The sequence below is a fragment of the Rhipicephalus sanguineus genome, chromosome 7, assembly GCF_013339695.2.
Source record: "Rhipicephalus sanguineus isolate Rsan-2018 chromosome 7, BIME_Rsan_1.4, whole genome shotgun sequence".
Classification (NCBI taxonomy): Eukaryota; Metazoa; Arthropoda; class Arachnida; order Ixodida; family Ixodidae; genus Rhipicephalus; species Rhipicephalus sanguineus.
Window position 1 is genome coordinate 107,713,446 of NC_051182.1, and position 72,089 is coordinate 107,785,534.

The 72,089-nt window shown below is 48.8% G+C and overlaps 2 protein-coding genes across 2 annotated transcripts; both read right to left on the reverse strand.

Annotated features, from left to right (window-relative positions):
- Nucleotides 1-592: 592 nt before the first annotated feature.
- LOC119400841 (uncharacterized) lies at nucleotides 593-13,867 on the reverse strand. Its single transcript, XM_037667760.2, has 4 exons — nucleotides 13,802-13,867; nucleotides 9,744-9,932; nucleotides 1,503-1,592; nucleotides 593-688 (listed from the first exon to the last, which is right to left on the reverse strand). Exons 1-4 carry the CDS (start codon nucleotides 13,865-13,867, stop codon nucleotides 593-595), a joined length of 441 nt encoding a protein of 146 aa, XP_037523688.1.
- An 11,285-nt stretch (nucleotides 13,868-25,152) lies between these two features.
- LOC119398911 (alpha-(1,3)-fucosyltransferase C) lies at nucleotides 25,153-25,878 on the reverse strand. Its single transcript, XM_037665725.2, has one exon. The coding sequence runs from the start codon at nucleotides 25,876-25,878 to the stop codon at nucleotides 25,153-25,155; it is 726 nt and encodes a 241-aa protein (XP_037521653.1).
- Nucleotides 25,879-72,089: the final 46,211 nt, after the last annotated feature.

Below are 72,089 nucleotides of genomic sequence, written 5' to 3' on the forward strand. Positions count from 1 at the left end.
AGGCCCATGTAACGTGATAAAGCGTTGGGTGTTCCCCGCATAGTGGAAATTTGTTGTCGTATGTGGCCGGATAGATTTTATTAAGACGACTGAGATTTGAATATTAGTCTGATGCGGTCTCCAGGCAGCCGACGCGATTCGCCATCACCTAGCCATGTACAGCGTCGCTGTGAAAACGTCGTTATGGTGCTTGACTGCTGACCCGAAGGTCGCGGGGTCGAATCCAAGCTGCGGCGGATGCATTTCCACGGAAGCACAATGCTAGAGGGTCGTACGCTTAGATTTAGGTGCACGTTACAGAACCCCCGGTGGTCGAAATTTCCGGAGGCCTCCACTACGGCGTCTCATATAATCACATGCTGATTTTGGGACGTAAGACACCAATGATTTTTATTAAAAACATCGCTAACGAGGAATGAAGGAGCACGCCATTTTCTGGGTCAGTATTCGTCTTTACAACACAGAACATGATAATATTAAATATTATTTTACGCAGATCGAAGTGCCAAAACTTGAGACAGCTCGCAATGAGTGTCTGCTTGTATAGCGTAATACGGTCTTTTCGTCGACATCTGTAAAATCGACTCAATCTTCACAGGTTGTGCTTGTAGTTGTTCTGGCTTCTGTTCTCGGACAGCACGTTGACGAGGTGGACGAAATGGAGTCCTGCGCCGAGAGAAGCCAACATCTGCAAGGAAACAAAAAAAAGGGGGGGAAGAGGAAACGCTGCGTCGCTTTAAACTTTTAAGCTTGAGGATGACAAAATATGCTTGTGGAGTAAGTCAATTCACTGTTTACATCTATCTATCTATCTATCTATCTATCTATCTATCTATCTATCTATCTATCTATCTATCTATCTATCTATCTATCTATCTATCTATCTATCTATCTATCTATCTATCTATCTATCTATCTATCTATCTATCTATCTATCTATCTATCTATCTATCTATCTATCTATCTATCTATCTATCTATCTATCTATCTATCTATCTATCTATCTATCTATTCTGATGAAGGCCGGACCCCGGCCGAAATGCACGAGTGAGCATTTATCAAGGAGGTTTGGCACTTATATGTTAAGGCGAAGGCTTTAGATTCCTCATCAAACACGAAAAGGGACCGTCGGCGTCGGCATCGGCGACATCAACACGATTGATGAAAAAAAAGATCATCACTATGCAATGACATCGTCATGACGTCACCATGACGCCACACCACGTGACTTCACATGATGACGCGTCTTCACCTGACACCATCGCTTCGACAACGCGAGGTGCGGGAAGCTTTCGATTCCTCCGATCCCGGAGGCAGGGCAAAACCACGTTCGGTGCGGAAAGCTTTCGGGCGGGATCAATAACCGAGAAGAAGAAGATGGCTTTCGCCTTCCAGTCGTCTTAGACAGGTGCATAAGGGACCGTATGACTTTTTCACTGTGTGGGTAGACGGATAGATAGATGAAAGCAGTAAGTTATCGGTGGCGTCATCTGTTTTCTCACCGTGACAGGTGTGAACGTTCCCTCCTGTCGGACGAGCGCGAAGCTGATGGCTCCGTAGGTGGCGGCCGGAGACGCCAGGCACACGGCGTACTGGCGAAGAGGTGGAGCGTGGAAGCGGACATATGCGAACAGTTACAAATCCCACTCTCATAGTGCCGTGACAGTGAAGCACGATTCGCTATCACAAAGCTGCCCGGCGTTCAGCGATGTTCATGGCCAGAAAGGCTGCTAAGGACGACAGAAAGTCGAGATAGTTGGTAAGGGTTCATCATAAAAGAAGGTAAAGTGTACAAACACGGACACGAGAGAAGAGTACAAGACAACACAAACGGCGACTGTAAACTGAAAGAGCCACTGCGGCGGAAAAGAAACTATCCATCCCTTGTAGCAGGAATGTTATCATAACGTTGAAGGAACAGTATAGCAACATTACAACAGTGCGGCAACAATTCATGCTACTAAAGTAGTAGCACGTATACATTGTAGCCATAACGTCTGCTACGTTAAGGAAATATTCCCAACATTACGGCAACGTTGCGTCAAGTTACTAGGGACGGAGGCAACATTCACAACGTTGCGTCATCAATTTGTGCTTCTACAGATAGGCAAAAAAATTGTCTGTGCTCAGGCAGGCATGTTTGTTTTGCTTAGGACAGGGTTCGTGCATTCTAAAAGCATGATTTTTATTGCGATAGCAATTATATGGACACTCTCGGCTGGTTTTTGCCGTCGACGTCACCATCGCCGTCATGTCCCGTATATGTGTATGTGTCTATATATATATGTAAAAGCCACAAAGAAAAATAATTCAGAAATACTTCCTGACGCGCGGAATCGAACGGGCGACCTCTCGCTCCGCAGCGCGCGGCGTTGGACGGCTAGGCCACGAAGAGTACCGTCTTCCAGCATGCTAAGGGCGAGCTATTTATATACACCATTTACTTCAGCGTGCTTTCTTGCTCACCAGCGAGATGGCGCGAGGTGCGCGAGGGGCGCGCTTTAACGGTCATCGCCCCGCTCGTAGCGTTGCGCGCGCGCGCGCCTCCGTGCACTTCGCCATGCAAGGCGTGGTCGCCTGCGTGCGCGCTTATCTCGTGGAGGGAGGAGGTGGGGTTGTATGTCTTGTGCTTTCACCGCGATGTCCGTGCCGAAGTTACAGAGCGTACGAAGGTCACGTCGCTCGCTGCAGTGGCCGCGTTTGCGAAAGGAGCACGCTGTTCAAACAGAAATAAGTAAAAACTGTGACACTTGATAGTTGACGCACTGGAAATTTCGAGCTGCTTTCCGTTCTTCGCGTTACATTCCAGTTTGTTGCTATCGCATTCATTGCTTCGCTGTTGCGGCGAAACTGTGACTTTTTTGCCGAGTTTGAGGTACTCATTTGCCCGTATCATGTCGCCAATCTGGACTAGATGATAAATGCACTTAAACGTTATCGCAAAAAAACAACAAAAACAAAATTGTCAAGCAACTTCTACAATCATATACTAGAAAATGTATTGTTATGTATGTATTGTATTATAGCTTGGATTAACTTGTTAAAAAATGTTAACAAAATAATTATACGGCTTATTATACGTGGCTTCACCTGAACTACTTCCCCAGGGATATATATATATATATATATATATATATATATATATATATATATTGTAGCGAAGCCTTTATTGAGTAATGGGTTGCGCTATCTATAGCCTTCTAGTGGGTCGTCGCCTTTGGCTCTTCGCGCTCGCGCTCTTGAGTCCGTGTTTGTGCCTTGACTGTCGCCATTGCATATCGTCGCCGACTACCGTCCAATAAACGCCTCAACAAATTGGTGGAGAGTGCTGTGCTCCTATTCGATGCCCCTGGAGCTGAGATCCCGTACCCTACCAACTACCATGCCTCAAGACGCTGCTCAGCAAACGTCTCCTTCCACAACGACCGCATGCCCCGGTGTCCCCCGCATCCGCGACCCTCCTATCTTCACCGGCGCGGATGGAACCGATGTTGAGGACTGGCTTGCGATGTACGAGCGTGTGAGCGTACCAAACAAATGGGACGAGGCAGGCAAACTCAGCAACCTGGTTTTCTACCTCGCGGGTGTGGCGGGACTGTGGTACAACAACCACACCACCGAGTTCCCCACGTGGTCTGCTTTCAAGACCGCCATCATCGATGTGTTTGGCCGCCCTGCCGTTCGTAAACTGCAAGCCGAACAACGTTTACGTGAACGAGCTCAGCAGACCGGTGAGTCCTTTACGAGCTACATTGAAGACGTCCTGGACTTGTGCAAGAAGGCTGACGCGGCCATGCCTGAGTCTGACAAGATCCGCCACGTTCTGAAAGGCATCGACGACGGTGCCTTCACTATGCTGCTCGCCAAGAACCCTCGTACTGTGGCCGAGGTGATTACGCTCTGCCAAAGCTACGAGGAGCTGCGCCGGCAGCGACTGCTGACCCGTCGACCTCCATCACCGGACGCCGACCTCGCAGGCTTGTCGGCCATTTCTGACCAGTCCGCCTTGCTCGCCGAGATCAAGTCATTCGTGCGCGAGGAAATTGCCCGCCAGTTCTCCCTACTGGCCTTCCCTCGCCCGCAGCATGTTGAACAGCCGTCGACCACGCTGCTGGCTCCCTTACGCCGCGCTATTCAGCAGGAAATCGCGGAGGTCATGCCGGAATACCACCAGCCCCCTCCGGCACCTGCGCCGCTCAGTTACGCGCAGGTTGTAGCCAGGCCACCCCAAGCGATTCCTGTGGCTGCCCCACTTACTTACGCCGAAGCCGTCGCCAGACCTCAAGCCTTCGAAGCGAGTGGGCCGGCTGCGTTTGCCGACGCCATACCTAGGCCACCGATGCAGCCCATCATGCAGCCGTATCAGCAGACGCCTCGTCCACCGCGTCCTGCTCCATGGATGGGACCTACCCAGGCGAACCGATGGCGCACTTCTGACAACCGCCCGATCTGCTTCGCGTGTGGTTGCGCCGGTCATGTCGCCCGCTATTGCAATCGCGTGTAGCCGCCTCGTGTAGCCTCAGCCATCCCCAGCCAGTCAAGCCGCCCGTATTACGATTCACCGCCGCCTATGTCACCGTCGTCTCGCCCAGCTCCATCTACCCACCGTTCGCCGTCACCACGACGCCGATCACTGTCACCGATGCGGCCACGGCCGGTCACACGTGACCAGGAAAACTAGTCGTCGCAGTCCACGAGGCAAGGGCTGCGACGCTATCGAACTGCGAAAGCCCTCAGCGAAGCCCATCAAACGTGTTAGACGTGTTTGTGGACGGTGTGCGCGCATCTGCCCTTATTGACACTGGAGCCGCCGTATCCGTTATTGACGCCAAACTTAGCCGACTACTGCGAAAAGTGACGACGCCACTTCCCGGGCTCTCCCTCCGTACAGCAAGCGCCCAAAGTATTCACCCTACAGCGGTGTGCACAGCCCGCGTCATGATTAAGGATGCTCTGTACGCCGTCGAATTGATTATAATTCCAGCATGCTCTCACGACGTCATCCTAGGATGGGATTTTCTCTCCCACCACGACGCCGTGATTCATTGCGCACCCGCCGAAATAGAGCTCTCACCATTCTCTGATCTGACGCCGGCTGACAGTCCATCGTCTGTGATCAAGGTACTCGTCAAAGACGACACCAAACTGCCTGCATACTCGTCAACGGCCGTGTCCGTCTACTGCGCCAGTCTCTCCGACACCGTCGCCCTGCTCTCGCCATCCGACCGTGTTTGCACGAGGAAAGGCTTGCTGGTGCCCTTCGCGACCGTGCAAGTCACTCAGGGCAGCACGTCAATTTTTGTTATCAACCCATCTCCGTACAGTGTTACGTTGGTGCGAGGAGAATGTCTCGGCAGCGTGGAACCCCTCGAAGACGCACAAGTTATGGACGAACCAGATGGCACGCACTGCCCCAGTTCCGGCACGCTCAGTTCTGTTACCACGTCTGGTTCATCGCCCGCTGATGTATTTGCTTTTTCCATTGCTAACAACCTTACGCCGGACCAGCGTTCCCAGCTTCTAGACCTCTTGGAAGAATTTCGCGCTTCTTTCGATATTGCTCAAACTTCTCTCGGCCGCACGTCCACCGTTACGCATCGCATCGACACTGGCGCCCAACCACCACTGCGGCAACGTCCATATCGCGTATCTCCCACAGAACGCCGCGTAATCAACGAGCAAGTCGACGACATGCTTCGACGCGATGTTATTCGACCATCTAACAGCCCCTGGGCGTCTTCTGTCGTACTTGTTGCGAAGAAGGACGGTTCTGTGCGGTTCTGTGTGGACTACCGACGACTCAATAAGATCACTCGCAAGGACGTTTATCCGCTGCCGCGAATCGACGACGCGATTGACAGCCTACAAGGAGCCGAATTCTTTTCGTCTATCGATTTGCGCTCAGGGTACTGGCAGGTACCTATGGCTGATGACGCTCGACCGAAGACCGCCTTTGTCACGCCCGACGGCTTGTACGAATTCAACGTCATGCCGTTTGGGCTGTGTAATGCGCCCGCCACCTTCGAGCGCATGATGGATACTGTTCTGCGCAACCTGAAATGGCACACGTGCTTGTGCTACCTCGACGACGTCGTCGTTTTCGCTCCAGACTTCTCCACGCATCTTCAACGCCTCCGGCATGTGTTGACGCGTTTGAGCGACGCTGGTCTGCAACTGAATTTAAAGAAGTGCCGATTTGCAGCACGGCAGCTGACAATACTCGGCTACGTCGTGTCCAAGGACGGAATTCTCCCCGATCCAGCCAAACTTCGGGCCGTGACCGAGTTCCCGAAACCTACGTCCGTCAAAGAACTGCGCAGTTTCGTAGGACTGTGTTCCTACTTTCGGCGCTTCATTCGAAACTTTGCGACTATCATATCACCGCTGACGAAGCTCCTCGGAAGTAACGGGCCCCTCCATTCGTGGTCGTCGGAGTGCGACGACGCTTTCGCAAAGCTCCGTCGTTTGTTGACGTCGCCTCCCATACTACGCCACTACGACCCTACGGCCCCTACAGAGGTACACACAGACGCCAGCGGTGTTGGCCTTGGCGCTGTCCTTGCGCAGCGCAAACCAGGATTCCCTGAATATGTCGTGGCATATGCAAGTCGTACGCTTACTAAAGCCGAGACCAATTACACCGTCACCGAAAAGGAATGCCTGGCGATCATATGGGCCCTTACAAAGTTCCGACCCTATTTATATGGCCGCCCATTTGATGTCATCACCGACCATCATGCACTATGCTGGTTGTCGTCATTGAAGGATCCCTCAGGCCGCCTCGCCCGCTGGGCACTTCGCCTACAGGACTACGATATTCGCGTGCTGTACCGCAACGGACGCCAGCATGCTGACGCGGACGCCCTCTCGCGCTCCCCCTTGCCTGACAACGATGCCCCCTGCTCGGTACCTAACAATGTTGTTTCTTCCATCGACGTTCACACCATCGCTACCGAACAACGCAAGGATAAATGGATCGCCTCGCTGATAGACTTGCTCACTGATCCGTCGGCAACACCAATCACTCGCGCGTTGCGTCGTCAAGCCCACCATTTCACCATTCGTGACGACCTACTGCACCGACGCAATTACAACGCCGACGGCCGCCAGTGGCTACTTGTGATACCCCGCAGTCTGCGTTCTGAAATATGCGAGTCTTTCCACTCTGATCCACAATGCGCGCACTCTGGGGTATCAAAAACTTACCACCGCATTCGACAACGATACTTCTGGCGAGGGATGTACCGCTATGTGCAGAAGTTCGTTCGCTCCTGCCTCGATTGCCAACGCCGAAAACCTTCAACGCACGTGTCACCCGCCGGTCTACAACCATTACCTTGCCCGAACCGTCCGTTCGGGCGCGTGGGCATCGACTTGTACGGACCACTTCCTCTGACATCGGCTGGTAACCGCTGGGCCATCGTCGCTGTTGACCACCTTACGCGATACGCTGAAACCGCCGCTCTCCCAGCGGCTACAGCGCGCGATGTTGCCTCCTTCCTGCTACACCGATTCATCCTGCGTCACGGTCCACCCCAGGAGCTTCTCAGCGATCGAGGCCGTGTCTTCTTGTCGGAAGTCGTCGAAGGAATTCTAAAAGAGTGCCGTGCTGTTCACCGCAAAACTACTGCTTACCACCCGCAGACGAATGGGCTCACCGAACGCTTTAACCGCACGCTCGGCGACATGCTCTCAATGTACGTCGCCGCCGATCACACAAATTGGGATGCCATTCTGCCCTTCGTCACCTACGCCTATAATACCGCCCCTCAAAGCACAACTGGTTTTTCACCCTTCTTCCTATTGTACGGAAGGCACCCGTCGCACACCATCGACACGATACTCCCATACAAGCCGGATTCAACTGAGTGTGCGCCGATATCTGACACAGCCAGGCTTGCGGAAGAGTGCCGCGAGCTTGCCAAGACGTTTACAACGCAGGAACAAGAGCGGCAGAAGAGCATTCGCGGTGGAACCACCACTTCTGAGTCCACGTTCCTCCCCGGAGCGCTGGTATGGCTCTCGGTCCCTACCGCTGCAACTGGCCTCTCTACAAAACTACTGCCGAAATACGAAGGCCCCTACCGGGTCGTCGAGCGCACATCCCCGGTCAACTACGTGATCGAACCCATCGAACCATCTTCGGACATGCGCCGTCGAGGGCGCGACATCGTCAACGTGGAGCGTCTCAAGGCCTACTATGACCCACTCATAGTGACGAGCTGTTAGGTCGCCAGACGGCTCCCTTTTCGTACCCGGGGAAATTGTAGCGAAGCCTTTATTGAGTAATGGGTTGCGCTATCTATAGCCTTCTAGTGGGTCGTCGCCTTTGGCTCTTCGCGCTCGCGCTCTTGAGTCCGTGTTTGTGCCTTGACTGTCGCCATTGCATATCGTCGCCGACTACCGTCCAATAAACGCCTCAACAATATATATATATATATATATATATATATATATATATATATATATATATATATATATATATATATATGCACGAAACCACCGCCAACTTATCGGCCTACCACTGCAACGGAGCCGGCGAGTCACGGCCGCAGCTGATTTCGTCGAAGCCCGTCTTTAACGAGCATGAAAAGACATGAGGGGGGGGGGGAGAGTGTCGCTCGAGCAGCAACTTTGAACTTTGATTCTAAGGACGCTGTCACGATCGCTGGCGCGCTATCTATCTTGGCAGCCATCAGCGGGCGGCTTGTATTATACCCTTCTACGTGCTGCGCTCTCAACGCGAAGAGACTGTGCGGAAAGAGCACCTCTCCGTGGAGCAACCGTATTTTTTTACACCGGCGTTTTCTGGAATGACGCGAGATCGGATCCAAAAGAGTTAGCTGCGCCAGCCTCACTTCGTATATAATATTACACTTTGTTGCTATCGCATTCCTTGCTTCGCCCTTGCGGTGAAACTGTGACGTTTGTCGTTTTTTGTGTATATGCTTTTGTAATGGCGCGTACATGTTATCAGCTATTTTTTCACCATTACGGAAAGTTTCTAAGGTGCTCCGGTACACTCTTCTGAGTACGAACCCTTTGTTTAAATGCGTATTCGAGAAGTACGAGACATATGCAGGGAATAAAACTGTTTTTAAAACTTCACATATCTACTTCAACCCCTTGGCGTTTCAGTACGAAAAAGTACCTTGCGCGATTACATCAATTCATGAATACGCGCCGGCGTCACGACCGCAGCCGTAAAGCCATATTGCGGTCATGGCGGAGCACTGCGGCGAGCGCGCCGAGGTGATTGATAGCTGGGAGTCGATTAGTCGCATGGAGTCAGCCATGGGCGCAAGCAAATCCAGACAGCGATGCTCAGGAGAGTGGGGCTCACTGGAAGCCAAAGGAGCTGTCACATAGCGCGGGCTACGTCACCGCGTGACGTCACCGGCGGACAGATTTTCCATCAAGTGGTCTCGCCTTGATCGCGGACTGGCTAATTAGCATTCTTTAGTCGCAACGGTCCTCACAAGATGACTGGGAAGGCTAATTAGAACAACTTAACGACAATTGCTCAAACTTTACGATGTTTCCAGCTCACGAAACTTGGTCTACGCATAGCCAGTCCTGGAGTTTGCTGTTTTCGACCGACAAGGGTTAGCATGCTCCGTACACGGTGTAGTGTCGTGTTTTGTCAGTTCTCCCTCGAAAAGCGCGTCACTGAAGCGTGCCTCGCATGGACCACTGGCAGCTGGCGCACGCCTTCACTCGCCCAGGTGTGCAGTTTGACTCACGTATAGCATGTGGTGCATGAGGTATCCGGTGGTGGGCGACAGGCATGCAGCGACGAGAAGCTGCGCCGCGTTGCAGGTGAACGAGAAGGCGCTCAACTGAAGCGCGGCCACCCAGTGGCGCCGACCTGCATCGCCCGAGGACACCACGGGACCAGTGCGCAGCTGGTAAAGCAGTACGCAGCCCACGCACTGAAGCAAAGAGGGAAGAGTAAGGAAGAGTCCACCCTTTTACTGTCCCTAGCCGCCGTAAGAACGTACATGCATGCACACTAATACAAGATCTATACCTGCAGGCATCAACGGACGAACACTCTAAGCCAGAGGTCTCAAGCCACGGCCGGTCTGGAGGCGCGCGCTCGCTGCGCCTCTAGACCGGCCGTGCTCAAGCTCACCTTAGTTAACGGGCCGCAGTCAAAAAATTTAGTCGCTCAAGGGCCAGGAAAGTGAAGAAGGTTGAAGAGGAGAGGCTGGGGGGTGTCTGAACAAAGATAAGCGTGCGGACTTGAGCTTGTTGGTACGCATTCATAGTAAAAAACAGCGCGAAAACACAAGGGCGAGACAGCGCTAGTCCTGTTTCATCTGTCTCGTTCTTGTGTTTTCGCGCTGTTTTTTACTATGAGTCTGAACAAAGTGTCAGCTAACGTTGTCATTTGAAAGAAAGCCTTTCCCATATCTCATGTATGGGTAAATAAGTTCTCTTTCTACCGACGTGGGATGGAGAGGAAATCTGGTATATTGGAGGAAGACGCAGCGAGACGTCAGGTAGCGACCCTTCTCGCGGCGAGAAAAATGGCCTCGGGCAACCTGTTCCTTGGGCCACTAAGAAATCACCTTTGAGACAAAACCATTCGCAGAGAAACCTGTCCGTCGGCTTTGTCCGGGAAGTTAGTTTTTGGTGGGGACAGCTGTCCATTGCAGGTTGCAGGGTCATGAACATATGCTTATTAAGAAAATTAAAAAGAAAGTATGGGACGAAGACAGTCATGTGAGGGCCGGGCCGCGTGCAGCCCGCGGGCCTCTCGTTTGAGACCCCTGCTCTCGGTGAAGCTCCATTGCCTGCTTATCCACAGTTTGGCGGAACGAGTGCCTGTCTTGCCGAGTGGCAGGGCTACCGTTGGGTGGATTACAAATAAAAGCCAAAACTGAAGCTAAATAAAACCGTGCCATTACATTTCAGCGTCACTTCTAGTCATGCAGAACAAAAACGATATGGTGAATAAGGTTTTTAGTATTGAACAACAAATAATACGATTTTGAGTGAGCGAAAACAAAATGAGAGCACACCATTTTCCCATCTTGCTTGGTCTTGAAGCCACAGGTAAGTTGCAAATAAATGAATAAATTAAATATTGGAAGTTCGATGCGCCTGCACAAAGGTTGTCCTGAACAGATACCTTTCGTAACAGGCCAGGGTGCTTAGTATTAATAACATACATGTGGTAACACTGCCTAAATATTGCCTGTGTACGTTGCCTGAACGTCCATTTAGCACACTTCAACGTTAATTTCATGTTGCTGGGACGTTGCAGGAACGTTGCCGCTATGTTTCGAATGTCGTCCAGAACGTTGCCACAACGTTCTCTCCTAACGTTCGCTGACTGCCAGGAAAGGGGTCACTAGCAGCGTTAAGGCAACGCTGCCGACCGACATTGGGACACATTAAGGCAACGTTCCAGCAACGTTCTATGTTACTTGTGGATAAAGTTCTTGTCCAGGTAATTTTCGGCAACAAGTCAGTAGGAACACTTAATGTTGAAATTTGTTTTCGTAGCCGTAGACCGAAATTAAAGGAGTGCTGCTGACACGATTTTGAGACATCGCAAGAGAGGCGTTTTTCGTTTCCTTGGTATGCAGTGTTAACGCTCTCCACGCGCCGGAGTCACGACAGGTATAAAATATTTTACTTTGATTATAAAGTTTTCATCACTGAGGATCTTCAAGTCAGCCCCACCGCAATGGACATTATTCCGACGAGTCAACATAGTTCCACTAAGTTTGCGAACTCTGCGTTCTGCATGCAGCCAAATCGCAGAAATCACTGTCGGGGTCACTGGACTACAATTCATTCATCGTTGTTTACGTGCACCACGAGCAGATGACAGATATGCCGCTAGTACGCCGCCAGTTGCTGTCTCCCCGTGACGTCACACTGCGATGACACGCCACTGAGAAGCCACCCCTCGATATCGAAACCCAGAGTATTTTTTAAAGGTAGCGGTATTAAAAATATATTTGATGCATTCCCAGGCACCACAATACTCTTTTTTAGGGTTCTCGACACCAGTGTTTTTATTTGGAGCAACAATCCGAAAATACTGAAAATTCGTGTCAGTACTCCTTTAATATGTAGAGTTGTCATAGTACCTGCACAGCTTCAAGTAGCAAAATCTGGTTGGACATGAACGGTCCAGCTCCATTTGTTGCGGATATCCTTCTGTGAAGTTCACACGAGACACGTGATTTGCTTCAACATTAGAAGTTTGTGCCAGAGACAGTAGAATAGATGGGGGCAACGCGAGCATTGTGCTAGCCATGCGTTTACCTCCATGCATGCAACTCTATTTTTGTAATGATGCTGCGCGTTGAGTGCTTCGATGCGCGCCAGCCCGTCGCGACAGAAAGCCTTGAAAACAATGGTTATTCTTTGGGGTTGCTTGCTATTTTATCTGCAGATATTAATAAAGATGTTTAGTAAGTGCGCCAAAATAGAAGTTCAAGGTAGGCAGAAGGTAGCCATGGAGATAACCCGAAATTTTCGTCGCCAGACGGGTTCGTAATATAGCCAATTTGACGCGAAGTAGCCATGAACTGGTGACCATTGCGCATCTCTGAGGAGGGATAAGAGAAAGGTCTAAAGAAAACAAAGCGAAGGTTTCGTCTTTCATCTTGTTTCCCTTCTGTTAGATATGCGCAAATAAAAAAAAACAGGTCGCTTCCACACAATCTGGTGGCGCCGCAAGCCAGCTGAGCCTTCTATAACAACGTCTTTGAAAAGAGACTAGTTTTGTACTTTACGCTTCTCTTTTGATCGCAATGTCGTTGACGTAATTGTTGCATGCAACAGTTTCAATGTAATGACTGCACCCATGAACTAAAATAATTGCATATAATTGCAGCGTCCGCGTCTGCCGTTGCCGATCGCGGAGAGTTCTGTTCCCACATGTGCCAGGTTGTACGCGGCGCTTGCGGGCTGCAAAGGACAATACTTCCTATTTTCGAAGTGCTACTTGTTTTTTGCACAAAAAGGATATTAAATTCTGACGTAACACAGTCATCTGTGCTTCACTGCACAGACGACTGTGTTGAATCTTTGCAAGCACGCTATACATATACGTAGCCGTGAAAGTGGCCTCGCGTGACCACGGTTAAAGTGCGCTCATAAGTACTCCAACAGCATACGCATAACACGGGAATGCGCGTTTCCACATTTTAAAGAACGCAATAGCGAAACTTCCGGTCGCCGTCACGTGCGGAGGAGTCACGTGACCTAAGCAGAAACGTCATGTAGGACCTCATACGACCGCCGTAAAGCTTCGGTGAAAAGGCAAGGTTCTGTCTGGCGTTGCGTAAGCATGGCCATTTCGCCAGTGTCAGTGGTTGGCGCGTGTCACTAGGAGGCCAGTAACCTACGCCATGCCGCTTCGCTGTTCTATTTTGCCAGCCTCACTACTGCCAGAACCAGAGTCGACAGCGACGTGCTGCTCTTAAAGTGACGTCACACGTGACGTTTCCGCTCAGGTCACGTGACTTTCCCGCATATGACGGTGACCGGAAGTACCGCTATTGCGGTCTTTAGGGTATAAGGAAACGCGCCACAGGCCAAACCATGGCTATAAACGCACAGGCGTGTACGGCCAAACTTGTAGACAAATGTAGGAATATACATTCCTCGCTCAGTACCCGTTCCTCGCGCTGTATCCAAACATGCTAGAAAGGTACAGACGTAAGTTGCAATAAGGTTTCGCGTCACCTAGATTTGAACGCTTCGCTGGGTCTGCCGGCTTTCGTGGCCCACATGCATTCTAATGTGACGAGCGCAGCTTATACTCGATACATACCACTTCGAAGAAGTTGAGAACTCCGTCGGCCGTCAACAGATAGTCCAGCTTGTTTCCCAGCCCCATGGCTCCTGGAAGGAGTCAACGGTTTCGAAGAGGTTCGGTGCACCTACGTCGCAGCATGCGTGATATCAGAGGAAGAGCTGTGACAATACAGCCGTCGTTTACCGAAAGAGGAGAGAGAGAGAGAGAGAAGAAATTTTACTTAAGGGAAAAGGGGACGTGGAACATTATGGGTGGGGACCCTAGTCCAGCGACCTACAGGCAACGACACCTCAGAGTGGGAGCTCGCGAGCGGTGCCTCCCACTGCCCCGCATTAACTTCAGTTTTCTTGCTTAGGAAAATGATATGGTGCAACTGTAAGGAATTCAGCGACAACACGATGATTGAATAACTGTGCATCGTTTTAGGAATGCTGCGGAGGCCTCACTCGGATTTGTTAGATAAAGAGATATACTCTTTGCGCAACGCCTGTACCATCGCTTCGACCTCTCAATTATATGCGAAACGCAGAGGCTGAAGAAATGTGCGGTGTGGTCTAACGTTATACGGGATGCTCTAATGTGGATCTCAACATATCAACTTGCTAGGGCCTTGACTTCGGGTGATAGCTGATGCCAAGCCAGTTTGCTGCAGAATGGTATGAGGGTCCCAGTGCACAAGACACGTGTTGTCTGTGCTGTCTGAGCAGAATATCGTGCGAATGTATACGTGAGAAAGAAATGCCACGTAGTCTACGCACCCATGGGCGGTGCATTAATGGTCGATTCTGTTAAAAAGATTTTATACTATCGCGCAAGCCTGAACGTTTTTTTTTTTCGAGAATACGTTGAATGCACACTGTATTCTGCTATTAATTATGAGAAAGTGATCAATGATTCCAATTTTTTAGTGCGAATTACAAGGCACAGCTAGTGCTTGTCCAGCCTTGCTGGAGATGTGTGTCATGAACTCGTACTAGAGTAATGCCCTTGACATGGACTCATTACAGGCTGATGATAATATTGCATGCTTCAGCGCCATGTTAGCAAAACTGCCGGCGTTCCATTTATGGCTCTCTTTATGTTCAGCGATGACAAGCCAAAATACGGTTTGGGATGTACAGCTAGGCTAGTAGTCGGATCGTTCATAGCATGGCAGATATTCGACGTAGCGGCTCGTTCACTTGTGCGGTGCCTGTGTAACCATCTAAGATGTTATGATGTGAATTACAGCAATAAACCTCTGCCCTTTCTTTTTTATGTATAATAAAGGGGCTCGTGTCTAAGGTCAAAGGTGATATGCTGCAAGTTTGGAGGTGAACACACGCTCGGACCTGCAATTGCTACGAAATTATGTATGGTACTTTTATGTAAGCGACAGATCCTCCGTTGCATAGAGCCATTACTCGACTAAGATGCAGAGGAAGAAATTAAGACAGGACCAACGCAGGTTGTTATTGGAATACGTGCGGAAGTATCGCAGAAATGAGATGGATTGAAAAGAAGGCCGCTAAGCTCGAGGGCTCCAGTTTGATTCCCGGCCACGGCCGCTGCATTTCGATGTGGGCGAAATGCAAAGAACACCTTTGTGCTTAGATTTCGGTGCACTTTGAAGAACCGCAGGGGGCCGGATTTAGTCCGAATTCCCCCGCTAAGTCGTTCCGCATAAGCATACTGTGGTTTCGGCGCATAAAACACCACCACCAATGATTGTTGTTATTATTCTTAAGAGAAGACCGCTCTTTTAGCAGCGGATATCTTATATTAGCCGACATTATACAGCACTATCCACGATCAAGACAAAACTATCCGGATTAGTCAATCATATAGCCATACATATGACGATAATTCACCAAAACTTAGTCAATGCTATGCAATGTTGGTAGTATGACATTAGGTACGGTAGGGTGCTGCCACTATACGAGTATATGTGACAAGACATCTCTCCACTGTTCGCCGTTAACAGATTGTTCAGAAATCGCGGTGGTAGGTGTTGTACCAACGCCTCTAGAAAGGTGCCTGCCGCGTCAGCCAAAAACCTCCTGCCCAACCCTTTCTCTCCTTCACTGTTTATAAGGAGGGAAGTAGCTGGCGATCCTTGCGGTGGCCGCTTGCAATACACATTTGCGCATGCGCACATTACCTCCCTCAACGTCACACCACGTCAGCGCCATTGAAAGCAATAGGTGAGAACGTGGCGCCATCTGTCGACAAGCGACCGCAACTCAAGGCAGGACGGCTACAATGGGATAGCCAGCGACGCCGCAGGCATGTTTCTAGAGGAGGCGTTGGTTATACACGATTGCAGATAAAACACGCAGAGGCATTGACCTGCGTGAGAGGCTGTTCCACTTCTCTCCTATTTCCTTCCTCTCCTTACGAGAATCTCTGTATAATATGCAAACAGATGTACCGAAGAAAAGGTAGCAGGTACTGTGGCCTGGAAGCGTCCCACGGCGGTCGTCTTTCGGGCGTCGTGACCAGAGGAACCACGTACGGAAACGGTGTGTGGCGGCTTGCGTCAATTCTTCTTGATGATGATGCACTTAGTAACTGTGGCTAATTCCCATTACGGGGCACTCCTGAAGAGTATGTTGAGGCGGGTCCAGAGGGAGCTCGGTCTTTATCATGCAAAGAGGAGTGACTGAGTCAAAATTTTATTCAACAGAAAATTCTTCACATAAACGATGCATGGCATCCATGCTCACCGACTAGACAGCTTGCTTTGCGTTGGAACTTAAGACACGGATAAAAAATTTGGAGAAGGGTGAAGCATGTAAGGAAGGGTGTTTCAGCTCCACTAACGTGAAGCCTGTGGAGGGGCGAAGCATGCAGTGTGTGCCGGTGTTTCCCACAGCAAAATCACTGCTAATGGGCAATGAGCGACAGAAGATGAGACACACAGACACCCAGTCCGCTTTAGTTAACATGCACGCTGCGAATCTTTATTGTTCAACTACGCACACTGTGCTACAGAACGGTCACATGTTTGTTTTGCTAATTGCGTGCGTGTGCTTTTGAAACGTTACGGTTCACAAACATAAGTTTAAGAACCAGGCATGTGTTTTTATGCGAACAGATCCCGTAGCGTTAAAATATTTCCCCTGGTGATCTCCTGGAAATGTGGAAAACTCTGAAAGCCCCAAATGCCTCAAGCCATCACCAGCTTGATTACACGCACTACCTCTGTAAGCGATGAAGGTTTGCTGGAACTTCATTCTATCATTATGGCTAATGCACTGACGCCCTGACCTATCGCAGAAACGTACGACGCACGCTCCAAAGCTAGAAATTCGTATTACGACGCATCTGCAAGAAATACTGCACTCTCATCAGAAGACAGCGCTGTTCGGATAAAGGCTCTGTTAACTTCCGGAAGAAACGAAAAGATCTTGCTACGACTTGCCGCGGCACTTTCTTATAACAATAGCTGCTGACATTTTGTAGCCACTGAGTTTCATTTTTCACGAGAAGGAGCTTTACACCATGCACGCATACGTTGTTTTCAAAGTCTTTTGTTGACATCAGCACTCGTTCTGCATGCTACGCTGGCACGTTATAACCTCATATACTTTACTGAAAGGTGAAACTTTGACGTATGAAAATTTCTTACCAACGGAGCTACATTGGCCCTTAATTACATTCGACCAGTTTTAGCCCAGGGTACCGTCTTTTTTCTGAATTGTTCGTCACCTAAGGGGTTGTGCTATTAAGCTTCTTGAAGCCCATTTGGTCGCTGAAACATCGTTATTTACCTTCAATCATAATACTTGTGCGAGGAATTTCACATATATCATTTTGTAAATGTTCATGCCCACTTAATATCTGACCAATCGTGAAGTTGAACATTGTTTCTAGAGCTTGGCCGCAGGTTTCGTGCTCTGCACTCGTTGAAAATGTCAATCATAAAATTAGAGCTACTCCACGTCAAATCGCCATTTAGTGCGCTTGGCCTTCACTTTTCCCAAATAATCTGCACACCCAAGTAATCATTTGGTGCGATGCATTATCGATAATTATTGAAACGTTAATATAATGTGCATTAATTATTTCCTTGCTTAATACGAAACATGCAGGGGATAATGAAAACTCCTTCATCGCTCTGAGGTAACGCTCATACTAACGAACACAACACTATTTAATAATGTAAAAGAATTAAACGCAAGTATTTTCACCGAAGAAAACTAAGTGATCGACAGCAGCCCATTGTATCAGATTGAGTTTTGTGTGTATTGTAGTGCGAATGCGGAATTATTGCTTCCTGTAGTATGTGGTAGCGACAGCTGCGGTGTTTTTCGGCACTGCGTGGGAGACGGTTGGCTGGAGATGGTGACACAGTCTGACCTTTCTAGGTGCCGCATTTTCAATAAGAGGCACGCGTGGCGTCTGCGCCCCCTCGTTGTCCTTGCCATCTGATCCGTTGCAGCCTCCGTCACAGAAGTCATCAGTGAATGTCGAACGCAAATATCGTGTAGGTCACAAAAACCTTGTACGCTTAATATTTTCTCCACTGGTGTATTCATGTATGAGGTAGTGGTCAAACTGCACCAGGATGGCCAATCCCTCTCTGGTCAGGGAGCGCATTACCGGCTGTGGTATCCGGTGAGGCCACATCACTTTATGCAATTTCATCATCACGCGGATTTTTTCCCCCTTTTAAATCCGGTGGGAAATTGCTCGGCACCGAGATTCGAACCACCAGGATTCGAATCTTAGTCGAAACCGAGAAGAGGAAATGGGCAGGGCATGTCGCGCGTGGGCAAGACAACCACTGCTCATTAAGAGCAACAGACTGGATTCCAAGTGAAGGCAAGCGCGCGAGGGGGAGACAGAAAGTTAGGTTGCCAGATGAGTTTAAGCAGTTTCCGGGTGTAATGTGGCCGCAGCAAGCACAGAACCAGGTTCATTGGCGGAAGGTGAGAGAGGTCTTTACCCTTCAGGGGGTACGGTGAAGGTTGATGATGACGATTGTGATGATGATAATGATTTTCACCATTTATGTGATGCGCTAAACAATCAGGTTGTAGCTGACGGCACCGCGCTGTCACAGAGACGTCGCGCATGACCTGAGAGTCATCCGCGAGGTGGACCTTAAGGCCCGAACACACGTACGCGTTGCAGCGCGTCAACGCGGGACTTTTTGACGCGGCGCCACGCCCTCTCCCAATAGAGGGAGGGCGCGCAGCTTCGCGTAGCCGCGCGCCCTCTCACCCCACAGGGAGAGAGCGCGGCGCCGCGTCAAGAAGTCACGCGTTGACGCGCTGCAACGCGCACGTGTGTTCGGGCCTTTAGGCTATTCCACGCGTGCCAACGGACCTCACAACTTTAGTTCATGCTGGATTTGTGCGCGCGTTTCCTTTATGTGCTTTCATGTTCTCTTTGAAGCATCGGTTCAATCCTCTTGCGGAGGGACCATTGACGCGTGTGCTTGTCTCTCTTTCCATTGTGAACGCATTCCAATGACTAAAACGCTTGCACCTGTCCGGAGGCATAGCCAGAATTTTTTTCTCGGGGAGGGGAAGGGGGTTGGTCTGACCTGGCTTTTAGTAAATGTTCGTGTGTCTGTTTTCGTGTGTATATGCACGTACGAAATGTAAAAATTTCGCAGATGGTTGGGGAACCGCCCCGCCAACACCCCGATATATATATATATATATATATATATATATATATATATATATATATATATATATATATACTGATATTATTTATTTATTTATTTATTTGTTACTCTATCTATCTATATATTTAGAGATACTGCATTGCCAATTCGGGTCTAAGCAGGAGTGGGTACATAAATAGAAATAACAAAATAATAAGTATGCGACGGATTATTGGTCAGCTTCCAGCTCGCAAAATAGATCACGTGCAACGTCACAACAGGAGGCAGAAAAAAAGTTGCACACACGCCGTGGTGGTTAAGAGCGGCGCTGCTTAACACTCCCAGGTCCCAGGTTGAAATGTGCATATATAACCGATAAAATGAACGGGGGCACCACCGCCGCCGTAGCTCTATTCGTAGAGCATCGGACGCGTTCTTCGAAGGTTGCAGGTTGGGCCCCTGCCGGCGGCAAGGTATCTCTTCGTCCACTTTAATTTCTTCTCATTTATATCACAACTACTGCAAATGACATTCCCCTATACTTTAGCGTGCTCTTCCACTGACGTCACAGATGACATCGGCATATTCTTGCTACACTCTATTGGAGGCTTAATAGCTTTCGCATAAAGTCGAATTATTTGTTTTATACTTGTGAACGTACATACAACGGCATGTTTTGAATTTCGCCCCTTTTTGAACGTGAACGTTCACGCTGGAATCAAACGGGAGACCTATAGACGTTATCGTTGCGTAGGCGCGTTGCCGTAGCCACGCACGTGTCAACAACGCCGGTTGCGGAGGCAGTTCGTCAACCTTTGTTCTCCTATCTACTCAACTTCAGCATTACTATTAGCCATGTGATGACTCATGTTTATACTCACGTCTTCTCACACATACTGCAAAGCACTAGCGTTCATACGCGATCTCAATATTTATTGATCAGAGCTGTGAGATACGGCGGGGGTCGGGTGGAGGAGTGTTTCACCTCTCCCTGGCAAAATCTTTCATGAGAAGTTCTTGATAAAATATCCCGTATGAATTGTCTCTTTCGATAAAAATGTGCTTACTGCATTACAACCATTGATAACGCCTATTTGAAGGTGTGAGATGAAAATACGTCAAGTAGAAGACCAGTTTTATGAGATATTGATATTAAAGAGCATTGACACAATGGTCGAAAAAGTAAACAATGTGCTCATGGACTCATGACTCGACTCACTCAGACTCACTCAGACTCAGATCGAGCCGTAAGTGTGAGTCAGATTGAGTCCCAGCGAGCAATATTTTGGTAAGTTTGAGTCCGGGTGAGTCCGGTTGAGGAAAATTTCAGTGAGTCTGAGTCCCACTGAATCCGGATGAGAAAGATTTTGATGAGTCTGAGTCCGAGCGAGTCCTAAAGGCAATATGTATTTCATGAGTGAGTCTGAGCGTGCTCCACTTTTTTTTGCCGACATATGCATTCTAGAAACATACGCCTCAACAGATGGAGAATAAGTAGCCTTCCTTACTGTTAGGTAGCGATGTACAGCGAGCGCACGCTCTTTCAAAAATTAATGCCGACGACGATTTTCCTTTACAAACTCGCGTAGATTCGGCGGTAATGAAGAAAAAAATAATTGAGGACGTGTACACCCTACACAAACATTTTTAATGTTCATCTGAATATCGGAGTTCATACTGTCCACATTGCATCCCAGTTTCGGGTAAGTTGAGGATATTAGATCTTAGTAAGTAAAGTACAGACTATACTGAACGACGAACCTTGATTGTCAATTCCGAGTATTGTATTAGCGCTGCTGCCTGGAACTGTTTATGGCGCTTCGCGTCTGACGCTGCCCTAACGTTACAATTCCACGAACAAAATGTTTTGAACGGTAGTGACGCGTGAATGAATGTGCGTCAGTGCGCGAATATGGGGTTAGCGAACTTCGTTCGCGGAAACAAATAGAATCAATCAAATTTTTGTTTACCTTCCAGCGACATACACTTGCTACGAAAGTGGTACTAAAACGTAGGCTTGATCATAGGCGTGCGCAGAGAGGGGGGCAGGAGGGGTCGTCTCCCCTAATCATCTAAGAGGGGGGGGGGGCGCAAAATCTGCCCCGTACATGGACTTAGTTGGGTCAACCTTCGCCCCCCTAATGAGGAACCCTGCGCACGCCTATGGGCTTGTTCATTAAACCTTGTCAACATTTCTTTCTTGCCTGCTTCGTGAATGCGCGTTTTTTTTAGCGGCGGAGTTGTTTAAGCTCGCCGTAATTTGTCCATCGGAAACAGAAAGGGTCATCATCATGAACCGGCACGCGCTCTTTTCGTCCTCTTCTTCTTCGTCGTCGTCTTCTTCAGCTTTTGCTTCGCTGCCAGAACACGTGCGGTGATTTATGCGGTGCGGGATACCATAAGCTGATGGGCGAAAGAATGAGTACAGAGAGATAGAGAAAAAAAGATAGAAAGAAATCAAGTTCTTGGAGGAAAAATTTTTTGGCGAGGCGGGATTTGTTATCATATCTGTCGGGTATTTCAGGGAAATGCCCCATACTTTGTTTTCCAGCTTTTTAGCATCCGAACTTCGTAGGGTCCACCGAAATTTGGTCTTTTTCTGAAGAATTCAGAATACTGACGGATAGCCGGTTCTGCTGCGGCAAGTATACGAGTTGTAATCCTACCATTTATTTCATCAGTGCTTGAGTGATGTAAATTTTTTCATCCAGATTGGGGGGGGGGGGGGCTTTTCGGGGAAGAGAGGCGAGTTTGCGGGATGAAGTATCCAACGAGGTGGACTGGAGGGTATGCTAGCAGCAATGTTTTTAGCTTGTTCTTCGTCGTCGATCGGTGATCCCTCGGTCGACAATCGGCCGTGATGAAGAACACGTGCTCGTACGGTTTAGTGGATTCGTCGCAGCCGATTCCACGCCACGTTTCAATTGGTCCGATAGTTTAGCTGTTTTGCGGTATAAGGACTATTAGATTGAAGGAAACGCGGCCGTTCCGCCGTGTGTGCACATGCAATTGTATGGAATGGCCCGGGTGTGTACAAAAGCTTAGCCAGTGGTGAGCGTTGTTTATGACTTCGAGGAGATGACAGAGACTTGATGATGATGACAGAGACTTGAGTCACGGATTGCCTGGCAAGGAAAACGAAGTTTTTGATGCATTCTTAGCGACCCTTGGGCCAATTTTTGATTTTGCGAGTAATGTAGTCGCTCCGGGCCAGCTGCATTGAAGAGAGTACAATAGATGAGCATACGTTTCGCCGTATGTGAGCATGCTAGACAGTAGACCGAACCCTCCGGGTGGTGGCGACATCATTGCATCGCTGCAAGATGTCTCTAGACGATAAGGAAGAGGCATCCCAAGTAGCGGGAAACGCCCAGCCTCCTAGCTGCCTTGGACTGGGGGAAAATAAACTTTTTTTAGCTTACGCCACACATTGGCGTGCTGCCATCTAATGCCACCACGTGACTCGTAAAAACGGACAGTCCATCAATCTGGAGGTCACTTCGACGCTAGCGCGATGAGGAAGATATCCTACAAGATGGCTGAGTAATTGATTTAGGCGTTTTATGTGCAGCGGCAATTACTGTGAGGAGCACCACGTACCCATTGTCACCTACCCTGTGACCCTAATTGGCGTCACAGAGATGCCACTGAGGGGCGGTTCCTATACAGTGGCTCATCTTTCTTAAAATTTTGAGAATTTAAGACTTTTGAGAGTTTTGAGACTTTTTCCGTACATACGGACAATTCCAGAGTACATTCGTATCTGTAGCAGGCTGGTCTATAGTGAAATGTTAGGGCATCGGCCCGTTATCCGAAGGTTGCAGGTTCGGTCCCTGCCCGCGGCAAGCTGTCTTTTCGTCGCCTCTTACTTTCTTCACATTAATATCATCACTACTAAAATACAGTTAGAGGAGTACAAATAACATTCCTTATGGCATCCGTAGATTCATTGTCTGTTGGTTTTAGTTGAGGCTTTGTCAAACAAAGCTACGAGCCCTGAAATTGCCTTCTTTCGTTGATCTATATATAGCGAAGTAACCTAAATCTATTCCAAGCCACGATTTAATATTCGTTTGCTTGGACAACTGCCTTTATTATTAAAGCCCCTTTGATCTTGGTTAATCTGTCTGTTGTATTGAGTGAGGCAATAGTGCAACTCCTGTGCCTCTACCACCAGTTGTATTCCCTCTCCCTTGCGCGTTCGGTTATATTGTAGCTGCTCGTTGCCTTTACACCGCTAGCATTCAATCCAAAAATGTATACCAAAAATTACTAGGCGACACCGGAAATGTTTTTTTTTCAATTGAACAGTGAGCTATTAGAATAATATGACAACGATGGTGCGCACCTTTCCAGATAATGTTTGCAACACTTAGACAATCGGCCATGGCTTACTGCAAATTGTGAAGTATAACCCCGTCTTTCACCGCATCTCTGACAGCTGATGTCGCCAAGGAAAAGTGAAATGTGCAGCTGATGACACAATGAATTTGCGGTGATCACGTGTAGTCACCCAGAGTCTCGGTGCAATTGCACTCCGGATTATGGCTCGGATTGAGAAAAAAAGGTTATCGCTCATGTACTCAGGGAATTATTTATTGAATTCTATTTATTTCATTTTTTATGCTAGTATGCGGAGAGCGTCACATCAAGTAGCTTTTCACGCAAATATTTATTCGTTTCCTTTATTACAAAGTAATTAACAGAGGTCTTCTTGTTTTATAGCCTTCATTTCCCCAATATTTTTGTTATCTGAGGTGCCACTTTTGAGTTTCGTGATAACTCACAACCAGTGATCACAGCTCACGATATGGCGCATCTAAGAGCCATATCGTTCCTTGTACACAACGAATGACATTGAATGCATCAAATGTGGTACATGCAACTACATAGCCCGGCATTATCCCGCAAAAATTTTTCACGGTTGATCTAACTAGTGTAAAGGCATTCTCGTTAATGAAAGCGGTGTATATACAGAAGCAGCTATGTCCGACTAAAAGCTGTGGTGCATCATCGGGATCCAAACGATTATATACGTTGTTTGCTGCGACAACGGAAAGCTCATCAGTTTGTAGTACCGCAAAAGGAATATAGAATTCTACAATTGACAGGAAAACGTATTCGAAACGTCTCAAACAAGTGCACTGGCCAAAGCTACACGCAGAACGAGTTCGCCCTTTCACACAATAGAAACGCAAAATAACATGTCAGAAATGTTCGCACACGTGATGGAAGAAGCCAGTCGCGAAGCGTCAAATGTAGTCTCGTCGGCAAACCGCAGAAGACATGCGGGGACTTCGAAACCATCAAGACATCTTGCGGGCGTCGCACCACTAGCTACACCAGAACTGCACGAGTAGCAGCGCTAGAATTCGCTCACACACACACCGCGCACTGGTCAGGAGAACATGAACGAGATGGTGTAAGTATCAGTACCTACAGATCTTGGCGCACTAATCACAGAGCATAAAACTTCGACTCAGCAGGAAATCGCAGAATGCTTGCAGTGACTTGGGCACAATGGAAATGTTCCAAACTCCACTCTTTAGCTCAGCACGTCGCCTTGCGGGACGTCTCAATCAAACAGTGAGTTGAGTTTTACGATGTGGACACACATGGAAACAGTGGAGAAACCAGTTTCCCCCACTGCACGACGCCGGAGTCGCTCCGCTTTGAACGGGGAGTGTTCGTCACAAACCTTGTGTTATCGTTCCAGCTGTGTCCATCAGCGCGGCCCCGTGTTTTCTTCTGCGGTGGGCGCACTTTCTCACAAACGGCAGCGTTTTTGCTCCAGCCACCACGCTTTGATGTCTTGGTAGGATGAACTTCGTCGCACTGTGGGATCGCTATGCAACTTTGTGCAAAGCTCGCAATAACCCGATTTCAACGGCTCAACACTATGGCTTTCTTTCCATTTGAAATACGCGACATACTCCGTGTAGTTTCGTGATAATGCGACAAGGTACTCGGCAAGCTTCTCAAAAGATTCGAAAGCAAAGGCGTCGATGTAAAAGTGGCGCGGTGCGATCCGGCTGTAGTTTGCACCGCCAAACACCACAGGCACGATGTCGTACTTGAGAGCAGTGAACAGTTTCTCGGTTACGTATTCCGCGCATATAGAGTCCTCGAAAGTAAGTATGAAATGGTAATTGCGCTCGAAGTGTTCATAGGAGGCGTTAACTCCGGTCTTCGGAAAGTCGCGCGGACCGCATTTACCATAAACGTCGACGTCCATGTACTGCTGGAGTTCTCGACTGAAGTTCTTCCGTCCGCTGTAACTCAGGCAGTCGCTAATCAGCCATACGGCGGTTCTGCTCTTTGTCTTCCACAGGGCTTTCATGTCCCTCTTCGTGGCCGCGGGCTTGGTGCCATGGTCCACGGTCCGGCCATAGGGCACGTAGACGTCCGAGTCTGACCGGTACGTCATTGTCCAGTTGAAGATGTCGCGCACGGGGTTCAAATCCACGTACTCGATGCTTTTAGGGTTTTCCATCATGTGGAATACCCACCTCTGCCAGCTATGGCGTCTCGGCGGAAGATCCTAGATCCGGAAGTCGGGCAGATGAAAGACGACGGCGTCGCTGAAGTCCAGGAGACACAGGTCGTTGGTGACGACGCACTTGGCGCTGCAGTTTTCGACCAGGGCCCGTATTCTCAAACGATCGCAAAAGGCGATAGTATCGCGTTTGGTGACGTAGAATTTGATGCGTTCAATAAGTAAAAAAAAGACTTGCCTGTGACGTCATTGTTGCAACTGGCCGTTGGTAGTACGAATGTCTCACAACACAGGAGTGAGCGCACTGTAAAAGCGCAGAGCAACCCGAGTGCGGCGTTTTCGAGCGTGTGCTGCTGCTTCTACGCAGTGGCCAGGCTTGGCTGGCTTGGCTGTGGCTACTTGAAGTATAAGATGTGTTGAAAGTGCTTTCAACGTTTTTTTGCTCGATTATTTAATGCACAGTATAATATTTAAAGAATGCAACTTTGCGTGAAACGTATTTTCGTTGAGAGTTTAACACGGCGTACTCGGAGAGTTCAGCTGTAGCGTGCCGCCGCAGCGACATCGTCTCAAGATCTCAACATGTTGCCGGCTCGCGATAAGCCACGCGAGCAACGCACGGTTCATGTTCCTGGGACGTTCAAACCACGAAAAAAGACGCGCTGGCAAAGAACGAGTGCTGATAACACCCCAAGGTAATGCTCGATGAAAGCTTCAGCGTAAAAAATGCTGCGTATATCCACCGAGGATTGAATACTAGAAGCTACCGCCTACGTCACTGAAATGCTAGACTTCACCACGAACCGACGGTTAACGGTGCCTTCGTTTATTGCAAATATGTCGAGAGCACCGTCGAGCAGCATGACGCAAAATTGACGTCGGCGGAATTACCAGATGGCGCCCTAACTTTTCCGGTTTGCCCAATAGCCAATCATCGCGCACCAAAGGCGATACTTTTGCGATTGTCGCCTTTTGGGAATACGGGCCCAGTACTTCACCGCGTCTCGTGTCGTCGAGGGTGCCGTACCACTTTCGCGAACGTGAGGTCCACATCATGATCCGTGGCAAGTGGCGAGTCTGATCCTCTAAGACGTAGGGAAGGCAGTCCCGACGCCCGACACAGAATAAACCGTGCAGTCGTTTGAAGAGACAGTTCGGCGTCATCACACACACAAACACACACACAGCTGTCGAAAGCAGGAGTACGTCTTTCCACTTGATAGTCCCAATAACAGAATTGTTGGGTTTGTACTTGTACATCAGAGGATGCATGTTTCTGGAAGAAGAGGAGAGAAAGAAAAAAATATCAAACTTCGGTAGCGCGTCAACGCCAAAAGACCAGTCAACCGTGGCTGACATGAATGAACGACAAGGTGTTCCTTGGTTCATTAATAGGTCATGTGGTTATCGTTCCAGTGTTTCGTTATTTGTAAGAGAGGTAGGTAGGTACGTAAACAGCTTTGTTGATTCACGAGAAAATCGTGTGAGGTGGCGAGGAAAAAGGCAGCAGAACGACGATAGGCCCTCAGGTCGCTGTAGATGGCCGGGAAGTTGCGCTTCGGCGACCCGCCTGGCCCGGCCCACTGTCCGAAGCTGTACCTCCAGTTGCGAGGCAGGAGAGGCTTGCCTCGAAGACCCTGTATTCAATGGTAAAATCCGTTGACTCGCCTTAACTTTCCACACGCCACGTCATCCAGCTTCAGTACCACGGTGCTCTTGGATAGATCTTTATTTAACAATTAAAGAAGCTGAAGGTGCGCCCGCTTTGATCGAGCTCATCTAGGTTGTTGCCGCCTTGCGGTAATTCTGCAATGCAGATTTTTGTGATCGCCCTCATGTCCAAGATATGTATTGTAACGACACCAACGAATCACGAATCCAATACGGTCGCCATTGCTGTTTATTTCCGTTCCTCTTCTTTCTCGCCCTCTAAGAACTGTACCCTTGCGTCTTCTTTTCCATCTTCTTCCTTACATGTGTATGTAAGTATATTGCCGCGTAAACGTTGATGTAGCTACTTTCTTTTAACTTTTGGCTCTTTCCAATGTCGTGGGTCTGCCCAAGAGCAGGGTTTACGGCGGTGTCCTTGAGTTGCTCGCTGGTTCTGTTGTACGACTGCGTTATCTTTGTTCCTACGAGAGGCTATTTCCCATTTAGGAGACGCAAGCGACTCTGCATCCGCGGCGCCTGAAGATATGCGGGGTGAACTGTACGGTGGAAGCCTAACGAATGTCGCAGTAGCTTCTTGTGTGTTTTTTTTTACTTTAGTTTAGATCATCATTCCTTAGGCGGACGGAGGTCATCGAGTTCAAACTCGGAGGAGACCGCCCGCGATTGGGCGCACCTGTTTGAATTCGTGACACCCGATTGGGTGTGGTCGGCGGGGACCTCTGAGCGGTCCTTTTTGTTCGGTCTCTGGGGTGGCTCGGGACACTTCAAGAGGAGCCCAGAGAGAGTCACACCGGATACGCCACTAGAGCAGGTTGCAGCCAGCGCTGCCCAGAATTGTCAGAGTTATGTAGCGTACAAGTGTGTACCGCGTCTAACTGGGAAAAGTTTAGCCAAATAACTCAATTTAGGAAAAAGTCTGTGGATCTGCTGTGCGTACGTGTAATCTCTCCGGTGGCGACCAAGCAGCGACCAGAACACTACGCTAAAAGATAGAAGTAAAGGCAAAAAATAAAAAAAACACGGTTGATCCCTCCGTCATAGGAATCGGAATAACACGAAAGTAAAGCGTGCCCTTACAGAAGTAACTGAATGCTTACTGTACATTGCTATAAGAGAGTTTGCAGAATGCATATTGATGTCTGGCAACTAATGGCGCCGTTTAACGTGTATGCACCCACTTTGATGATTGGTGGTACATCTCCATCCCGACGACTAACGTTCATGCTAAATGATTAAACAAACCCTTGTGGTAGCTGTAGTAGTTAACGGTGAAAGCGTAATCAGAGAACAAGGTGTGATAGCCAGAAGAGCGTCGCATATTGGACGCAGAACTTGGTCGCCATCCCGCGGCATGTTAAAATGTGATTGAACACCACGGCCGGACTAAAGGGAAACGCAAAGCGCGTCGTGCCGCCCCGGTGCCGCCCCGGTAGCCCGGCCGCAATTTTTCTCGGGGCGAGCGCGTGAGCATGGAACGCGGTGTTACAGCCAGGTGAGGTAGGCGCGCGTCGCAGAGCTATTTTTGGTTTGTATTAGCGTGATGCTGAGCGAGGCCGACGCTTTTACGACGCTTGGGCAAAGGTCGCCACCTCGCGGTGTGTTAAGGTGGCGGTTCCACTACCACCATCTTGCCAATAGTTCGAAAAACGACAACAGACGACGTCACTCATCCACGTTTGCAGAAAGCCAGAAAATTGCGCGCGCAAGTATGGTCAGCGTCGCCTCGCGCGTGTTTTATATGTTATATGTCGCGCTAGGTGACGGAAATCGGCCGACAAAAAGCAAGGAGCACAAACGCGGACGGCGTCTTTCACCTACAGTCGGGGCCAACTGGGCCCGTATTCCCAAAAGGCGACAATCGCAAAAGTATCGCCTTTGGTGCGCGCTGATTGGCTATTGAGCAAACCGGAAAAGTTAGGGCGCCATCTGGTAATTCCGCCGACGTCAATTTTGCGTCATGCTGCTCGACGGTGCTCTCGACATATTTGCAATGAACGAAGGCACCGTTAACCGTCGGTTCGTGGTGAAGTCTAGCATTTCAGTGACGTAGGCGGTAGCTTCTAGTATTCAATCCTCGGTGGATATACGCAGCATTTTTTGCGCTGAAGTTTTCATCGAGCATTACCTTGGGGTGTTATCAGCACTCGTTCTTTGTCAGCGCGTCTTTTTTCGTGGTTTGAACGTCCCAGGAACATGAACCGTGCGTTGCTCGCGTGGCTTATCGCGAGGCGGCAACATGTTGAGATCTTGAGACGATGTCGCTGCGGCGGCACGCTACAGCTGAACTCTCCGAGTACGCCGTGTTAAACTCTCAACGAAAATACGTTTCACGCAAAGTTGCATTCTTTAAATATTATACTGTGCATTAAATAATTGAACAAAAAAACGTTGAAAGCACTTTCAACACGTCTTATACTTCAAGTAGCCACAGCCAAGCCGGCCAAGCCTGGCCACTGCGTAGAAGCAGCAGCACACGCTCGAAAACGCCGCACTCGGGTTGTTCTGCTCTCGCACGGTGCGCTCACTCCTGTGTTGTGAGACATTCGTACTACCAACGGCCAGTAGCAACAATGACGTCACAGGCAAGTGTTTTTTTTACTTATTGAACGCATCGAATTCTACGTCACCAAACGCGATACTATCGCCTTTTGCGATCGTTTGAGAATACGGGCCCTGGGGCACTTATCGTCATGTCGTTGAAACGACGCCAACAGGGCCCGTATTCTCAAACGATCGCAAAAGGCGATAGTATCGCGTTTGGTGACGTAGAATTCGATGCGTTCAATAAGTAAAAAAAACACTTGCCTGTGACGTCATTGTTGCTACTGGCCGTTGGTAGTACGAATGTCTCACAACACAGGAGTGAGCGCACCGTGCGAGAGCAGAACAACCCGAGTGCGGCGTTTTCGAGCGTGTGCTGCTGCTTCTACGCAGTGGCCAGGCTTGGCCGGCTTGGCTGTGGCTACTTGAAGTATAAGACGTGTTGAAAGTGCTTTCAACGTTTTTTTGTTCAATTATTTAATGCACAGTATAATATTTAAAGAATGCAACTTTGCGTGAAACGTATTTTCGTTGAGAGTTTAACACGGCGTACTCGGAGAGTTCAGCTGTAGCGTGCCGCCGCAGCGACATCGTCTCAAGATCTCAACATGTTGCCGCCTCGCGATAAGCCACGCGAGCAACGCACGGTTCATGTTCCTGGGACGTTCAAACCACGAAAAAAGACGCGCTGACAAAGAACGAGTGCTGATAACACCCCAAGGTAATGCTCGATGAAAACTTCAGCGCAAAAAATGCTGCGTATATCCACCGAGGATTGAATACTAGAAGCTACCGCCTACGTCACTGAAATGCTAGACTTCACCACGAACCGACGGTTAACGGTGCCTTCGTTCATTGCAAATATGTCGAGAGCACCGTCGAGCAGCATGACGCAAAATTGACGTCGGCGGAATTACCAGATGGCGCCCTAACTTTTCCGGTTTGCTCAATAGCCAATCAGCGCGCACCAAAGGCGATACTTTTGCGATTGTCGCCTTTTGGGAATACGGGCCCAGTTTGTAAGGACAAACGCTCGCTTCCTATTGCAGCCCTTGAGAAAGGACAGCGCAGCGTCTAAATACAATCGCTTGAGAACAAAAGAAAAAAAAAAAACACGCACACACACGCACACTGGTGCGTACAACAGCGTGCACTCACACACGCACACACGCACGCTCTCACCCACACGCACGCGCTACGCTCTCACTAACGCACTCACTCACATAATATAATGTGCCTCAGTGAAATAGCAAGGTCAATCTAAATAGGTCGCGAAAGTCGGAACGAAAAGTGGTCGGAAACCTATTGCGACAAACATCAACACCCGCGTGACGATTAAAGCGCTACTAGGTGAGGGGGGGACAAATAATGAAAACAAAAAATTAATTAAGCGTTTATTTTCATTAGTTTTAAGTTTATTTGTCACGAATTAAATTAGAAGATTACTTTAATCAAACTTTAGTCTTGGGTATGTGGTTGAGTGGCCAATTTTTTTCGTTTATTTTCAGAAACAGCGGGCACATGCAGGCAGTCTGGTAACATGGGCCAACGGTTTTGCGCATTTTGAGATGCAAATGGCGTCGCTCGTTTTTGCGCAGTAGGATTGTGCCTGTCGTCCGTAGATATTTCCTCGCATAACCGTTGTTTTCTAGTCGTGGTACTTGGCAGAAGGTAATATAGCCCATCGCAGCCATCGGGAACCGTTTCAGTGACTGTGTTTTGCCAGCGCACGGCCGGCGTGCTGTCGCCCTTCGGGACGATGAGTCCGCCACGCTACGCGAAGAAACGCTGCGCTGTCTACGGATGCAAGAGCAACACGTGTGCAAGGTTTGTGTGTGTGATGATGTGGATTGTGTGGCCCGTGACGGGGCGAAGAGGGAACGACAGTTCTGCTCAGCGGTACGCCTTGGAGGGGAAGACGACGAAAAGGAAGCGCGAGCGGGACGTGCGGCTCGAGGAGTTGGAGCGCGACACGGTTGGAACGGCAGCCGCTGGTCGGCGGTTCGGGTCGCGACATCGCTTAACCAGGCGTCCGGCAGCCATGTGGACCTGGTGAGCCTGATTCCCGCTCTGTGCCCCGTGCTGACACAGAGACCGGCAGCCTAGTCTGTTCCTGGCCTGAGGTCCTGGGGCCCGAGTGGTGTCACGAGGTGGCCGCGACTCATGTTGGTGACGGGCAGCTAACCTGCGCTGCAGTGGCCTGGTGATCTACCGGCCTGCAGTGCCATCATCACCACCACTACCACCTCGCCACGGTCAAGGCAGCGTGACTGTTGACTGCCCAAGGAGTACCGGTGACGACCGACCTCGCCGCAGCGGCAACAGTTCATAACGGCGAGTAGGACAGTTTGTGTGCGAGGCGCGTAGGACGTTTAGGATGTAAATAAGGAATGCTGTAGTGTGTTGTGTGTGAATCGTCAGAGTTATCGGTTGCGTTAAAGTCTGTATTGTGTGTACAGAATCACCTGATTGCCGGTTGAATTATTTCGGATCCTGGGCCCACATTACACCATCACAGTGTGCACGTTGAATTGTTATGCTACTTCTGATTTCTGTGTTATATATATTGGGGTAATATCCTGTTCAACTGCAATATTTCGCCAATAAAATACACCTTATTTATCAAATCTGTCTCTTTCGTCTTCCCGTTATCTTGCAGGCTTCCATTATGGAGCCGTCATAGTGATGAGAAAAAGAACATGCAGCTATAAAAAAAAAAGTAAGAAGCGGCGCCCTGTCAAAAAATTTCATAATTTCGCGCCCATCGCGTTAAAACGTGACGTCATTTCCGCTTCCGGTTGTGACGTCATCTTTTTCTTTTTTTTTTAATTCTGTTTTTCCCCTCCTCACATAGATGGCGACTGTTGCAACAACTAGCCACCGGCTTGACACGTGGGCTTCTACGGAAGTTACGCTACCAGTTTACATATACCTTGGAAATAGTATTGAACAAAACATCAATCAAACGCTTCGCAGCGTTTCAGTGGAATTGCACGGCCGCTACTAAAACAATCATTTTGGTTCATTTTAGCGACCGTGCCAGTGACTTTTATAGCATCGCGCGAGCGCATGTCTGTTGTGTGTGCGTGTGTGTGTGTGTGGGGGGGGGGGGGGGGGGGGGGGGCGTGCTTTTGCTTATTACAATTGGAGGAGGACAAAATGGACCGACAGATTTCAGCAAATTATAATTCGAGAGTTATCTGCGAAATTTCATCCTCTCAAACTGCAATAAACGGTTACCAAAATAAAGTACATCTTGATGATCAGTTGAACACATGACTACCACTAATTACCGGAGTTAGAACCTCCTAGAACACATGCTTCTGCCAGCGAGACGTCTGACAATGAATGCGTTTGCGTGAGGAAGAAAATGATTTTTCCATGTGAGGCATGATTTTTTTTCTCTTGGGAACAGTAATAAACCAAGATGGTTTGTGCGTTGGAGGGCAAGACACCCCGTTATTTTCGTCTCTTTGTTCTCATTTGTAACCTTTCGCGACGCTGTGCAGGCGCGTTCGTGGTCGTCTCGCACGAGCGTTTACAACGATGAAAGCCAGGCGCAAGACGCGCGTAGTCACACATACTGCTGACTGAACTTCTTGTATAGCTTCCACAGCGTTGCATATATTAGAGAGTAATAGCTAAGCGCCTCAGCGGGCCAGCGGGCCCAGCGGACGAGCGGAGATGCCAACTGCGCATGCGCGGCACGCTGGGGCCATCAGCGTTTTTACGGAGCGGACCGCTCAGCCGCTGGTATCCTCTGCTCAGCGGAGCGTGGCCAGCGGACCAGCGTTTTTGCGAGACAAGAGGGCTACCCCCAACACAAGCGGCAGCGGCATGTTGTCGGCGATACACGCCAACATAGCGCTCGCTCTGCTCCAGGCGAAAAAGTCCCGGCGCTGATTTTCAACATAAGAAGACCTCTGAAGACGAGGGCATATCGAGATGACCTAAAGTGGAGATGACCTGAAGCTCGTGTTGATATTTTATTTCGAAATTGGAGACAAGAAGACACAAGAAACTTGAGAAAGTATAGGTGCTACTTTGACATCTTTTTCGTACAGATTAGATTTGATCGCGTGTTCACAGACGTGCAGATAACTGCATACATTTCGCGTTTTTCTCAAGCGCGTCTTGTCGAGACGCGGTCAGCTTGGCTGCATAACGACGGCGAAACCTAGTGGACGCACCTTCACGCTACGCTCAACTGACTCCACAGCGCAACGCGAGGTGCGTTCTACGTTCAACGAGCGGGGCGACGCTAGGCCGCTTAGCTATTACTCTTCCTTTCTTCTCGCGCTCCGCTGATCTCTCCGCTCTTCCGCTGGGCCCGCTGGTTCGCTGAGCCGCTTGAGCATAGGTACATCGGCCAGCGTAGGCGTGCACACGAGGGGGCTGGGCGCCCCCCCCCCCCTTGGGAGGGAGAGAATACAACATTTATTGGTAGAAATAAGTCGCTATTGGGGGTGGACCTCCTAGTTCGGAAGACCATTGGCTCTTGCCGCCGCCCGGGCACGACGGTCTACCAGGGCTTGTTGCTGCACTGGGTCAGAGCTGGACAGGGTCGCCTTGGGGGCTTACATGACCGGTCATGTAGGCTTTTACAGAATCCAGTTTTTATTTATGCTTGTTCTATAAAAGCATGAATACACTTATTTGTTGTGGAAAGCTGTGGTTTTCCTTTATTTTGACTTACAGGCACCATCGACAAGTTTTCCATTTAGGTTGCCGCAAAAGTTTTTCAACAAAATTTTCGTCAGTAGCATATGTATCGGCACTATTTTGTTCATGTGGCCACTCTCACGTGCGTCTAAGTCAGGTTATTCTTCGTTGACCAGACATTGCACTGTCCGCCTTGTACTTTGCTACGAACTAGTTGTTATCCGATCATTAGTAGTAGTTCTGGCTACGCAGCAAGCCGCTTTACGACAAAGTAGCAGTGCGCAACAGCGTTATCACTAGGTAGAGTAGTCCTCCTCAGTCGAACTGTTTCCTGACACCGTAGCCCTCATTAGTGGCAAAGACAGTGATCGTCTTATCCGAAGTGAGTGCGTCTTTTCACAAAGCACAATATAACTTTTCCAGGGTTCCGTACATTGAATATTCTGCCACGTTGACTAGAACGTTCTGCATCTTCAACAAAGTCTCGCTTCTGTCGCATCGTTGCAACTAGGACGTAATTACCTGATTGGGTACAACTTACCACTACTGGTCAGTGGAAGTTGTCGGCACAGTGCTCGACAGGCATACTTTGAAAATTCCGGCAATGACAAGCTTTCATACGTTCACCATCGTGTCCCCTTTGAAGCGGCGCTACATACGTATCATTCACACGGCATGTCAGCGTCCTTCCTTTCACAATTTCGAACCTCACAGGCACGAAAACACTCAAAGGAACGCGCAAACCCCGAGCAGCTGAACCACAAAGAGATGCACATTACTAAAGACGTGCCGGGGAACACTGGTTCTAAGAACGCGTGACGAACGCGCTATCTTCCTGCATACCGAAACCATTTGCCGCTTGATGAGACCGCCCCACCTGCTGACGTGGGGCGAGTGGAAAGGGTTTATCACTAAACCCTCCTCCTTTTACGGTTGATGTTTGTTACGCGCGGCGACTAGACTTAGCTAGTGAAGCAAACTATGAGGCCTGGAGATATAATTCATGCCTGTTCTACCCGTTTTATTATGTTTAATTGCGCCACTTTCGGCGAACGCTTGAACTCGCATAAAGCAACTTGATGTTTCATTTCATAGATGGAGCTACCACCAAAAAACGCCTGTGAGACTTATGATTCATTGAAAATATTGTCACGTGGTCGTGACGTCTATGAAGACAGCAGTCGGCGTTTGCAGGATGAAACTGTTTATTTGGCCGAACTTGTGGCCGGAAAATGAGAACTAGAACTACAGCAATACACGCTGTACAAATATAGCGGCGAACAGGGCGTCGTCCGTCGATCAACTGACAAGCGGTCAATCGCGTCGGCTTTTATACAGGCGGTATCGAACTTTCCAGCAATATCGCTGGTGGCGGCGTTATCTCTAGACAAAGCTGGAACGTTCGCGCGCGGGGCGCAATCTTAACAGAACGATCTACTATAGACGTGAAGCTTCTCGAACAATGCTTCGCGGACAGCGTCGAGCGTTGATAACCATCCCTGCCGGTCAAGCCCGAATACATCAAAACAAGACAAGAAGTGGGCGTGGCATTGCCCCCCTCTGAAAAAGCATCGTCCCGATGCTTGTGAAAGAACATAGAAGAGAGAAAAAAAACAAGTGCATACAAAAATAAATTACAATAACAAAGGAAGAAAAATAGAGTCCCCAGGTTCGCTAACGCGCAAAAAACGGCTTAAGGCGCACGACATGGACGACTTCAGGTCGTGCGCGGCGTCGCTGGGAGTTCGTAATGCCGTCCGGGATCACCTCGTAGTCAAGAGCGCCGAGGCGTCGAAGAACCTTGTATGGCCCGAAGATATCGCCGAAGGAGTTTTTCGCTAAGCCCACGTCGGCGTATCGGCGTCCAGACCCAAACACGGTCGCCGGGCTGGTATTCCGCGAAGCGTCGTCGAAGATTGTAGCGACGGCTGTCGGTGTGCTGCTGGGTCTTGATGCGCAGGCGGGCGAGCTGTCGAGCTTCTTCGGCACGTTGTAAGTAAGCGGCGGCATCGAGGTTTTCTTCGTCGGTGACGTTGGGTAGCATGGCGTCGAGCGTCGTCGCCGGGCTCCTTCCGTAGACCAACTTGTACGGAGTCATCTGCGTCGTTTCTTGGACGGCCGTGTTGTATGCGAAGGTCACATACGGAAGGATGGCATCCCACGTCTTGTGTTCGACGTCGACATACATGGCCAACATGTCGGCGATGGTCTTGTTTAGCCGCTCGGTCAGGCCATTTGTCTGTGGGTGGTACGCTGTGGTCCGGCGGTGGCTTGTTTGGCTGTATCTCAGTATTGCCTGAGTTAGGTCAGCAGTAAACGCCGTACCTCTGTCGGTGATGGGAACTTCTGGGGCGCCATGACGCAGGACGATGTTCTCAACGAAGAACTTCGCTACCTCGGCGGCACTGCCTCTAGGCAGGGCCCTCGTCTCGGCGTAGCGGGTGAGGTAGTCTGTAGCTACGACGATCCATTTGTTTCCGGTATTGGACGTCGGGAACGGACCCAGTAAGTCCATCCCGATTTGCTGGAACGGCCGTCGAGGTGGCTCGATAGGCTGCAGAAGTCCGGCTGGCTTAGTGGGCGGTGTCTTGCGTCGCTGACAGTCCCGGCAGGTCTTCACGTAACGAGTGACGTCGGCGGAAAGGCGCGGCCAGTAGTACTTCTCCTGTATTCTTGCTAGCGTGCGAGAAACACCCAGGTGTCCAGCCGTCGGGTCGTCGTGCAGAGCCTGGAGGACCTCTGGCCGCAATGTCGAGGGTACCACGAGAAGGCTATCGGCTCGAAGCGGTGAGAAGTTCTTCTTTAGGAGAACACCGTTGCGCAAGAAAAATGACGCCAGTCCCCGCGTGAATACCTTCGGAACAACGGTGGTCCTGCCCTCGAGGTATTCCACAAGGCCCCTGAGTTCTGGATCCGTTCGCTGTCGTTCGGCGAAGTCGTCGGCACTTATGATTCCCAAGAAGGAGTCGTCCTCCTTGTCGTCCTGCGGCGGTGGGTCGACGGGGGCGCGAGACAGGCAGTCAGCGTCGGAGTGTTTCCTTCCGGACTTGTAAACGACGGTAATGTCGACTTCTTGAAGTCGTAGGCTCCACCGTGCGAGGCGACCTGAAGGGTCCTTCAAGTTAGCTAGCCAACACAATGCGTGGTGGTCGCTCACAACTTTGAAGGGCCTGCCATAAAGGTAGGGGCGAAACTTGGATGCAGCCCAGATGATCGCTAGGCACTCCTTTTCTGTTGTGGAATAGTTCGTTTCTGCCTTTGATAGCGACCGGCTAGCATAACTGATGACCCTTTCCTGCCCGTCAGTCTTCTGCACAAGGACGGCGCCGAGTCCTACGCTGCTTGCGTCGGTGTGGATTTCCGTATCGGCGTATTCGTCGAAATGTGCTAGTATAGGAGGCATCTGAAGGCGTCGTTTCAGTTCTTCAAATGCTTCGATTTGCGCCGTTTCCCACTTGAATGGCACGTCGGTCTTCGTGAGGTGAGTTAGCGGTTCGGCGATTCGTGAAAATTCCTTGACAAAGCGCCTGTAGTAGGCTCACAAGCCGAGAAAACGGCGCACGGCTTTCGTGTCGGTGGGGGGCGGGAAGGCAGCGATGGCAGCTGTTTTCCGCGGGTCTGGGCGAACACCACCTTTGCTGATCACGTGACCCAAAAACAGCAGCTCCTCGTATGCAAAGCGGCACTTTTCAGGCTTCAAGGTGAGGCCAGAAGTCTTGATTGCTTGTAGTACAGTGTCAAGGCGCCGGAGGTGTTCGTCGAAGCTTGAGGCAAACACAATGACGTCGTCCAAGTACACAAGGCAAGTCTGCCACTTCAATCCACCCAGCACGGTGTCCATAACGCGCTGGAACGTCGCAGGTGCCGAGCAAAGACCAAAGGGCATAACCTTGAACTCGAAGAGGCCGTCTGGTGTTATAAAGGCAGTCTCTCTCTCGGTCTCTCTCGTCGACTTCGATTTGCCAATAGCCGGTCTTGAGGTCCATCGACGAAAAGTACCTCGCGTTGTAGAGTCGATCCAGGGTGTCGTCTATCCGTGGGAGAGGGTAGACGTCCTTCTTCGTGATTTTGTTCAGGCGGCGATAATCGACGCAGAAGCGTAGGGTTCCGTCTTTCTTCTTCACTAACACCACGGGTGACGCCCATGGACTCTTCGACGGCTGGATGATGTCGTCGCGTAGCATTTCGTCGACTTGTTTCTTTATGGATTCGCGTTCTCGTGTTGAAACTCTGTACGGGCTCTGCCGGAGTGGCCTGGCATTTTCCTCTGTTATGATGCGATGTTTTGCGACTGGGGTCTGGCGGATTCTTGACGATGACGAAAAGCAGTCCCTGTATTTCAAGAGCAGGGTTTTGAGCTGTTCTTGTTTATGCTTCGGAAGGCTAGGATTAACGTCGAAAACTGGTTGAGAAGCTTGGTTCGTCTGTGTTGGCTCGGAAGAATCGGCGATGGCGAAAGCCATCGACGTAGCCGTGATTTCTTCGATGTAGGCGACTGTCGTGCCTTTGTTTACGTGCTTATACTCGTTGCTAAAATTTGTGAGCATCACTGTTGCTTTGCCTCCCCGCAACTCTGCTATTCCTCTTGCGACGCAAATCTCGCGGTTAATCAACTGGTGCTGGTCGCCTTCAATGACGCCTTCCAGGTCTGCTACTTTCTGAGAGCCGACGGAAATTATGACGCTGGAGCGAGGGGGAATGGTGACTTGGTCTTCCAGCACATTCAAGGCATGCTTCCCTGGCGGCGTGTACCGCGGTAATGCTTTTTCTGTAGATAGTGTTATCGACTTCGATCTGAGGTCGATGACTACCATGAAGGCCTAAGAAGTCCATACCAAGGATGACATCTCGGGAGCAATGCTGAAGGACTACAAAGCTTGCGGGATAAATCCGGTTGTTGATGGAGACCCTCGCTGTGCAGATTCCTGCCGGCGTTACTAGGTGACCTCCCGCTGTGCGGATTTCGGGGCCTTCCCAGGCGGTCTTGACTTTCTTCAGCTTCGTCGCGAACGGTCCACTAATGACGGAATAGTCGGCTCCAGTATCGACGAGAGCGGTGACGTTGTGGCCGTCGATGAGAACGTCGAGGTCACTCGTTCGTCGCCTACCGTTTCTATTTGGTCGCGGCGTCGGATCACGGCTACGTCGGTTTGTCCCGCTGCTTCGTCGTTGTGTCGTCAGGTCTTTTTCGGGCCGTGAAGTTTCGACGTCAGGGCTTCGTTCGGCTTGCGGCGTGTTCTTTAGATGTCGTTGCGGCGTTGTCGTCGGCGGCGGAGGATCTTCGGTATTTCGTCGTACAGCAACCGCACCTCCATCGGTTGCTGCCCTTAGTTTTCCGGATACGGGCTAGGTGACCGGCCCCGAGTTGGGCCAGTGTATGGTCGGCGTTGGGGAGAGACGTAGCGGCCTGGCGACGGCGAACGGGAAGGTTGTCGGGGCGTCCATTGCGTTCCCGCGAGGTAGTCGGCGATGTCACGTGGTCTTTCCCCTCGCTGTGGACGCGGCGCGTCGATGGCGAATCCACGCAGTCCCATCTGTCGGTACTGGCAGCGGCGGTAAGTGTGGCCAGCTTCTCCGCAATGGTAACAGAGTGGGCGGTGGTCGGGTGCGCGCCAAACGTCGGTTTTCCTCGGCGTGTATCGCTGGCCGGCTGGCGGGTGGTGTGACGTCGGTGGCGGCGGCGGTGGTGCCTGGCGGCGGAACTGTTGAGGCGGCGCGGCGTCTTGACTTGGGCGAGGAGGGGGGCGTTGCGTCGGGCTGCAGCAGCATAGGTCACTGCTTGCAGCTGCGGCTGCGCTGACTCGGGGGTGCCCAGAGACTGCTGGATTTCCTCTCGGACGATGTCAGCGATCGACGCAACTTCAGGCTGTGGTGAGGGTAAGAGCTTGCGTAGTTCTTCCCGCACGATCGCTCGGATCGTTTCGCGCAGGTCGTCGGAGCCGACAGCATGAACAACTGGGTTGTCTTGAATCGATCGGCGATTATACTGCCGGTTGCGCATTTCCAACGTCTTCTCAATCGTCGTCGTCTCTGAGACGAACTCTTGGACTGTCGACGGTGGGTTCCGCATTAGCCCAGCGAAGAGCTCTTGCTTTACCCCTCGCATGAGCAAGCGGACTTTCTTGTCCTCGGGCATGGCTGGGTCGGCGTGTCGGAACAGCCGGGTCATTTCTTCCGCGAAGATTGTCACGTTTTCGTTCGGGAGCTGAACCCGTGTCTCCAGCAAGGTTGCGGCCCTTTCCTTTCGAACGACGCTCGTGAACGTCTCCAAAAAAGCACTGCGGAAGAGATCCCAGGTTCGAAGCGTGGACTACCGGTTCTCGAGCCATGTCCTTGCTGCTTCTTCCAGGTAGAAGTACACGTGGCGCAGCTTGTCGTCGGCGTTCTAGTTGTTAAATGTTGCGACCCTTTCGAACGTCTCCAGCCAGGTTTCGGGGTCTTCACATGGCGAACCACGAAATGTCGGCGGCTCCCTGGGCGGCTGCATCACTATCGCGGCAGGGTTCGCTGCGGCCGTCATCGTGCCTGTTGTTCTTGTCGCCGTGGCTTTTGGCTTATCCGGTAGGGGTCCGTATTGGGGGGGTAGTCCTTTCTGCCGGCGGCTGGTTCGAGGATCCGGGTTGTCCTTAGAGTCGTCGTCTTCGCGGCTTGGGCTTGGGTCAGCGCTCCGCGGTGGCGTCCGGATCATGAAGCAGCACCTCCACCAGATGTCACGTGGTCGTGACGTCGATGAAGACAGCAGTCGGCGTTTGCAGGATGAAACTGTTTATTTGGCCGAACTTGTGGCCGGAAAATGAGAACTAGAACTACAGCAATACACGCTGTACAAATATAGCGGCGAACAGGGCGTCGTCCGTCGATCAACTGACAAGCGGTCAATCGCGTCGGCTTTTATACAGGCGGTATCGAACTTTCCAGCAATATCGCTGGTGGCGGCGTTATCTCTAGACAAAGCTGGAACGTTCGCGTGCGGGGCGCAATCTTAACAGAACGATCTACTATAGACGTGAAGCTTCTCGAACAATGCTTCGCGGACAGCGTCGAGCGTTGATAACCGTCCCTGCCGGTCAAGCCCGAATACATCAAAACAAGACAAGAAGTGGGCGTGGCAATATTTTGTTTGAAGCACTGAGTGGTCAAGTTAGTGAGCACAAGTAGATAAAAGACACAATATGCATCTACTAATGTGCAATACTCGTTGGCAATTAGCGTCTAAAAGAAAAAAAAGCGAGTTTCTACGCGACTGGTCAGCAGGAAAATTACGTAAATTCACTGCTGTCTTGCAGGTTCCCTAATAAAGATAAAGGAATTTTCTCTTCATAGAATCATAGAAAGGGCCTTGCTTCTTCATTATGTAGATGTTCACAGTAGCAGCTTGTATAGTTTTGTCGCTTCATCGGTAATGCGTGACCAAGTACAGCCATAAACTGCCGCATTGACACAATAATAATTCATCAAGTTTTCGTCAGAACACAAAGCAACTTCGCATGGAAAATAAGTGTAATGTAGTCTACGTAGCCACTAAATATTATTGTTCTGCTTTGAAAAGTAAAAAAGATATTCTCACAAAAACTTTTAATACTTGAAGGTAAAAAACTGGAAGCGCAAATAAACAAGACAGGGACACAGGAAGAAAGAACTGTTGACAGGCGCTACTTTCAACTGAGTTGAAAGTAGCGCCTGTCCATGTTCTTTCTTCCTGTGTCCCTGTCTTGTTTATTTGCGCTTCCAGTTTTTTACCTTCAAGTATGAACCAACTCGCCCAGTTACAAGTTTTATTGAACTTTTAATATTTTGCCCATTTTCATTGGAGCGTAAATAAATTACTAATTATTTTATGGCTAATATCTCTTCATAGAAACCTTAAATAGCACTTCTTCGAAAGGCACGATAAATTTGGTCTTGTTATGTTGAACAGTTTCGCCGTACTGGCCGTACAACGGAGGCTTGTACAACGAAAATGCCTTTTGTTGCTCACACTATTTTCATTGCTATTAGGTAACGCTTCCGAACAGGCATTAACACCAGGTGTCATTAGAAAGCGGAGATCATAAGCTTTCTGAATTATTACAATTAATATTTATTTGTCAAGCGCAGCGAGCACAGTGTGTCCGCAAATAATGCGTAAAATGCGGAGGGGGGTTCGCCGGAGTGGGACCGCCACCTTAAGGCATTGCCAAAATTCAACGTCTATTGAAAACGCACCGAATGGGACGGACGCGTAACGCGTTGCAGGTGTTAGTCGCGGAGGCCACAGCAATGACGAATTACTTAACCTTACCACTCCCAGAGGTCAACACCACCCAGCCGACCGGGAGAGTGGTAGATATAAAAGGCGCGTTCGTAAAGCCTCCAGAGTCTGTGACCGTGGCGCAGATCAATAAAGAAAAAAAAAGACCGTGGCGCAGTGGATAGCGTGCCCGGCATCTGTTGTTGCGGACCGAGCGGTCGTGGGTTCGATGCCCGTTGACGGTACCTTTTTTCTTTGCCAACTGATTGCGTATAATTTTTCGACATCATTTCCGTGACGGAAATACGTCACTGAAGTCTTGGTGGACCCCGGCATAAAACACTTTCGTGTTAAAATAAATCAGAAGATAAAATTTCCAAAGCGCGCCACCGGGATTCAAACCTGAAAAATATCTAAGAGCTTTGGGTTGTAGCGTACTGCAACCGCTGGTGGTACGCAGAGCTCGGAGGTGCTTCAGCGGGTTCCCTATCATCAGCGAGATGGCTCGAAGGGCGCGCTTTAAAGGTCGTCGCCCCGCTCGATCGTGTTCCGACGGAGTTGGGTGCGCGCCTCCGACTTGTACTTTGACCTACAGGGCGTGGTCGCCCGTGCAGACGACTCATATCTTTGCAAGTGCTCTGTAAGAGACAATAGACAGCACGAAGGTCGCTACGCTCTCTGTAGCGCCGCGTTTCTTACGTCAGCGTTTTGTTGAGTTGCAACAAACGTCACAAACTGTGACGCTTGTTGTTCAAGTTAATCAAGGGCCGACCTATGGAAACTACGTGTTACCAGCTCTGTCACATACGGCAAACTTATTCGATGTTCTTGCCTGAATAAGCAGTCATACGACTTACGATTGCGACAGTGTCGGGAAGGATTATACGGCATCCCACCTGTTTAGGAACGTTTATCCTCAGTCAGCGAAGAAATTCGGGCTAGTTCATCATTAGAACACTCATGCATAATGGTATTGTGCAAGAAACACAGGATGCAAAGACACGTCATCTCTGCATGTGTATGTGTCCTGCGTATCTTTCGCGTTTCCTGATGTATGAGTGTTTGCGCTCGATTGGTCTCAGAACTATTCCACGATCTGTCTTGTGCGCACAAAAAATAAACGCGCCGAAAGGGGACATAACGAAATGGGCCCTCTCTGTATTTTGAGAAGTTGTTCTTGCGAGTTACACAAAACATGCGTTGTGTTTTTCTCGCACTTAAGCTGACCTTTTCTTGCGCGGTCGAGAATGGCCTTTCCGTACAATCTGTCAACCGTAAGCAGCGTTGATCCCATGTCGGCATCGAACTATGTGAAATACGTGTGACAGAGGGTGAACATATCTTAAAAAAAATCACAGCATATCCACGAAGTGAATGATGATGAAGGAGCTTGCTCCAGAGGTTAAATCCGGTAAACCGTGAATCCTCTGTACATCTGCTCAATCACCATCATATAAAGAAGTGACACGAGAGTTGTTGTGGTGCGATTGTATATACACAATGGTTATAACACAACGTTATATACGCAATGTTTTAATTTACATATTGATGCACTATATACATAAATTTACATATTGATGCAGCATATACATTTTGTTCAATACTTTATTAACAGATAAGATAAGCTCTGGGGAACGTTTTCCTTTTAGTATAATGGCTTCTTCTGCTTCGCGGGCTCTCAGCTCGGGGTCCGCTTTTCTTTGCGACCGCATCGCTGCGGACTCGCGGGTCTGTGCCGCCTCCGGGTCCCCTTGTCGACGAGCCCGTTTAGCTTCGGCGTCGCGAGCCCTCGCTGCTACCGCCGCCTCTGTGCTGGTAGTGGCTTGTGCTTGCTGTCGGCGCTGGCGTCTCTCTTCGGCCTCGCGAGCCCTCACCGCAAAGTCTTGGCGGCGAGGCCGCGTTGCTGCTGCATTGCGGGCCCTCCGCGCCGCTGCCTTGACTTCTTCGGCTTCTGCTACTTCTTCGCCTTCTTCTTCTTCTCGGCGGAGCACGCGCAGCGTACATGGCAGGAGGGACGAGAGACAACCCCTCAGCAAAAGGAGCAATCTCCTAAAAGCACGACTCTCATCGTATTCCAGCCGAATCCGTTCTGGTGACATAGGCAAAATGAAAGACACGATGTACGTTTTCATGCGTTGCGGGATACTGGCTACATCAAGACGAGTAATACATGCTCCGAGTGAATGCGTCAGCTTCCTACTGAAACTAATTCTCCTTTTGCGCACACTAGGCTTTAATAGAGGGGCGAGTTGGGGCATGTGGTCGCATATCTGTGTTTAAAAACAGTCAAACGCTTGACCTATAGTCGAGTTCGTTTCCGATGATCTGGAGCGGTGCTACCAACACGCTCAGTCGTCGCGAAAAGCGAAGGGAAGGCCTCGAAATTCAATATGCCACTATATAGATGTAATTCTCCTGAGAACCTTAGCGCTATTCAGTGTAAAAGCGGCTCTGACGGCAAATGCCTGCTTGGTGCGGACGGCACAGGGCTTAAATGATTATTTGTAACCGCGCGAGGTGGCTTTAAAATAAATAGCGTTGGCAGCTTTCCAGCGTAAATTGTTTCATTGCGATTAAGATCATAAGAAAATACAAAGCTAAAATATTGTCCACCCTCATCGTAATGATCCGTATCAAGTCCAAGTTGAAGTGCGATGATATTCTATAGCACACCGGCCGCAGTAGGCCTCAGAAGTGACCATTTCCCATTAGTGATTCGAGTTATTCAAATGAAATATGACCCAGTGAAAAAAAATCGAGAGTCCTTGCCCTATTGGGAAAATGGAAGCGAAAGTGGGCATGTGCGTGCCTGTTGTACTACTTTTCCTTCTTTCTATCGAATTGCGCAATGCTTCCTTCTAACTAGTCCCTTTCCCTCATGCAGGACACGGGACAGTCATACACGTATTTGGCTGCACAACACTTCCGTTGCTACAGGCAACAAGGACGGTCATGGTTTCATATCCAGGCAGCAATGAAATATGGCAACGTGAAGCAACAAGTAACCTCCATAAGCTCGATAAAAGATCAAGTTGCCGTATCATAAACGGCTGATCGACGGCAAGCCCGTGATCGGCAGGGCATGAATTATTGGAGAACGGCGCATACAAATCCTCGTGTGACCGGTGCACCTTTGAGCGCCTCATTTGCGTACACCAGCATTTCTGTGCACCAAAGGGTGCCGAGTTTTTTTGAAGATGTTAGTCTTTCTTGGCATACTTGAAAAAGAATTTTGGTCTGTCAGTCTGTTTGTGTGTCTGTCTGTCTGTCATACGATTCAGCCACCGGACCAAAGTTTAAGCACTTGCTGAACGCCCAGTCATCTTGAACTGGTAGCTGCGTTGATACTTGTGAACATTGTCGATCAAAAAGCAAATATTACGCATATCGCAGGCGCAACATCAATGCGTAAGTATTAGGTGGTGCGTTCCTTTACCAGAAAATACATAGATACGTAGAATTAAAGACACTATAGTGTTTCTTAGGCTGCGCTGAAAATGCCACGCTATGCACGAAAAAGCCCTCTGCCGACCAGCTCCGACCTGCACCAGCTGCGACCTGGCAGTGGCCTGGGAACTGCATCACGGGTGGCCGCGGATGAGACCAGGACTCACGTAGTACGGTCGGCAGAAGAATATCGTCCTTCGACGACATTTGCAGCGAAGCACGCAGATACGCGGCCAATGTTTTTCTTAAGTGTGTTCACGAACTACACAAACGTGACTGATTTCAAGCATTTATTTTCGTGAGACACCCTAGGTTGTCACCATGTGTTAAAACATCACCGTGGAATGAAAACTCTATATTTTAGAATTGGTGTTCTGGAGATCACCACCGGAGTTCTGGGGGTATTCAGGATATGTTTCTCACCACCGATATGTTTCTCGAAACCTGACGTCAAATTCTCTTATATCAGATATGGGAAAGACACTTTGGCAGTGGCGGCATCCTGTGCGCGCACCCGTGCTCAAGCTTATGCATGAATTTTTCTGGCGCTGCGGTGGCTTACCAGTGCGTCTTTTCCTCATCCTGACTGCCTTTGGAAACCAAGACGACTCTACGTTTGTGCTTCAACATTTACCAAACCTGCCGGCTTCTTCCGCCAGCTGCAGCTAACTCACTGTTAGACGTACTGGTGAAACTCGTGCCTGCAGTTATCGCCGATGGTCGTCGCCGTGCCATCTGCCTATTTTCATGTGACGTATTTCTGTGGCTTCCCTCCTGGTTCTTGGCGTGCGTTTCTTGCACTTTGGCAGCGGCAGCTACTTTTGCGCACACGCGTACATAAGCTTATTAAGGAGAGCTTATTAAGGAGACTATTCAAAGGTTGGGTGATGAATTTGTCAGTTCACCGTCAATCATGTTATCGAATAAGGAGTTAGCATTTCTTCGGTCCAATTCTCCAAGATTATAGGAAGTGTATCTGTTTTGACATGCGCATTGGTGTGGCTGTTTTCTGTATATATGCTAGGAAAACTAATCTAATAAACTGTTGTAAATTCAGCGCTGTGTGTGTTTCCTTCCGTTGTCCCCGTCATGGTTTCGCGCTGTGTGTTTCACTAAGAAGGCCTTAAATGCCTCATCGTCGTCGGCGGCGTCACCATGTGACGTGATAATGACATCACGGATTGACAAACATTGTGACGTCATCGCGTGACGTCGTTTGGTAAAAGAATCCTGGGAGGCAGTGCAAAACCCCGCGACGTGCGGAAAGCTAGCAGTGCCAGGGATTTCCGAGGCACTGCAAATGCACGTGTGACGGAGAAAATTTTCGGGGTGCGGATGAATACAGTTGACTGGGAAGAAAATGAGGATGGCTTTCGGAAAAGAAATCGGACGTCGCCGATGCATACAGCATCCCAAGTAGCCAGCTGAGCCCGATATTGAAGAGCGAACCTACATTAAGGCCAAGGCAGACTAGGGGCTTTCGGCGCCCGACGAGTACGCACAACTGCGTAAGATGATGTCGAGGCGTTGTTTACTTCGATACCGTATTTTCTCGCGTATAATCCGCCCCTCGTGTAAAAGACACTCGCAACTACATACCGCAGAAAAATAAACTACCCCCCCCCCCCCCCAATTGCAGTGAAACCACATTTTTTGCATTATCATGAAGCAGTGCCGTGAAGCCATATTGTGTGCGCACTGAAATTCGCATCGAAAATATGGTAAATAATGTCAAAATTCTATATCGAGTTATGGGATACAACGAACTGATGCCCCCTTATTCCTTTCGAGTGCGATATATGCGGTTTGACAGTACAGCGCGAAGAGGAGACAAGAACACGTCACACAAGGCGATGAAACAGCCTGTTCAACTCAGCAGAGCAGGACACGTCTTCCTGGTCTTCGAATCTCAACTGTCCCACTAAATGTAGTCTGTTAAAGTCGCCCCTCCACCCCCTCCATCGTGGTAGTCCTCTTTGTACAGCACACGTGTTGTTATATACAACCAGGGCTGGGCAAAGATACATTGAAATTGTATCGCGATACGATACAAGATACTCAGGCAAAAAGTATTGGAGATACAGATACAAGATACTGCCGCAATAATTGTATCCGATACGATACTTGGCAATTGTATTTTAAGATACTTCGATACATTCTCAAATTTGTTATTATAAATCCATATTATGTAGCAGCAAACGCCTATACACGAAAATGTTCGCTTGAAAATTTCTGAACTGTGACCTATGTTCTTTCATTTGAATGAGATGTCTGTTAGTATCTCAAAACTTTTGCCCTTCTTGCTCAAAGTACATTAGTTTCCTTCCAAAACAACTTATTGGGGTTTGTTTTACCTTCTTCACAGGACAACTCTTTATACACTTCGCTGACAGTGGTTCGTGCTTGTCATTATTGCAGTTGATGGGAGTCGCTGCCCAGCTTGCCGACCAGCTATAGCGGGTTGCCATATAATCAGAATAATGTCAATAAGAAGCCTTCGCACGACGGCGCAAAATACCGGTGTGGACTTTTACCTCGTCCGTAAAAGACAGCTTGCACAATACCGTATATCCGGACAGGTGTACAGCAGCAACAACGCTGGTAGCGACAGTTTTCTTTCTTTTTTTTGGGGGGGGGGGGGGGGGATGGTGTAATTTAGAGCTGTGCACGGGCCGTATTTCCGAGCCCGAGCCCGGCCCGGGCCCGCTGACTTTGTCGAAGGCCCACCCGAGCCCGACGGCAAAGGGCTGCGAGCCCGCCCGGCCCGGCCCGACGTACGAAAACACAATCCCGGGCCCGGCCCGGCCCGGCTTTTTGAAGGTTCGCTGCGAAAACAAAACATCGTTTTCCGGTAATTTGGCATTTTATTGAGCATGTCAAATATGATCAAACGACACACGACGAACAGTCTCTATTACACAGATTACAAATTACAAGTAGACGGCCTCATGCCAGCAACAATGGAGTTCGCTCGCCAAAGCCGTCATGTGTATGGGGTATGCCCACGCAAGCGTCAGCTTGCACGAAGGCGATCTACGTCGGGTCGCTCGTCGCTGTCGCGTGCATTTTCACTCATGTGAGATTTAGCCTTAAATCTAACGCGAACAGTCGCGTGGCGCCGTCAGTAGCTCAGGTGGTGTTACTTCTCTGTTTGTCGGAGTGCAACAGAGGCAGTGCTTTACCTGCTCCCCTTTTGTGTAAAGTAGTGAATGGAAAGGAAAAGCGGTAAAGGGCGGTCGCGGAAAAGGCGCTGTATGCGTGCTGGAAAGCGATTCCCGCTCATTCTCTATATTTCGGGCTTGAGTCGGGCTTTGTGCAGGGCCCGAGCCCGGCCCGATAAAACTCCAACAGGCCCGAGCCCGACCCGGGCCCGAGGTGAAAATACGTCGGCCCGCCCGAGCCCGGCCCACTGGCCGGGTCGGGCTCGGGCTTTCGGGTTACCGGAGCCCGTGCACACCTCTATGGTGTATACTTGGGGTTTGAGACCTTTCGCCAGCGGCCCGGCCGGCACACATGACCGTCTTCGTCCCATTTGTTTTTATTTTCTAAATAAGTATGTTTGTGAGCTACACAGATATGACTGGTCTCAAGCATTCCTTTCGTGAGGAACATGTGGTCACCATGTGCTGAAATATAACCGTGGAACAAAAACTCTATATTTCAATCCGCGTCCGGATTTCACTCGTTGTGCGCACCGGTATCGATGTTTCTCGAATCCTGACTCCAAATCCCCTTCAGAAATGGCCGATATATGAGATATGTGAAAGGCTTTCTTTCAAATGGCAACGTAATTTTGCTCAAACTCTCTCCGACCCCACCATGTTCACTGTCCCGGCCCTAGGAACTAAATTTCGCGACCGCGGCCCACCGGCTATAAGCTGAGTTTGAGACCCCTGATGTATACGTAGGTGATGTAAAACTGCAATGAATTTCCATGTTCTACTTAGCTTGGCGTAAGGGATACTTTGTTGATATACTCACTAACTTGCAATCTTTTAGCATTTTTTCTTCAACGAGACAACACGTGCAACACAGAAATGTCTCAGACGTATTGTGTAGTTGCACAAAGCGTCGCAGGACATCGCCGCTATTCGCGCTATTGCCGCTTATAGCTCCCAGTACGTGGCGATTAGTAATACAAAAAATATTTAAGAAGGCCTAAAATAGGAAAACAAATATAAGTAAAATAGAGAGATGGTTGTGTATCAAACATTTTCATTGAATGAGTACAGAAACACAATACACACGACTCCCTTAATAGCTATGAGCATGAAGTATCGTCGACTTGCCTGTTGAGACAATAGAAAATTCGGTGCCTATGGAAAATTGTCTGAAACAGCTCGTTGGGACGCCCATGAGTAAAACGGAGCATTCAGTAAAACAACGTTTCTCGAATCCCCTTCCTAATATCTTTAGGATGGCTCCTAATGATTTTCGTTATTATATATTTTTTTATTTATAACACCCTCAGGGCCAAATAGCACTGAAGAGGGGGAGTGGATAAAATACATGAAAAATACAGAATTAAACAGTGCAGTGAATTCAGGTAACAAAACATTTCTCCAGGTTATACAAAGAATAGTACGTAGTTAATTCAAAGAAAAGAAATAAAATAAAATAAACGGACAGAAGCAGTGAGTACAGGTAACACATTCTCCTGGTTATACAATGTTATCTAATGCTTCGTGGAAAAGTTTGCAGTCAGTGATGGTTGCGACACTTGAGGGAAGGTGGTTCCAGTCCTGAGATGTACGGGGAATAAACGACTGAAAGAAAGACTGGGTGTGGCATGATGCGATTCCTACCTTATTACGACCACCAACGCGGTTTGAAATGTACACAGGCCGGAGTACGAAGTCATTACTAAGTGTTGGATGGTGGAAAATTTTATGAAATAGCGAAAGATGGGCGGCTTTGCGTCGGTGAGCCAATGGAATAAGTGATAAGTAGGGGTGTGCGAATATCAAATTGTTCGAATACGAATCGAATACGAATGTCCACCTTCGAATATCGAATCGAATATCGAATATCAAAGGAAAAATTCCTCCACAGTAACGCTATTTTATTTAGCACGTAGCTATTTGAAGAAAAAAAACATTAACGGCCTGACTGGCAACACAACATACACTGCTATCTCCAAAACACAATGTCCAGTCTAGCACAATGCACATCATAACGCAAGCAAATATCACGGCACAATGAAAGTAATGACTACATGTTATCATGAAGAAATATGAGTTGCTCCACATGATCAGGCAGCAGGCGCTCCCTTGTAACAGAGACACCCCCTGCCACTGAAAAGGCACGCTCACTTGGAACAGAAGTGGCTGGTATAGGGAGTTACATGGGGCAAAGCTTTGCCAGACTTGGGTATCTCAAGGTGCCCACAGTCCGCCACCAGTCACGTGGGTCACTGTCTTTCTTCAGAAGTGGTCCCGCATAGTGAACGAGTGGTAGTGCGGCACGTTACGGCCGCATAATATTGAAAATGTACGGTTACATGATCGCCAACAGCGCTGCACGTCGGAGATGCACCAGCAATAAATCATACGTATTGGGGCGCTCGTCGCAGGCAGATATCGTGCCTCCGTGTACTTACGATGTTTATCGCTCCTCTCGGCAACGTTTTTAGCGATACGAACGCAGCAGAAATATGGAAGACGAGTTATTTTATGCATGATAATCGAATCGCATATTCGAATTTTTCGAATATTCGAAGTTATCGAATATTCGAAACTTTTAGAATACACGATTTTCGAATCGAATACGAATATTTCGAATGTAATATTCGACGAATATTCGAAACTTTCGAATATTCGCACACCCCTAGTGATAAGTTATTTTTCATTGAGGTTCTACTGGCAGTGCGGTTGTAGTTTGAGAGGATGAATCTAGCAGAGTTATTTTGTACTAGTTCAAGAGAGGTGATAAGGTTAGCATGACTGGGATCCCATATGGCAGATGCATACTCAAGTTTGGAGAGTATGAGAGACTTATAAAGTATTAGTTTTAAGGAAGAGGGTGCTTTGGAAAAGTTACGTCGTTAGTAGCTGCAAACTCAGTTTCGCTGTTTTCTTAAGCGGTAAGCAGAATATTTCGTACTATACACTCAAGGAACCCCACATAATAATATATTTGTTTTCACAATCGCCTTGACAACGTGTAAATGTGTAAATAGTAGTAGAAATAAGGCAGACAGTTAGAAGAATAAAGCAGAAATCTCATTTTGGGAGCGCGTTACAAAAGACATACCGCAGTGACCTGACCGCAAAAAACAGTGCAGAGACCTAGGTAATGTATGTGATGCTAAATGACAGCTAAGAAAGCACTTGTGCTAACAATCAAATTATGAGTTCATAAATTCTTTGAATAAATGTAGATGGATGTGAAAAATACGGTACGTCAAGATATTTTCTGTTAGGTAAACGCTTGCCCTACTAGGTCTAGCATCAGTACCAGTGGTACTAAAGTTGTTAGAATGTTATTTGCATATAAGTTCATTCACTGCATGCAAGTCAAACTTACATCCGCGAGATCCTTCAAATCACTGCTATGTAAAATCCACGCGACGCAAAGCAACCCCATTCTTGCGCGCATCACATTTCGTTACGGAGCAAGGCACAAGATAATCTTCAATAACGACACTGTAACAACATCAGAATTTGCTCAATAGACGCCGCACGCAGTGGAGTGCGCGGCTTAGGACAGTTGCTAAGAGCAAGTGTCGCGGCATTGGCGCAACTAAAAAGAAAATAAATCGAAAAAACAAAAGGTACGTGGGCTGGTCGTAGACGTCCGCGTGGTTGTCTTCCTCATCTTCTACCCTCACCGGATGACTCTAAAAATGAAATAACGTCACTCCCCCTAGACTTTTTCAGATGGCTTGGCACCAGTACCAGCTTGAGAAGCGGAATTCCGGTCAACGTTTATTGTTTCGCACGGTTATGTTGCGATAGAAGTATCTTGTATCTTAAGATACACGATACATTATCGAATGTATCGGAAATACAGATACAGATACTTGTTTTTCGAGACGTATCGCGATACAGATACAAGATACCCACAGAGTATCTAAGATAGTATCTAAGATACATGTATCTTCGATACTGCCCAGCACTGTATACAACTAACTACGCAAACAGAATTTGCGAGTAAATTAACATGCATGAAGTTTATGCAGGAATTAAATGTGCGCATTAAGGTTGAACAGATTGTAGCAGGAAAGACACTATATGAATGTATAAAAATTTCAGTCTCAAAAAGCACAGTTCAAAGATGCCGCATTGCATGCAAGAGAAAGCTGCCCGAAGTGTGGCGAAACACGCACATTGCACATACACGATGGCGGAGCAGCAGGCAGCAATTGACCAAGCAAAAGTACGCAAGGCGCCAGGACCAGATGGGATCCCTTATGAAGTGTTCAAAAACACGGATGGCGCTGCCCTACAGTGGCTGCTGGACACGCTTAACGTAATTTGGACGACCGGAGAGCTGCCTGAATCATGGAAGCATGTCGAAGTGGTGCCGATACCAAAGCCAGGAAAGCACCCGGGCAACCTCTCTAATCTTCGGCCGATCGCTCTAACGTGTACGTTGTGCAAGCTTCTTGAACGCATGTTGGCGTCGCGTATCTCCTGGTGGCTGGAAAAGCACGCCTGGTACCATCCGGCCCAGACTGGTTTTCGACCGCATTTGGGCACGGAAGATGGCCTGGATCATATGACGTCAATGGTGCTCGTGGGAGGGAGAACCAGCAGCATTCGAACCCTTCTCGCAATGGACGTTCATAAGGCCTACGATAACGTCAGCCACTCTGCCATCATTCGCGTAATGCAATGGCTTCAACTTCCGCCTCGTGTGTGCGACTTCGTGGTGTCTTTTCTGGCACACCGTACCTTCTGCATCCGAGTCGGCAAGGAAAGAACCGGCCACTTTGTCACGAAAAGGGGTGTGCCGCAGGGCTCGGTGCTGGCTCCGATACTCTTTAATATTGCCCTATTGCCCCTCGCGTGGCAACTAGCAAGCATTCCAGATGCCTTCTTCCTCCTGTATGCGGACGATTTGACTGTCTGGACGCTACATCCAGACCTGCAACGCCAGCAGCATGCACTCCAGAGTGCTCTGGACAAGGCCTCGGACTGGTGTGCGCGCATAGGACTCACACTATCAGCCACGAAGACGGCATTCATGTCTATCAGCAACAGACGAGGTCGCCGTCGCCTTCTGCAGACGCCTATTTGTTTGAGCCTAAATGGCCAAGCCCTGAGCACTGTATCCACTATCCGTGTGCTCGGAGTCGAACTGGACGCATCTGGCTCCGCGAGTGCATGGGTTCGCTCCGCTCGTCGAAAGAGTGCTAATACTCTCCATCTCATTCGACGTATTTCTCAAAAAACCGGAGGTGCTTGCTCTCGAATGGCCCGTGTTTTAGTGCGGTCGATCCTGCAACCTCGGCTTGTTTATCAAGCTCAGTTTCAACGCCTCACATTGAGAGATTGGGACTTGCTCGAAACCGCTAACAGAGATGCCATGAGGGCGATCACATGCCTTCCTCGGATAACACCTATCGCGACCCTCCAGGCGGAAGCGCAGCTCAATGCCATCGACGAAATCGTACACCAGCGTCGAATGGCTCGCCACCTAAAAAGTCAAGCTGTTCCTGCGGCGGCGGCTCTAGCTCACTACTATAATTCAACGCTGCCACAGCCTGCTGCACCCTTGCCAGAAATTCCACCATGGCTCAAGGCACAGGCCAGCGGCAACCGACCACTGACTCGCCTGCGACAATCCAACCGACAAGTGGAACAGGAAACCGTCGTCACTACCATCGACGACTCACTAGCGGTATACGTAGATGCAGCTATCGATAGCTGCGTTTTGCACACCAGCCTCGTATGCCCCACGCTACCTGAAACGCAACATACATGCTCCTATGTTACAGAGGCACCATTCCCATCAGTGTTGGCGGAGCTCGCAGCTATACGGGACGGCTTAACATTCATGATACCCAAGGTGGATTGCTTGTCACTCAGTAGGCTGCTTGTCTATACGGACTCCACGCAGGCAGTTCGAGAGTTGCGAAAAGTGATCAGCTCTCTCGATATAGCTTCCGATGTGCACCGACTAATTCACTCGTGCGCCTGCCCTGTCCGCGTATTGTGGACCCGTCGGTCTACACTGGCTCAAATGGCCGCAGATGCCGCTTGCCATCCAGCGGAAGTTCAACACCCGCTGCCTCTACTTCGTTTGTCCCCAAAGGACAGCTTGCTCCTGCACAAAGAAACCCTCCGGCGCTCCACGCGTGCACTCATTCCTCCGCGTGGATCGGACCTTCCCGGCGGCTTAACTCGCCGAGAGGAGGACGCGCTCAGGAGGATTCGTGTGGGCGCCGCGTTGACTCCTGCCATCCGGGCTGCATGGACATCCGGTGCACAGCCTCCCTCACCGACATGCCCCTTCTGCGTTGCTCCAGCCACACAGGCAACGATCGATCACCTACTTGGGACCTGTCCGGGCCTTCACAAGGCTCGCACCCGCCACCTACGAGGCCTTGACTACCGCCCCGGTCGACCACCCGACTTAACGCGCTGGACGCATGGGCCTTTGCATCGACCGCTCCTGGCCTTTATCAGCGAAACTGAACTCTTTCTTTTTATTTAACTTATGCCGTAGGGCATACTGGCGCCAATAAAAAATATGTACTAAGTAAATGTCTCATTCAGTCTTCTTTGAATGGTAGCGTTGAAACAACAAACTTCAAAAACGAAAATTCGAACCTAACGTGGCATTTTATTGCTGAGTCAGCATCATCATCATCATCAGTCTGACTGCGCTCACTGCGGGGCAAAGGCCTCTCCCATGTTCCGCCAATCAACGTGGTCCTGTGCTTGCTGCGGCCACGCTATACCCTGAATATCGCTCAATATCACGCACAAAATAGCAGCGCGAGAAAATGCGTCTTGTGAAAAATACAGTCCTTACCTTAAAGTTTTAGTGCGTCGATGTATTTCGTCTACTGAGGTGAATGCTGTCGCTTGCAAAATGGTGGTTCACTTTCCAAGGAGGATCTTGAGCGTTCTGCTCAAGATCCTGAGCGTTCTGCTGAAGATAAAGAACCAAAACGACACGTGTATGAGAGATGATTTCAACATAGAAGTGACGTAGTGACGGAGACACTGCCTGTCAAAACGTTCTTTTATGGGAGCAAAGTTTTTTTTCCCCGAACGACTTACTAGGAAGCAGGGAACGCGACGGAAACAGAGCCCCGGGCCAATAACATTAAACGTTTATCGCGCGTGCGAGAATATGTGGCAACAGGCGAATCGGTGGAAAAAAGAAAACGTATGTTTTAAGATATGGCGATTGTGGGAATGTATAGGCGTCAGAGTGGTAGAGACATTTGCGAACCGATGCGCACGCGTGCAACGGGGATTCCGCTCGTCAGCTCCAAGTCGATTTACGTAATAACATAGTGAGATTGATTACCTGTCGATGTGAGTGTCGCGACATCTCTCGCGTGCCTTTCTAGTCGCTCTGGGAACAATATACACTCAACCTTACCTTTTCCCATTTTCAACTCCGGTATTGTTCTGCCGGTGTTGCATTCTGGGATGACCACTTTCGGTGGCAGTGTCGCCCTGAGTGACGTAGAGTCTGACGTGTTCAAGAACTTGAATCAACTGCTTACCATCGAACCAAAGCAAAACACGTGCTCTCTAAACAACGATAACTGAAAATGCTCGCTGAAAGCGTGAGAGAAATAAATATTGGCGAAGCTTGCACTAAGTCGTGCAAAGCTTGAAAGAGCGAAGCTGGACGATTCTGAAGTCAAAATTGGTAGCTTCTAGGTTGTTGGTATGCTTTAGCTAGGTGATGCTAGGTTGTTTCTAGGCTGCTTCTCAGCGCAGAGGGGTTCGAGTTAAACCATAGACAATCACAGACACGACCCGGAGGTCCAAACTTCAGAGGCAGAAACTCGCACTGAAACCGAGCTTTCGAACCTCCATAGATCTAAGGGCACGTCATTGTTCGCGTAAGGCTTTTATCGTTTCAGATGTTCTCGTAGCCGCCGGTGCTTTCCCGTTTTTTAATACTCTCTTTGTTGTACTCAGGGTCTTCGGCTCATCGCCGTCACTTCGCAACGATTTCCTGGGCTAACCGCGCCGCATTCGCTCGCCGTCGACGCTGACAATCTCGGTAGGCAGCACGCCGTGATTCTCGGCTAGCGGCATCTTTCTCGGCAGTGCGAATCTTGCTCGGAATCCCCATGGCTAATTCCTGCACACCACCGCCCATGCACAGGCTCTTATAAGGAACGGAGGAGGAGGAGCGCATGCGCAGTCGCCAGTGACGTCCCGACATTAGGAGAAGAGTGGCAGCGCGCAATGTCACATTCTTCTTTTCTAGTGAACCAGCGTTGAGTAGAGGGATTTGCCCAATTTCTGTGCGACAATCCTGTTCATAATTTTTTGTACACGCCAAAGTTTTTGCGACCGGTTTAAACGCTTGACTGTTAAACATTTGCGGGCAGTTTGCGTTAAATCGCGCAAAGCTTGGCACAGCGAAGCACGGGCCCGTCGCCGCTCGTACTTCCCGTCGACCGGCACGTCTAGCTTCGAGATGCGCGGCTTCCTCCTCGGGAGTACGCAGCCAGTCTCTGCACTATAGAGCGGAGGTTGCACGCGATGTCTCCGTCGGTGGGCGTGGCTTAGCTAGTCCGCATGCGCGGCTTGCCCAGGTGGAGCGGTATATTGTCGTTAGACAACGCGATGCTTGCTTCCTCTTTCTTTGTATCTTTTGTCTCTCTACTTCTTGCTGTCTGTTTCGTTGACGTTCTCTTTTTCTTTCTGCATTTCTTCCTCTCTGTTTCCCTCTTTCTCATTCTTTGCGTGCTACACTTTACTCTCTCCCCTCCTCCTTTCCCTCCTCCTCACCATCACGTCTCTCCTCCGCACGCTCTCTTCCCTTTCCCACCCCCTTGCTACACTATACTATACAAGGCTATGCTATGCTCTGCTAGCATGCCTAGATAGCCGAGTGGTTAGGACGCTCGCCATCGGATTGTGGGTACGCGGGTGCGAATCCCGCATCGTGAATTTATTTTCTGGCGCTACGTTGGCGCTACCGCGCATTCTGGTTCCCGTTCAATCACATGCACTGTGTCGCAACTTATACTGAGCGAGACTACAGCTGCGGGGTGCTTGAACAGAAGCGTCTCGCACGTAGTCATTCTAGTATGGATGCGTTTACAAAATTCTTTCGACTTCGTTTGTTTGCAGATCAGACTTTAATTCGTGGAATCCTTTCGATATTTTAGACGTCGTAAATGTGAATTTAAAAGTTGTCCGGAAAGATTAAAGGTAAATTAGCAAATGTCTTTCAAGAGCATTTAAGGTTCATTGACTGTTATTTTCATTGGTATAAAGGACACCTAGAGATTTCGCAGACAAGAAAGTGAGAAAGACAACTGACACCACTTTCAGAGGAATCGGCACCGACACGAAAAAAATGACGAAATGAAAATCCAGCTATGGACGCGTGCACAAGAAGAGAAGACGACAGAGACTCGCTGAATGTCTGTCGTCTTCTCTTCTCTTCTTGGGTATGCGTCCGTAAGCTGGTTTTTAAAGACGATAGTCTTTCTTGGGGAACCTAAACGCAGAAAATTTGGGCTGTCTGTCTTTCTCTTTGTCTGTGTCACGCGATTCAGCGCCCCGCCCAAAGTTTAACCACTAGCTGAACGCCCAGCCATCTTGAACTGGTAGCGCCATTCATACTTGTGAATATTGTCGACCAAAAGGCAAATGTTACGCATATCTGAGGCGCAACATCAATACACAAGTATTAGGTGGTGTGTTCCGTTAGTATAAAATACATATACACGTAATTATAAAGACCCCTAGTGTTTCTTTGGCTGCGTAGGAAAATGCTAGTGTTTTTTGGGCTGCGCTGCTAATGCGACGCTATGAGCCAGATGTGGCGATTCAACATAGAGGAGGAGGACTCATGTAGTACGGCTGGCAGAAGACTATCGTCTTTCGACGACATTTGTAGCGAAGCACGCAGATACGCGGCCAATTTTATCGTTTCTTCAAGTATGTACCAACAGGCCCAGCAACAGATTCTCCTACGAAAGAAATGTCTTCAGAGAATCTGCTGCTTTGTTAGATGGCAAGAAATACAAGCACATCGATTAGGTTGAGTAGGCAATATAATTAAGTCGTTCGTAACATTGATGATAATTAGCTATTAAGCCAGCGCTGATGCGCAATAACCAACCTCCTTGCTCTAAGCAAGCATCTGTAATGTTTAGCTCAATTTTCCGGTACTCTGCAAAATACTCAGCAAGGAGCTCGCAAAAATTGATAAAAACGCGATCTAGTTATTTCCTTTCCACCTGGAGCATTACAAGGCCTATATAAAAGTTATTTGAAGCGATGAAGACGTGCCTGAAATGTCTTGATATAGATAAAATTGAGTAATAAATACACCGGACTAATTTTAGCCTAAGCTGAACATAGCTGTTTCATTGTGGTGTGCAAAATACTGCGAATCGTTCACTTGTTGTTCTAACCATCTGTTGCGTCTTCTCTGCTTAGGGATGGTAAAATCGATGAACGATTAATCGATTAATCGATTAAACGTCATCGATTCCTGCCTTTCGGTTAATCAAATTAATCGATTAAAACTATTCGATTAATTGATTACGGCATCCCCCACTTCCGCCCCAACCTCGCCCCTTGGCCGGAGCGCATGACTGCGAGGCACGCTATCCTGAGACGCAGATCCTGAACGCTATCCTTAGACGCAGGAAGTTGCAAAGCTAAATACAACTACTTGTTCTGGTTCTGTTTGGGATGCCGTCGATCGCGCACTTCTACGCAATTGTGTTGCACTGGAGTACGATCCGATGAACCAAATGCCTTCTCAGTTTAAGACATACTATAGTAACCCTGTAGTCGATCGCCGCACCAATCCGAACCCACATGAGACTTGGCAAAGCATGCGAACTGGCCTATATCACGTGTTTCACGTTGCAATGGAGTATTCCCGCAGCGTCAGCAGCATCCGAGCGCCTTTTTTCGCATGTTGGATGTGTGGCGACCCAGGGAGGTGTCGGTTGTCGCCCGAGCATCTCGGGCAACTGACATTTCTTCGCTCAGTAGAAATAAGCATGTGGTTCGGAGCAGCAACCCCATGAAACAAAACAAAAGGGGACTGTTGAGAAAGTAAGCAGCACGGCGATTCGCCAACTTTCAAAAGAGAAGTTTATTCTTTTCAGTAAATTTCGTGCGTGCCAGCGCATCGTCTTGTAGCTTATTTTGTTCGTGTTTGTTTTTTGCCGCGCTGTTTTATCGTGCTGCCGCATAAGCGCATCTCTCCTTACATTTGATGAACGAGTAGTTTTCGTCGCCTGTAGTGTCAATCGCAATTTTCCTTGTATTTTATTCGACCCTCAGATTTTACTCGTTTCTTGTGTAAGTGCGGCATTGTAATATGCGCTGCTTATTTACTGACTGGTTCTTAGTGCCGTTCTGTTTTACTCTTTAGCAAATAAAATATTGTTTACCAATCAAAGAGAGAGAGAAAATATATTATCAGGCAGAGAGGGGGACCTGAGCTAGTACGCCCTTGCCTGCTACTCTGCACCGGGAAAAACGCAACGGGGGAAAAAGAGTAATGAAATATGATGATGGGGAGATGATTAGGTAATCCGTATATACAAAATAAGATACGTTTGCTAGCGTAAAGAGGACAAGGACGCTAGTAACCATCATTTATTATGCTGTATAGCAACTAGCCCAACTGTCCGTCTTATAGGGCATATACCATTTTCATAATTGTTGAGCTAACTTTCCTACGATGCAGTTAGCCCAATAAATGGCAGCTTGTCATTTCTTCAAACAGAGTGTTCAAGCGCGGTTTGCTTGCGCTCGGACGTGGAAAGTGCAGACTCGGTTCTCTTGACACGAACACGCATAATAGACAAACGCCAGCACGTGCAACTACGACCTCGTCTCCCCTTGAAGCACGAAAGTTGCTGCCATTAGTTGAAAGAAAATGTAGCGCAAGAATGCGCACATTTCGACGTCATTTCCGTGACGGAAATACGTCAGTGAAGTCTCGGTGGACCCCGGCATAAAACGCTTTCGTGTTAAAAAAATTACGTAATCTCCGGGCTGAAAGGTATGACTGTACACGTGAACTTCGTCACGGAGAATACACGGACCAATTGAAGGTACCACGTTTTATCGGATATCTGAATTGTCTAAAGGGAAACAGCGGGGGCGCTTGCTTGTCATACGTACGAACATACATAAAGTATGGTTAAACACCTGGAAAAAATTTTCTGGCTTCGCCCCTGCTGGAGGCTCTTGTTTGTCATATTGTCACGGGGTCGTGATGTCGACGAAGGCAGCAGCCGGCGTCTTTAAGATGAAAATCTTTATTTGGCAGCACTTGTGGCCGGGAAAAGAAAGTCAAACTACAGCAATACACACTGCACACTGATAGCGGCTAACACAGAGTCGGCCGCCGATAAACTGCACAGCGTTAAGGCGTGTCGGCAATTATGCATGCGGCATCGAGCATTCCAGCATTATCGCTGGTGGCCGCGATAGTTCCAGAATGAACTGAACTGCTCGCGTTTACGCGCTGAAGCCTATAAGAAGATTCTGAAATAATCTGGAAGGTTCCCAGACATTCGGGCGCTGTTTGCGCAAGACACTCATTATACGTGTAACGGACCAGTTACATAAAAATAGCAAAAGAAGCGTGCGTGGCAATATTCCCGTTAGCTTACGTTTATGGCTTCACCTTTACAAAGTGATAATGCGCAATCCAAGGTTGTGTATCAAATCTAGAACAGCAAAGGGAGTATGCATCCACGATGTAGCCATCAGATACAGCTAAGTAACCGCGCAAGGGATTATGTATATAGTTAAATTATCGTGCGTAACATCGCAGAACTGTTCAGTGGGATGTGAGCAGTGCCGTAGGGGAGAACGTCGCTTTAATGTTCACGGCAATGGATTTGTTAACCTCAACCAAACGCACTGCAAAGAGTGTTTCTTTCTTTTTTTGCCACTCATCTCCGATCAGAATTTTGTGCTCTGTCTGAGAATTTATTCCGTGATCTTGCACACAGGAGCTCAAAACCATGTTGCTGCCAACTTCTACACCGTCTAAAACTGCAGTGCAGATTTCGCGATGGATATTAAGTACGTTCACATTCTTGTCGTGCATGTATTTCTCCAAACACCAGTCATTTATGTATAAACTACACCGCTTCAGCACCGTGAAAATGTAGAACTTTCGCTTTCGAATAGAGTAAGATTTTCTACGGCTGTGCACGTCTACGGACGGAAAATCACCCTATGTTGACCAATATATAAGCATTGATTCCTCCTTTTAAATGCCGTGACTTCAGAAAACAGAAATATGCAGAAACCTCTACGGTAACAATGCAGGCACGCGCAGGGCTGCTATGCAGAAAGATCCCGACGGTGGAACTTTTTGGCAACCAGCGCCTGCTCCGAACCGTGGGGCTTGTCGGTGTGGCCCTCCCAGTGACGTCACACTGTTTGAAAACAGGGAGATGTCGATTCTGTAGACCGTAACCAACTCCACAGGTTGAGTTTCTGCATTATCTGGGAATCACTTACGATGGAAAGCTTAACTAGAGTCAACACACAGATAATGTAGCATATGAGGCACAGCGGCTTCGCAGGTACATTGATAACGGTATATAAAATGTACATGAGCCCGAAGTTTGGACTCGGGCGTGTATTATTCTCAAGTGACCCTGCTTAATAAATTAAGCCTGTGGTTGTGTAGGAGCGTGAGGCCCTGTATTTGAGTCTGAGAATCCCTATGATGCTAGCCAATAATGCCATGTTTGGGGAGGTGATTCTGCCAACATTGCCCTTTCAGTACCGCACCCTTACGGCACCGCACTTTCTCAGGCTTCACAGGTTTCCGGTGACACTTTCGAAATACGCCTGTACTGATGATACAGACTCCTTCTTCCTTGCTCATTCGCCATGCTTTCCCATATTTACGACTGTTTTTGTTCAAAAGCAACTAGACAGTGTATACGTAGAAATGGCAGAGGAGATTACATCAACCGACTTAAATCTCAATGTGACTGTAGAATATGAAGATATTTTTCTTCCAAACCACAGGTTTCAATCACCCTGGTTGGTAAATAACAAGTTGCAATATTACCTTACACACGTATAGCTACAAAAACAACATAATAGATAAAGACGCTTCTTTGGATGACGATAAGGTAGGCGTTGGCACTCTGTCGCCATCGCTTGGCTGGTAATCCTCATTGAGACTTCCAGATTACACACGAGGTTTTGGCGATTATTCTAGCCCAGTGCAAGCTACCTTGGATTGCACTCAGTACTGTTACAATAACTGACTCGATTTCAGTTTGCACGCCACTTACGGCTTCATCTAATTGAGCAGCTGTAAGGAGGTTCCTCATAATAGCTGCTCCACAGCTAAATGTCGTAAAAATATAGGCGCCAGGTCACTGTGATTACAAATAAATAAAATAGCTGATATATTAGTGTGAGCATCAATAAATGGACCAGTAAGTTCTGTTTTCAAAGTAGTGGCCTATACAACATCGACGACATAAAAAGGTATAAAAATTTTTAATTGGTAGGTATTTATTTCAAAAAATAATACTGTGGACGAAGTTTCGGTACTTAAACTTTTCACGGAAAATCCAGTGTGGTGTCAAACTAGACAGTCGGAAGTAATGATCAGCAGATTACGATCTCGTGTCCCCGCATTAAAATTATTTTCAAGTGTGGCAGGTCTGGCAGTATTGCCCCTCTGTCAATTCTGCTAATAAACAGAATCAATAGAAGATTACTTTTTGTCATTCCGGCGTTATGTATCACTAAAAAAGGACTTGTTCATATTCCACTCGCAAATCTAGCCCTAGTGTACTGTTTTATCTGTGGTTCTAGTGGACACTTTTATTCGCAAGTGTACGAGAAAAATTATGGCTGGTGCCAAGCCTGAAGGAAGAGCGCAGCTGGGTAGCCTTCTTGTTTCTCATTTTTTTCTTCTGTTCCGCCTGTTTCTTTCTCTTTCTCTCTGTTTTTATATATCTTTCTTTGTATCTGTAACTTTCTACTCCTTTCTTTCTCTGGATATATTTTTCTATCTTTATTTCTCACTCTTCTCCTTCTCTTCACTCTTTTTGCTCCTTCCTGTTTCATGTTTCTGTTTATTTATCTCTTCTCACTGTGTTGCTCTCTCTTTTTTCTCTCTCTTTTTCGTGCCTGTTTCTATCTCTCTCGCTTTCTATGTCTTTATCTGTTTTTCTATCTTTATTTCTATATATTTTTCTCTCACTGTCTGCTTCTTTCTTCATTTCTTTGTTTCTTTTTATTTCTCTCTTTTTTGTTCATTTCTAAGCCTTTCTCTGTCTTTCTATTGTTATGCCTTTATTCCCTTCATTCCTCTCTATTCTTTTTCACGCGCTTCACGTGCTCTATTTAACCGAGCAGAGTTTTCGTTTAACGCTCGCACCTCTTGTACTCGATAGTGCGGCTTGCACAATTCCTGTGGCGCACACCCACCTGCGGAGTATTTGAATACTGAGCACAATTTATCGAGAGCTCCAAAATCCGCGCTGTTAAAAGCTAGTATTGGTGTCACCTTTCTTTAAGCACAGTTGTAGCACCTAACACGAATAAGTAGCGTTAAAGATTTTCTAAAATTGCATAAAATATTTGTTGCGTAAGGGAGCTGCACAAAGGCGCCCGTATTATAACCGACAGAACATAAACTAATACGGTATTTAGGAATGGTGCAGCCGAGTGGAATCCTGGGAGACGTAGTAAAGTTGGCAGAAGATATGAAGATTAATAAAGCAGACCAAATGGATATCAACTTTATCTAATGCTGCATTCGCACTACTCGCCCAGCCGCGGCCGTAGGGTAGCCGACAGATCCACGTTTTAGCAATAGCCACGATTATCGCAAAATGTGTGTTGTAGGGCGTTTGTGGTAAAGCTACCAACTATATAAACCCAGAGACCGGAACCAAGAGACCAGGGTTCGTAATCTCAGATTACGACGTTTACTACACGGGTTCTAGACGTTCGTTATCTGAGATACACCAAAGTCTTGAATCAACCAAGTGTGAAGCTGTCGTGCCGTTTGCGTGATCGACCACATGTATTCACTCGCAGAGAGCTCTGACTTGTAGGAGCCGCAGCGCGCACGCAACAGGAGGCCACGCTGTTGTAGTTTTATGTTTACGTTAACACCACGAAACCTGTGCTACTTTAATAGAGAACACGTGAAAAGCTAAGCGTCGGTTGAGAAAAAGCGCAGGATTGATTTTAATTGCTCGTTTTCCAACTCTTTTTCAGGCGCCACGTGCATTGGCAAACAAGAACGTTCAGAGATAACATGACATATTAGACTTGGTTCTGTTAACGGATCGTTATCTTTCACGCCTTCCTTTCAAAGCAACAAGAACTAGCAGCATGGAAACAACTGCAGTTTGCCCAGCAATGCGTTATTCCGTTCTTAACGATGAAAAACGCTTATCGCAAGGCACTCTCGAAGTAGACACTAATGATGGAGACACTAATGACACTAATGGTGAAATGCAAGGAATCAATTTCGGCTGAAACTATGCTTACAAGGACACTTCTAGCGCAAGCCGTTTGTGTGTTTATCTTCCCTCATAACACTAGACAAATATCCGATACCACGGTTAAACCTATTCAACAGCGCAGAGCAGCGAAACTGTTACTATCACCTGGTTTACCTTCCTGCCTTGCCTTTCTATGTCCTTCTAGCATTGCTATCACGTGCAACCAAAGCTGAGTGCAGCCTCAGCATTCACGAACTTAGAGTTATTTTCTGGCGAAGCGCCTAAGCAGACGGTCACCCGGTTATTGTGTGAAGTATCCAGCAGGTACCAGTACGTACGAGGCTTGGACCCCAGCGGCCTGCTTGGCAGCCGTTACGAGCCCTGCCACATCAATCCGTCTAGGCTTCGTCGATTCTGCACCCAGGAAGTATAGGCCTAGATTTTACGTGCGAAAACAAAACGGATCTTCCAGAAGTTGATGATGTTACCCTTTCAGAAATGTTACCTCCTTCAATTCTTCTGTGTTTCGACGGCCTCCGGACAGTTCAGTCCTTTGGCGCTCAGCGCGCTCGACGCTCTCGCAGCTCCATCGTCTCCAGTAGCCGTAATGTTTTTTCCAGAGAGCGAATCGTTACAGGAAAATTTCACCCGACACTTCCCGCTCCCAGTAACTGTATGGAATTGCTTTGGAAAGGACGCGTGCTATGAGGAATTTGAGCGTTACGTCACGCAAGGCGAGGCAGCTTTTCCGAGACCCGGTGTAGTCCTAGCTCCATTTATAGGGTCACGATCGTCAAGCACGCTCGCATTGACTGTCAAGCGGTTCGGAAAGTACCACTCGAATATTCAGTGGATTTTTTCTGTAGGAAAGCACGATGAAGCTTTAAAGGTATTTGGCGACCGCGTGTGTCAGGTGATCACCGTCACCGATAGCGATATCAACGTGCCTGAGGATGGCTACCGGCGCTGCGCAACGCGCAAGGTACTCACGACGATCGAAGATGGCTCGCTAAAGGAAACCTTACCGCTTCCTGGAAAGTACACAAAGAATGAAATCGTAACGTACGCTTTACAAGATGACAGCAATCAATTTTGCTTTCGATTTGGTGGTATTGTAACACTCTTCAGGGAGGTTTACGGTACACTCAACAACACATTGGTGGAGGAGTGCAACACAGGCGATGCGGACTCGCTCCTTTTAGACAGACGCGTGGATTTCCTCATCATTTTGCCGGAACACATACATCCGCATTCATATTACGGTTACGCCATTCTGCCACCAAATTCACTTTGTTTCTTGACCCGTCGACAGGGACCCATGGCACCGTCCTTCGCTTCAACTTGGCTGTCCTTCTTCGCCATCTTTCTGGTATTGGCTCCCCTCGCAGTGGCAGCCGCGCTGGTCTTGAGCGTTGGAATTCGACGGAGTAGAACACGTGTTCCAAATCGATCAGACTTGTTACTCTTTTTCTTCAGCACGTACGTCTGGCAGAGTCCGCATCCATTGGCAAAATGCAGCTCGATTACTGTGAGAGTCGTTTCGATTGCGTGGATGTTCGGAATGCTCTTCGTGGTCCAGTTCACTCAGTCGAATATCACGGCATCTCGCAATGCTCCAGGGCACATGCCTCAACTTAAGCGCATAGCGGAGCTCGTCTCACGATTTGACGATGGCGATTTAAAACCGTGCATGCGCATCGTTGTGGCTGGAATCATCAGCAAGTTTGGTGGCGACGCACCGCATCTGGCTTCGATCAGAGGTGCTATGCGAAAATGCGGGAATTCTTGCCTTAGCGTAAACGTCTACAATGATTGCATTCCGAAATCGGCGGCTGGCACGCACGCACTTGTGGATATGTCTGCATGTTTTAACCAGAATAATGTAATGTCTAGTGGCGCTGTGGTCGGCGATGAGGCTCTCCTCACGTATGTAGACTGGCTGCCGACGCACGCGAGATATCCTCAAAGGTAAGCACTGCGAGCCATATCTTTCATGAACCTTTTCAAAATTGTGCCTAGAAATTTTTTGTCTCCGATCTCTTTCTATGTCATCAATATAATATTTGTGCTTTATCGAAACCGGAGATATTGTATGCACGTCATGCCTTATTTGCATTGCTTCTACCAAAATGAAACATTGTTCACACTACCGGATTTAATATTCCTAGTGCCATGCTCATTTATAGGACGGAATCTTGCACGCTATACGGCGGTATGCTGAATGTGTTTGTTGAGATTCTATCTCAGTGGACGAATAATGCTACTGAGAACTGCATGTCCCAATGAATGAGAGAACGTTTTCATAGTTTTCCTGGCTAGAGTGAGCTAATTAAAGCTGGGATTGCACAGAAAGCACCGTTGTCCAGGTGAGGGTTTTATTGTGAACTGACACACTGAGGTGCTGCTGTGCCGAACCGAGCCTGCTGTAAATCATGCAGTCAGGTTTCAATGTAACCTACTTGGAGAGAGAGAGAAAACTTTCTTTTTCCAAAACCATGTCCGGTTCCGAGGTGTTGGGTGAGTTTTCACGGACGTCCACCATGATGGTGAGTATATGGCGAAGGAGAGCTCCCCACAAAGAGCTGTTCTTTAACTTCAGTTCTGCTGTACGTCTTTGAAGTTAACTGCATTTTACGTATCATCTTAGTATTCTGGCATCGATATAATGGAAGGTTTATGTGCTTTGCTGCAAAAGCGCGGCCTTGCTCTGATAAGACAGGACGTGAACGGTAATGTGCTAGGTGGTCGTGCAGCGAAATGTTCAGGCAAATGTGACAACATTACGAGGAGAGAACAAAACCTCCCTGAACAGCTTCCCACCAGCACTTCGCTCCATTGCTATGTGTACAGTGAATCTTAACGTCGTGCAGATGATTGTGCTGGCGTTCAGGAACCGTCGACAAATGCGAACAGAACCAAAGTTTGCCGCACACGTTGCGTGCCGTTTGGAGTTTCATTGCATATCATTTCGAGCACGGGCCCCGCACCGAACTCGAACGTCTCCTCCTCCTATTCGCCACAGCTAGGAGTGACCGTAGAGACGCGGTCGTCTCCTACACAGGCGCCTCAAACGGCTGCGTTCCGGGTAAGACGGCGTTCTTGGGGGGAGGCCGCATCACGTCGGCTGTTCCGCTGCTCATGAATGACCAGCAGCCACACTGCGTGATCATCAGCAGCCATGAAAGCTTGGGAGCGCTTCCGTACACGAGGCGAAGAAAGGCGAGCAGCTCCCTCGGGTCTGCCGCAGTTCACACAGAAGCCATTACTTGCGCACCTATGCAAGCCGACATCGTGACGCAGCAGCAGGACGAGGAAGTCATCATGGCCAGGAAGGGCGCCGGCGATGCCAAGACGGAGAAGTAACCACATGAACGGACTTCGGGCGAGGTGTCCGAAGATGATGACGGCAAGAAGGTCCAAACGGTGGACCACAAAAACAAGAACGGGTAATACAAAGAAGACGAGGAGGATGAGAAAAAGATGAAGTATAAGATGGAAGAAGAGTAAGCCAAGATACGTATGGAGGACGACGCCAAGGACGAGGACGAGTTCAAAACGAGATGGTGGCGAAGGGTGGAAGGGAGGAGGAAGACACATAAATGAAAGAACAGGAAGAAGTTGCTGAAGATCCCATGCCTTCCCACAATTAAAGTGCCGGTGATGACGATGGCGAGGGTGACGATGATGCCGTTGTCGACGGAGAGGACTGACACAAGGAAGGGGACGACCGCGAGGAAGACATTGAACAGAAGGACGAGAAGAACGGCAAGGAGGAGGAGGCATTGACGGAAGTTGGCCAGCCGGCGACAAAGACGAAGAGGGAGGAGGAGTCCAACGTGGGACGTCGGGCCTCCTTTGCACTCTCCCGTTCACAGCACATCTGAGGTGTCTGGCCGGCACTCCTGCGGTAGAATCCTCAGAGTTAACTGCTGCACCTCACCTACGGCCAGCTGGTTGCACTTTCCTGAGAGAGGTCGGGGAGGGCGACCAGGTGGACGCCTGCGGTTGGGCATGGTACAGGACCAGCGAGATACCCTACAAGACATCGAAAGATTGAAAGCCCGCATGTGCCTCAAATACCTCTAACCGGAGCTGTCATAGCTGGTCTGCTGTAATGCACCGTATCCTTGCTTGGTGCACCATCTCTCAAGGTTATACTGCTGGTGGGGGTAGTGTAGGGATTGACAGAAGAGAGACGCCGCCGTGAAGAAAAGGAGAAGGCGGAATTTGCGTTTGGTGCGTGCAGAGGACAGGGCTCGGCCGGAATGCACTTCCCGCACGCTACTGGCTGTGGTGGTGCAGCCGCCTTGGACTAAGAGCTTAGCACTCCGGAAACTCGGCCGTCTCCCTCTGTCTTACCGGGATACAAGTTGGTCTATTTATTTGTGTCCGTTACCACGAACCGCTTTCTGGGGGTCATAATCGATCGCGACCTGTCCTGGAGCCCTCACATCGCCTACATGAAGAAGAAAGTGACCATGATCACCCACGTCTTAAGGTTTCTTGCTGGAAAATCGTGGGGTGCATCTGTGCGAGCGATGCTTCAGCTTTACACCGTTCTGTTCCTCGGTTTCATGCGGCACAGCCTACCTGTGCTTTGTAAAACCCGAAGAAGGAACGTACATGTCTTCCAGTCGCTTCAAGCTCAAGCACTGAAAATATGCCTTGGCCTTCCGAGATGTACATCTACAGCAGAGACTGTCGTCATCGCGCGTGACGATCCAATCACTACATACATACGCGTCGATGCTATGAGAATGCACATCAGGCATTTCGCTCGGATTCCGTCGCACCACCTCGCCTCTCTTCCTACATCTGGGCCGCACTCTGCGTTCAGCGGTACTGTAGCATCACATCGAGCAGTGATTCCCTCGAACTTCACGCATGCAGGAAGACCGCCGTTACCATTGTGGTGCCTACACCCACTCGAAGCCCTTCTCACCATTCCCGGAATCCAAAAGAAGAAACAGTCGTCATATTTAGCCCTACAACAAGCCACACTACTGTACCTGCATGAGAAACACAGCGGACGGCTTCACATTTACACGGACGGTTCTGCCTCTTCTGCATGCTCAGCAGGGGCGGTACTTATTCCTGCGAAGTCAATCACCATAAAATTCAAAACATCGCATTTGACGTCATCAACGGCCGCAGAACTCACCGCCATCCATGCAACACTAAATTTGTAATTGAAGAACCTTCGCAAGCTTGGTCCATCTTCTCTGACTCTAAGGCAGCTTTTCAATGTATTCTGTCGCCATTTCGTTATGGACCTAATGAGCAGTTACTCGCTGCTATAAGGCTCCTTCACCACCATGCAGTCGAGAAACAACACAACATAGCGTATCAGTGGATACCGGGTCACTGTGGTATATACGGTAACGAACGTGCGGATGAGGCCGCCCGATCTGCACATGACAGAGGCCACTACGCAGATATACCATTCTCCAGAACCGACGCAGCTACAAGACTTCGTTCGCTGGCACGTGAAGTCACACTTGCCCAGTGGAACTCGGCTGAATTCACCAAAGCTCGTATACACAGCTTGGATCCCAATCTCCCGCTCCGTCTTCCGTCAGGAATATCGCGAGCTGAGGAGACGCTTCTGTGCCGCCTTAGGCTTGGCGTGGCATTCACGAATGACTACTCCTGTCTGACTGGAATGGTCAACAACTCTACATGTAATTACTGCAGCTGCGAAGAAACGATGCCCCATCTTCTGTGTGAGTGTCCCCGTTTCAGTGCGCCAAGACAAGAACTTTCCAATGCGCTAGATAAACTTGACAATCGCCCTTTGTTGGAACAAAGGGTTTTGGGACCTTGGCCGAATCCGTCGTCAGCACAGAAGGCTTTCAAAGCATTATTGCGCTTCTTGCGGACAACTAGTCTTAGAGAGACTCTAAGAAGTGTCATATTCTCGTTTCCTTTCCCCCCCCTCTCTTTTTCTTTTTCCTTTTCTTGCTCTCCTTTTTTTGTGACATCTCTCTTCTATCATCTCTTATCCGCCTTACCCCTGCCCCCAGC

Coding starts and splice junctions, on each gene's coding strand:
- LOC119400841 (XM_037667760.2), bottom strand. CDS start 13,867: ATGGGGCTGGGAAACAAGCTGGACTATCTGTTGACGGCCGACGGAGTT. Junction 9,933..13,801: donor TTCTCAACTTCTTCGAAGTG/GTATGTATCGAG, acceptor TCTTTGCTTCAG/TGCGTGGGCTGCGTACTGCT. Junction 1,593..9,743: donor TCATGCACCACATGCTATAC/GTGAGTCAAACT, acceptor CCTCTTCGCCAG/TACGCCGTGTGCCTGGCGTC.
- LOC119398911 (XM_037665725.2), bottom strand. CDS start 25,878: ATGGAAAACCCTAAAAGCATCGAGTACGTGGATTTGAACCCCGTGCGC.